A 57,326-nucleotide genomic window follows, 5' to 3' on the forward strand; every position below is an offset into this window, starting at 1 on the left:
TCTATGCATAAGCTCTGGTCTCGCGGGGCTTCCGGCCCCAGGCATGGCTACATCACTTGGCACGAAGACTCGTCTCGTGGGACGTGAAAGTGTCTCTGGGACAATCACGTCTTGTCTCCTTCCAAGATTTTTTTTAATAACTAGGGGGCTCTGCCCCCTGCTCGCGTCGCTCGCCCACCCCCAGGTTTGGTTTACCAGATATACAATTTAAAGAGATTGTTGTTTTCATGGGAATTGTTACATATGTATTATTTTCACTTTTACTTTAAAACTTTTGTATAAACAATACTTGTCCTTTATTTCCGGCCCCAGGCGTGGTTAAATCTCTTTCTCGCAGAACATATAATGCTGCTTGCGTTGTGACTTGGGGGGCACTGAACGCACGCTAAAGAGAAGTGGGTGGATCATCTGCTGTCTTTCTGCTGCTGCTGCTGGCGAGCTGCATATTCTGTTTGTCGCGCTGTGCGTCGATCATTTCAAAGCCTGTATAGCAGCTGTCCTTTTGCCACTTTGCATCTCTGCCGCTCGCATTGTGAAGGGGAGGAGGGTCTGGGGGGCTGAATGCACACTAAGGAGAAGCGGTCGGATCATCTGCTGGCTTGCTGCTGCTGGCGAGCTGCGTGTTTGGCTTGTCACTTGTTGTTGTTTTCAGAACTGGAAGTACATGATGCGTGTCTGCCAAAAGCATTCCAACAACTGCTAGGTTAGATGTCTGTGAACTTGTTTTAAATGTTGTCTCACTGCCTTCTCTCGCGGGACGTCAAATTGTCTTCCGAGAAGATTGCGTCTTGTCTCCCTCCCAAGATTTTTTTTTTTATAATAGAGAGATTTGTTAATTGATTGATTGGCTTGTATTATTTGTCCTGTGAGTCTGTATCACTTTTTTTTTTACTGTATGTTTATGCTGCTGTACACAATGAAATTTTCCAATGGGATTAATAAAGTTTATCACATCTAATCTAAACCTTTAGATATATTACATGTTCCCTTTCACTCAAGCAAATTCTATTTGCCTACTGTCTGGACAACTTTTTGAACAAATCTGACAATTAGCGCCTTATTTCTCCCTTTCGTTAGATTAAAACAGAGCTCAGGTTAGTCCCGCTACTACTTGACGGTGGCTAATGTTGACGGTTGGCACTGTAACCTTCCCAGAGCTCGGTACGAGTCTCTCAACAGTCACATGTTCCATGCAGTTTTCATATTCTTGCATGAGTTCACACTACTGCTACTACTATTACTACATGCAGGTTAGATTAACTAGCGACATTTAATTGGTCTGGCATGAATAAGAGTAGATGTGAATCAGAGTGTACCCTGCAATGGACGGTGCCCTTACCCAATGCATTTGAGTTTAGTACCAACTACAGTAATCCCTCCTCCATCGCGGGGGTTGCGTTCCAGAGCCACCCGCGAAATAAGAAAATCCGCGAAGTAGAAACCATATGTTTATATGGTTATTTTTATATTGTCATGCTTGGGTCACAGATTTGCGCAGAAACACAGGAGGTTGTAGAGAGACAGGAACGTTATTCAAACACTGCAAACAAACATTTGTCTCTTTTTCAAAAGTTTAAACTGTGCTCCATGACAAGACAGAGATGACAGTTCAGTCTCACAATTAAAAGAATGCAAACATATCTTCCTCTTCAAAGGAGTGCGCGTCAGGAGCAGATCATGTCAGAGAGATAGAGAAAAGCAAACAAATCAATAGGGCTGTTTGGCTTTTAAGTATGCGAAGCACCGCGGCACAAAGCTGTTGAAGGTGGCAGCTCACACCCCCTCCGTCAGGAGCAGAGAGAGAGAGAGATAAAAACAAACAACCAAAAATCAATACGTGCCCTTCGAGCTTTTAAGTATGCGAAGCACCGTGCAGCATGTCGTTTAAAGGAAGCAGCAGCACAGAAGGGAGCAAAGTGAAAATAATCTTTCAGCATTTTTTGACGAGCGTCCGTATCGTCTAGGTGTGCGAACAGCCCCCCTGCTCAATCCCCCTACGTCAGGATCAGAGAAAGTCAGCGCAAGAGAGAGAGAGAGAGAAAAGTACGTTGGGTAGCTTCTCAGCCATCTGCCAATAGCGTCCCTTGTATGAAATCAACTGGGCAAACCAACTGAGGAAGCATGTACCAGAAATTAAAAGATCCATTGTCCGCAGAAATCCGCGAACCAGCAAAAAATCAGCGATATATATTTAAATATGCTTACATATAAAATCCGCGATGGAGTGAAGCCGCGAAAGGCGAAGCGCGATATAGCGAGGGATTACTGTACCAAGGCTCCTGAATTGAATAAGCAGGACTGATAACCTCTACTGTGAATGAGACTTTCTTCTTGATCTTATTTTAATTGCCTCACTTTCCGAGATTCAGAATCATTAATTGCTTCTTTTTTTGTCGTCCAGCTGCCAATTAACAATTACATGGAAAGGAAGCCAATGGCTTACCAACTATCTATCATTTTTGGGTGAAGTGTTCCTTTAAGTACTACTGTAAGTAAGCCAGAGATGCCCTAGTAAAACCTTTTTTTTTTTTTTGTTACTTGTTCTTTTTATCTGCATAAAAGCCTTGGGGCAGAATGAGGATGTGTCTGACCATAAACTGGTTATTTATATACCAGAAACCTTTGCAGCAACATTTATAAAGGCTGGTAAAGTCCGACTCCGCCCTGACTGAAGTCCTGTACAAGTATAGATGCAGCGTCACAATGAAGAAGTCTGAATGAGCATAAGACGCCCTAATCTGGGGCATTCCTAAGAAATATAACGATTGACTCCACAAGTTATACGTACATAATAAACAAGAAAGGTTGTGTCAGACATTTGAAAAAATAAAATGTATGCTTAGGATTAAATGTTTAAAGTCTTAAATATATTTTAATTGTCATTTTTGCCCTCTGACAGAGGTCCATAGTAGGCTAGATCCCTAGTAAAGTTCCACAAATTCAAAAATAACATTATATTTATAATCACGGACCTTGAAAGAGTCTAAAATGATATCTCACATGCTTATGAATGAAATTTGTCATTTTTATCCTTCTGTGAAGGGCGCTTGAATCCACCAGTAAAGACTGAAATATCACAAATCTTCTGTAATACTCTACCGTGGCTGTCCATTTGTCTGTCCAAGACTTTAAATCACCTGCCGCTCGCAAACCGTTTGAACTACTGACCTGAAATTTGGTACACATATACTAGGTGACCTCTACTGTCCGCTTTCGGAGTGATGATTGACCTCCAAGGTTATTCCTCTTTTTATTTTTATTTAATTTTACTGTAGAATCAACTCTCGGCAGCGGCCAGCAGGGCAGCCATGTGGTGCATGCGAAAGGGTACCGTTTCTCATCCCTACCACCTTCGCCTTCACTTCCCCTACCTCTTCATATCTCAGATTATTCTTGAGGCAGATTGAAGATTTACAGTACTGTGTAAAAGTTTTAGGCAGGTGTGAAAAAATGCTGTAAACAAAGAATGCTTTCAAATATGAAAGTGTTAATCATTTATTTTCATCAATCAACAAAATGCAGTGAATGAACAAAAGAGAAATCTAAATCAAATCAATATTTGGTGTGACCACCCTTTGCCTTCAAAACAGCATCAATTCTTCTAGGTACATTTGCACACAGTTTTTGAAGGAACTCGGCTGGTAGGTTGTTCCAAACATCTTGGAGAACTAACCACAGACCTTCTGTGGATGTAGGCTTCCTCACATCCTTCTGTCTCTTCATGTAATCCCAGACACACTCGATGATGTTGAGATCAGGGCTCTGTGGGGGCCATATCATCACTTCCAGGACTTCTTGTTCTTCTTTACGCTGAAGATAGTTCTTAATGACTTTGGCTGTATGTTTGGGGTCGTTGTCCTGCTGCAGAATAAATTTGGGGCCAATCATACGCCTCCCTGATGGTATTGCATGATGGATAAGTATCTGCCTGTATTTCTCAGCATTGAGAACACCATTAATCCTGACCAAATCTCCAACTCCATTTGCAGAAATGCAGCCCCAAACGTTCAAGGAACCTCCACCATGCTTCACTGTTGCCTGCAGACACTCATTATTGTACCGCTCTCCAGCCCTTCAACAAACAAACTGCCTTCTGCTACAGCCAAATATTTCAAATTTTGACTCATCAGTCCAGAGCACCTGCTACCATTTTTCTGCACCCCAGTTCCTATGTTTTCGTGCATACTTGAGTCGCTTGGCCTTGTTTCCACGTCGGAGGTATGGCTTTTTGGCTGCAACTCTTCCATGAAGACCACTTCTGGCCAGACTTCTCCGGACAGTAGATGGGTGTACCTGGGTCCCACTGGTTTCTGCCAGTTCTGAGCTGATGGCACTGCTGGACATCTTCTGATCTTGAAGGGTAATAAGCTTGATGTGTCTTTCATCTGCTGCACTAAGTTTCCTTGGCCGACCACTGCATCTACGATCCTCAGAGTTGCCCGTTTCTTTGTGCTTCTTCAAAAGAGCTTGAACAGCACATCTTGAAACCCCAGTCTGCTTTGAAATCTTTGTCTGGGAGAGACCTTGCTGATGCAGTAGAACTACCTTGTGTCTTGTTGCTGTGCTTGATCTTGCCATGACATGAAACTGTCTAGAATCCTACAAAATCCCCAACTTTGTGCAAGTGGACCTATAAGAATTGATGCTGGTTTGAAGGCAAAAGGTAGGAACACCAAATATTGATTTGATTTAGATTTTTCTTTTGTTCGCTCACTTTGCATTTTGTAAATTGATAACAATAAACAATCATTATTTATATTTCTGAAAGCATTCTTTGTCTACAGCATTTTTTCACACCTGCCTAAAACTTTTGCACAGTACTGTAAGTGCCAGCTTAAGTGAAAAATTAAGAAAAGCGTACTAAGTAATTGCAACACAAACACTGACTTAATCAGTTTTAATGCGAAAAGGTGTCAACAAAAGAAGAGACGAAGCGGGCCGCTAGGGTCGAGAAAAGAAGATCTGCTCAGGAAGGAACAAGCGCATCAACCTCTGAGCAAACGAATGGTAAAGGTAGAGAGAAAGAGGATGAGAACTAGGAATACTCAAGTCAAGTGTATTCACTGCACGTTATCATGCAGGGTGCCATTACTGGTTCTTATATAATAAGCTACCGTGGCTGTCCATTTGTCTGTCCAGGACTTTAAATCACCTGCCGCTCACAAACCGTTTGAACTACTGACCTGAAATTTGGTACACATATACTAGGTGACCTCTATTGTCCGATTTCGGAGTGATGATTGACCTCCAAGGTTATTCCTCTTTTTAGTTTTATTTAATTTTATTGTAGAATCAACTCTCGGCAGCAGGACATCCGTGCAGCACATGTGTACGGGTGCCATTCTCATCCCTACCACCTTCGCCGTCACTTCCCTTACCTCTCCATATCTCAAATCATTCTTGAGGCAGATTGAAGATTTAAGTGCCAGCTTAAGTGAAAAATTAAGGAAAACGTACCAAGTAATTGCAACACAAACTCTGAGTTAATCGGTTTTAACGCGAAAAGATGCCGACGGAAGAAGAGAAGAAGCGGGCCACTAGGGTTGAGAAAAGAAGAGCTGATCAGGAAGGAACAAGCGCATCAACCTCTGAGCAAACGAATGGTAAACGCACAGAGAAAGAGGATGAAAACTAAGTCAAGTGTATACGCTGCACGTTATCGTGCAGTCCACCGTTAGTGGTATCATAATATTCACGATCAGCAGCCTCAAAATATCATAAAATGACAGGACACCTGCCTTTCTTACTGATCGCCATGTTTTTCAAAGTTTTGTGAAAAGGAATAACTTTGACCTCTCGTATCCCAACACGAACCTCTGGGGTCTGTTGATGTGGCTAGCACAACTTCATGTTCTTCATATCATATTTTGCTGAAGACACATATTGGTTTATTCTTTACTAGCAAAATACCTGCACTTCGCAGCGGAGAAGTAATGTGTTAAAGTAGTTATGAAAAAGAAAAGGAAAATATTTTAAAAATAACGTAACATGATTGTCAATGTAATTGTCGTAGGCTTATTTTAGTATTGAGAGTGAATTTGATGATTCTAAAGAGTTTAATTTATGATTGTAAATGTCGTGTTTGAGAAATGCACCTTTTTTAGGATGTAAGGATCTCTTCGTAAACGACGTTTGCAGTTCTGCCTTCGGGCTGTAAAATGACCAAGCTGTCTGCTGAGCTTACTCTTGAGCATGCAACGTACAGTCAGCCATGTGAGAAGCAATCGTGTGTCAAGTCAATGGCGACCTTTTTTAGAGTCTGGCCCTGTGACTTATTTATTGTCATAGCGAAGCAGACCCTTACTGGAAATTTGAGGCATTTGAATTGAAATGAGAGGTCAGAGGGTATGAGAGGGATGTGAGGAATAAATCCAGTCTCCCCTGAGGCAGTTCCAGTGAAGACAGTTGCTTCAATGAGGTTCTTGTGCAGAGATCTGACCTGAAGCCTGGTGCCATTACAACGTTTTGGTGGTTGCAGGTTTTGTAGTACCATAATTGGTGTGCTGATCTTCAAAAGTAGACTATGCGGAGGCATGCCCAGAGGATTAAGAGTGTGAAGAAACTAAATGAAAAGGCAGGAGTCACCAGCAGGTAGACGTGAAGGAAAGCGAACAATAACAGGCTTGAAGCGGTGGAGTAAAGAAGAAGGGAGCAGCGAGCACGACGAACAGCTGAGGAAAGTAAGGAAGCGAGTGAGGAGGCACAAGAGCGCGGGATGTCGTTAATGTATACAGGCAGGGAGCCAACCATGTGGTAGGTGTGCGGAAAAAGGAAGGGGGACCGGGGCAGCCCTTGTGTGTCTCTGCCGTGAAATAAATAGTCAGTTAACGGAAATAAGGAATGAAACCTTCAAAAGGAGAGGTCAGTTCCGAAAGTTCCTTACGGCCTACTGGTGAGAACCACCAAAAAGAAGACGTTATTTTCAAAAGTTCGTTACGGGGCACAGTGCAAAATGAAACATATACGTTTGTAAGTACAGTGTAAAGGATGAGCATGGGAAATTTGGACTTCCTAAGTATATTGGAAGTCGCAGAAATAGTGAGGACAGGTTTCTCCAATCTACATATACAGTTTAGGGGGTACACCTGTCCCCCACTTGGGTGTTGCAATAGGACATGAAACATACCTAACTTTTGTAAGTACACTGCAAGGAATGAGCATGCGAATTTTCAGCTTCCCACCTCTATGGAAAGTGGGAGAATTAGTGAGGAGTCAGTGAGGGCTTTGCCTTTTATATGTAGAGATTACAATGTTGTCATTTCCTGCACAAAATATGGTCCAAAATCGACCTAAATAGGGGTAAATGTTAAAATTATACAAAGTTATTGTCTGTCTGTATACCTGCATTGTTATCGGCATTGTTATCACTCTTTAATGTAATATTGTTCTTTATCAGTATGCTGCTGCTGGAGTATGTGAATTTCCCCTTGGGATTAATAAAGTATCTATCTATCTATCTATCTATCTATCTATCTATCTATCTATCTATCTATCTATCTATCTAATTTGCTCCCGTCCGCAAAAGACTTGGACGATGTTCACAGAAAAGGTCAGAAAATATCATTTAAAAAAAGAAAAAGAGACACTTATTTAATTTTCAGCTTAAAAGGGAAAAATGAAAAACTGAAAACAATTACTTTTTTCCTTTTGTTCTTTCGCACATCAGAAAAGAAAAATGCAAGAAACAAGAACGAGAAAACGCCCTTTATTTATTTTGTCTGAACCGGATATTTTTGTAGGTCAACAACCTGATGAGGTAATGCGCCACTTGCAGCAAACACTGGTCACTGGTGTGTAGACTGGACAATCATCATGACGTTGGAACAGAACTCAGACCTGATTTTAGAGATGGTAAAACAAGGCCTGTCGTCGAAAATTATATCTGAGCATCTGGCATATGAACACTGAGAAGGGAGAGGGTTTTCTGCGAGTAATGTTAGAAAGATTTGTGCTGAGCAAATTTCGGGATGTCGACTTTCTGACACACATTTGGAAATTAAGGTGACAAAAGCTATAAATGCGTCTGTTTTGTTGTTTTTGAGCTATTACATTTTCATTATTTGAATCACAAATAAATCCAGAAAAGTATGTGTAATTTTAAGTTTCCATCCATCCATCCATTTTCCAACCCGCTGAATCCGAACACAGGGTCACGGGGGTCTGCTGGAGCCAATCCCAGCCAACGTAGGGCGCAAGTCAGGGAACCAATCCCGGGCAGGGCGCCAACCCACCGCAGGACACACACACACACACCAAGCACACACTAGGGCCAATTTAGAAACGCCAATCGACCTAACCAGCATGTCTCTGGACTGTGGGAGGAAACCCACCCAGACACGGGGAGAACATGCAAACTCCACGCAGGGAGGACCCGGGAAGCGAACCCAGGTCTCCTAACTGTGAGGCAGCAGCGCTACCACTGCGCCACCGTGCCACCCTAATTTTCAGTTTATGACTGCTATTTGTTACCATCCATCCATCCATTGTCCAACCCGCTGAAGCCGAACACAGGGTCACGGGGGTCTGCTGGAGCCAATCCCAGCCAACACAGGGCACAAGGCAGGAACCAATCCCGGGCAGGGTGCCAACCCACCGCAGTATTTGTTACCACAGAATTAAAAAATACCTTATTTCCCCTCGTTTTATTCTTAATTCAAATTTCAAAATCTGAAAATCCCTTTCATTTTCGTTTTTTCGTTTTTGCTTCTAAAATGAAATTTCAAATACCAAAAAGTACACGGACCCTGAAAGAGGGCACCTCTACGCCAAAGGATTATTAACAGAAAGAACTGGTTTCTGATTAACAAATCTGTTTGAATGAGAACATTCGGCAAATGCAGCAAGGTTAGACTTGCAGTCGGGTGAATAAGTAAGTACACCCCATGACATGTTTTTCTTGAAAACCTCAAGTGGACAACACGTATTGTCTTTCAATAAAGCCTCCTGTATTATAGCATCACGCCCTTGTGGCTGGGTTGTCTCTTATTTCTCCACATTAAAGGTGACAACCCTACCTGTGGCGGCAAGCCAACGTGCGAGCATTGTGGCACAGGTGCCCGTTTCGAGTAACCCGCGACGTGAGTGCCACCGCCCGTGGGAACTGAACCGGGCTACGCACGAACAATCACGAGCCTCGCCAACCTTCATAAACTGTCTCAAGTACAGCTGTCCTACTTGCGCGACGTTTCGTTTTAAAAATCATTACACTTTAACGAAAAATGTATGCTGTGTTTCTAGGTAAGAATTTGTCTGTTTATTTCTGTATAGAATATTTAAGCAAAACTACGACCGAGTTATATAATTGCTCCTAGGAAAAATAAGTCAGTTGTTAGAAAAGAGTTCCCTGAAAAGCGCGGGCACGGAGATGGGCTGTAAGCGGCTTCTGTAATCAATTTGACAACAAATATTAAGGACAAACTTCTAGAACTAGTTCAATGACAAACAAACAATACGTAAAGTGATTGGTGATTAGAAAATGAGTGACAGTTTACCCGCCCACATCTACTCACATAGTCTCGCGAGTGTTAAGGTGATGCTGGCCAATCAAATGGTTATAAATATGTACGTCACTAGCCGTCCTGCTCCGAGTTGCTCAGAGCTCGTGTGGTGTGTGCTAGCTGGGTGTACGTGAGTGGAAGACAAGAACATTTTTTTTGTTTATCTCAATTGGTGGCTGTACGTTCACGCAGGGTGGCAGACCCGTTTTTTTTATATTTTGGTAGCACAGGGATTGTCGTTCCCTGTGCGTGAGCGTTTGCTCCTATTTATTTTTTTTGGAAATAACCGGGGAAAGGTACTCGGAATAAGACGTTGATCGGTAAACATGGCTTTGAAGAGAATACAAAAGGAATTGAATGATTTACAGCGCGACCCACCAGCGCAGTGTTCCGCAGGTCCAGTGGGAGACGACATGTTCCACTGGCAAGCCACTATTATGGGACCTACTGACAGTGCATATCAAGGAGGGGTTTTCTTTCTAAATATTCACTTTCCCTCCGATTACCCATTTAAACCCCCAAAAGTAGCTTTTCGAACTAAAATATACCACCCCAACATAAACAGTAACGGAAGAATTTGTTTGGATATTCTAAAATCGCAGTGGTCCCCTGCATTAACGGTTTCGAAAGTTCTGTTGTCGATATGCTCGTTATTGTGTGATCCTAACCCGGATGACCCCTTAGTACCAGACATAGCGCATATGTACAAGTCAGATGAGGCGAAATACAACAAATTAGCGAGGGAATGGACTCAAAAATACGCGATGTGAAAACGAAAGTGCAAACGTTTGAATAAGCTACCTGCATTTTAAAATTTGATGGGAGTTTCATAAAGGTAACCTTATTATGTAGGGTGAATTGCACGATTTTTTAACTCTTTAAAATGGAATATTTCTATTTGCTAAAGTGGTAAGAATTGAGATTTTCATTCTAAATTGAGATTGGCCATTCGGTAACCTCCAGAAGACGCCTTTACTTTTGCAGACTTGCATCTCAGCTGTGCACTTTTTATATGGTAGAAGTGGGTACCTTTGAATCGCTTCACAAATGTATTAATTTTATGTTCCAAAATAATATATATATATATTTGATTGATGTATTAATTCTTAGGCACTTAACATGCCGCATTTCCGAAACTGAGCATGCTAGTTACCTAATCAGTTCAGAAATTACAAGCTGACTTAGGTTGAGAGTAAAATTAGTGGAAATTCCCGTTTCAAGATTAAGGATGACTGATAAGACCTTTACTTGTATAAGCGTCATATGAAATACTTTGTTGGTTAATTTGTATATTTTCAGTGATTTCTTTAGAAAAACAATCTTATTTTGCATAATATAATAGAAATTTTGGGCTCATTAGGGAACATAATTCTTCTAGACAGTTCATCACTCCCAGAAGATTTAAAAGTTTGTGTTTAGTCATTCTGGGCTTTGCTATCTGCTGCTTTTCATTTTAGTCAACTTGCTTGTAAATTCTGTCTCAATTTTAATATAAACATATATCAATTCAGCCAAGTTTTATATATACAGCAGAGTGTAGTAACTGTAGTTCTTGGGTAAAATGCAAGTATAAATTTTAGAAATTACCAAACACAGAATGAGTACACGTAAAGACCCCGATTTGTTTAAACACAACAGAAAACAGAAACTGATTAACATAAATGGACCTCAACCATATCTTTCCATCACTTAATTGTCGAACTATGGGCAGTTCACAATGGGGGGGGGAAAGGGATACAAAAAACTCCAGTCAGCAGCACGAATGGAGGAAATAAACCGAGGCAGGGGGGGTATTGTTCTACAGTCAATTGTAACTGACAAATTCAGTCACAGTCCTAGAGACGTCGGCCGAACAGCCATTCTAGTCATTCTGGGTGTCTCATCTGACGATGGTATTTCTCCGTCTGTTGATTCCAAGGCACTCAGCATTTTAGGTGACTTTTCCATGGGCAGGAAAAAGGTTTGGCAGTAGCGCAGTGGTATCAAGCAAAGACTCCCAAAGAAGTGAAACAGAATAGAGCAGGGTTAGTAGCAGTTTATGTTTTTTCAAATACTTTTTTTTTTAGAAATGACTAACAAACAGATGCAATATCCACAGCTAATCAGCAGCTCTAGTCAGTGTATTCCAGACTAAAGTTGTGAGGGGGTCAAAGAGGCATCTCTTATATAAGCAGGCAGATCAACCCACAGTTTTGGGGCCCTGTAACTCCACACTAGACTTCCAACTGAGGTGTAAGGCAAGTAATGCAGTTAAGGCAGAAACCTGGTTTCTGAAAAAAACTGTTTACATACACAAGTCCACTTATGGAGTTCTCCTTTGGCAAAACTCTCTGATATCATAGAAATGGCCATTTAAAGCTTTATATGTTAAAAGGAGGATTTTGAAATCCGCCCTAAACTTAACCGGGAGCCAGTGTAAGGACTTGAGGATAGGGGTTATGTGTTTGTACTTTCTGGTTCATGTAATGACTCTTGCAACAGCATTTTAAACAAACTAAAAGCTGTATAAATAACAGTTTGAACACGCAGTGAATTAATTTCTCAGTATCCTGCATATTCACAAAATGTATTGATTTTCCAAAATATTTAAGACAGAAGAATCATTTTAGACAGGTTTGAAAGGATCATAATACTTTGCTTTTCTGACTTGGGCCACCTGCTGTTAGTTAAACTATAGTTATTCAGTTTGGGAAAGGATTTCTTAACTGCTATTAAGGTGAAATTTAGTTTCACACAACATACATCAGTGTAAAAAGTGCTTACTGCCGTGAGTGAGTTAATTACGAGGGATGTTCAAAAAGTTTCTGCACTTTTATATTTTCTTTTGAAATAGTGAAGGCAGAAGGAGTAGTAATTGGGCATTAAAATGTTGGTACGACGCTGGGAAAATTGCATCGCAAACGAAGGTGACTATGTAGAAAAGTGATGTCATTTGTTTTTGAAATTCTTAATAAATAGAGTTTAAAAAAAAAAAAAGTGCTGAAACTTTTTGAACATTCCTTGCATTATTATTTTTTTAATCCATGTCCATCAATTTGATTGGACTGCTGATCAAGTAGAAGGCAACTTAAATTTACCGCAGCAAGACCATCAAGGCAAAATTACATATTAGAAAAAAAAATCAAAATTTGTGATACATAATGTCTGTGTTATAGATAACATTTTCCTTCAGTTATGTTGTCAGGCAACAGCTTCTCTCCTAATTTTGTTAGACAAGGACTGATTTAATGAGATCTTTTTTAATATTGGAAGTTTGTGTTATTTTGGTTATAACTTGTATTTAGGGTACATTAAAAAGCCAGTCCTAGACTGTAATTTCCAATTTTATATTTAAAATGAATGCAGATGTTAAAGGGCCCAAGAGCTGTTCTGTTTGCTCATCAGTGCTACTGTTGTAGGAACATTTTTAATAAGCCTTTTAGGAAAGCTTAAGTGCAGAAGCAGATAAACAATTAACATTAACTGAAGTAAGAAACAGCACATAAGAGCAGCTTTACTGTTTATTAGTACACTTTTAGGAAATTTGTATTTTTCAATATTAATAGTACATTATTGATCTTTAATGGGATATTAAAAATACCTAATTTAAATAATGTATTTCTGTCTTTAGCAGTATGCTGAATAATCTTTAATAATTAAACATTTAGGATACTAAAAGAATTGCAAACAATAATGTCTTGTGCATGGCCCTTAACCTGTAAAATTGCTCTGGGGCACTGTGCAATGGCTCACCCCCCAAAGATCATGCAGAAAGGCAATTTCCCCTCGGGGATTAATGCAGTGTACCAAGAACATTTGAGAAAAGAGCACAGTTGTGTATACACAAACATTTCTGTATATGCTTTATGTCTATCTATCTATCTATCTATCTATCTATCTATCTAAGATATAGTACCTTCCATATCTATCTATCTATCTATCTATCTATCTATCTATCTATCTATGTATCTATGTCTGTCTGTCTGTCTGTCTGTCTGTCTGTCTGTCTGTCTGTCTGTCTGTCTGTCTATCTATCTATCTAAGATATAGTACCTTCCATATCTATCTATCTATCTATCTATCTATCTATCTATCTATGTAATACGTAGATATATATTTTTATATATAGATATATACATACAGTATTTAAAGAAATGTGTATATATTTATATACTGTATATACATTTATATGTATGTATATGTGTGTACAAACACACACAGAGTAGATCCCCTATTATTCACGTCCTGATTTACTGAGATACCACATTATCAGAGGCGAACTCATAAATGTAATTCACTACTTTTCTTAATATTCGTGAAAGCTTTGCTGTGAATCCTGTGCCAAGTGTGTAAAACACTACACTTTTAACCTTGACTATATAAAGCAAGTGAGTGATCGAGGACTGTGACTGTGGGAAGGACTTGCCCCTCTCAAACTACAACTCTTGGTTATGGGCAGTGTGTTGCCAGCATTGACCGTGTACACGTGCTCTATTTTTTCATTCACTTAGGATTTTTGTGATGATGAGGACTGCACAGAAAATCCACACAAGAATTCTCCTATGGATGGTCTAAATGCCATCGAAACCGCACTTTTGTATATTGAACAGCAGGAAGTCACTACATCTGCTGACATTTTGATGCTGAGATGACTGTAGAACATTATAGCAAAGAAACAAGAAATATTAAGTTCACTCAGGTATGAAAACAGGCTTAAAAGTGATACTGTACCATATAAATTGGCTAACTCTTTTGTATCTGTAAATTTTAATACAAAATGGTTGTGGCCATCTATTACATTCCGAGTTTTCTGAGATAGCATCAGTCCACATTATCTTGGATAACTGGAGTTCTACTATATTTATATACTAGGGGGCTTTGCCCCCCGCTCGCTTCACTTGCCAACTCCCCAGCCTGCGCTTGCGCCAGCAACCTAACGTCTCTGCCACTCACGTATGTGGATTTCACTTTCACCAAACAACAAATCTTTTAATTCTCGCGGATACGCCTCTTTATTGGGAAGAAACACTACTTTCCCCTGATGGCAACACAAATTAGACGATCTACAAGTCTCTGACTTGAAGTTTAAATCCGAACAATATATTCAATCTGTTCTTGATGTTTCGTTATTTCACAGAATAATAATTTCCGTTTGTTTGCGCTAATGCGATCTTTATCATTTTTTGAGACTTTTGAATTTTTGTACTTCCATTATCTCTAACCTGCTCTGCATGTGTACTGTGCCAACGTTTTTGAACCTCTTTACGATGTTCTACTTTGTCCTCTACTCTTTTTGTCTTTTATTTCTGCGGGTCGGGCGTGGTTAAATCTCTTTGCACAGTCTTGTCTCGTGGGACTTGAAAGTATCTCTCTGAAAAAGTCACGTCTCGTCCCAGGATTATTTTATATAATAGAGAGATGTACAGTGACAGGAAAAAATTTGTGAACCCTTTGCAATTGCCTGGTTTTATAAATTTGTCATAAAATGTGATCTGATCTGCGTCACATGTATAGACAAACACAATATGCTTATGCTAATAGCACACAACTATAATATTTTGTTTTTATTGAACATACCTGCCAAACATTTACAGTGTTGCTTTGAAAAGTAAGTGACTCCTTGGATTTAAGAACTGGTCGAATCTCCTTTGGCAGCAATACCCTCTGACAAGTGCTTCTGGTAGCTGTGGATCAGACCTGCACAATGTTCAGGAGGAATTTTGGACCATTCCTCATTTCAGAACTGCTTTAGCTCAGCCATATTTTCAGGATGTCTGGTGTGAACGTCTCTCTTGAGGTCATTCCATAGCATCTCCATTGGGTTAAGGTCTGGGCTCTGACTGGTCCACTCCTAGAGGCACATGATCTTTTTTTTTAAGCCATTCTGTGGTAGATTTACTTTGACAATTGGGGAACTTGTACTGTGCTTCAGCTGGTAGACAGCAACCCTGACAGTAGGATACTTTGATACCAACCCTGGGAATTCATTTTCCCCACATTGATGTCTGGCTCTCCAGGACCTGGGGCAGAAAAGTAGTTTCAAATCATGATGCTCCCCACACCATACTTCAGTACTGGGATGATGTTTTCATGTTGGTATTTGGTGCCCTTTTGTGCCACACATACCGCAGCATGTTCTTACTGAACAATTCAAACCTTAATTTCGTCACACCACAAAACAATTTCCCAATGTGGTTTTGTGGAGTGTGTTTTTTTTTTTGAAGCAGTGGCTTTCTCCTGTAATGGACACCATGCCTGTTCATGTTCTTCATCAGGGGGTCGCCACGTTTGGTCCTGGAGGACCACCATGGCTGCAGGTTTTCATTCTAACCCTTTTAAGTTGAGTGCCCTTGTGAAATTCTTGTGAATTCATTTAATTGAATTGCTTTTTTTAAGATTTGTTTCCTCTGAATTTCTTCCTCGTTCCTCTGAATTGCTTCATTTCTTTCCTTAAATGGCACCCAAACAGAAATGAAATGTGAAGTGAGTGAGCCAACAGAAGACCAACTGAGTCAGGACCTCAAACTCCAACCAGTTGCTTAATTAGAACATTAGAACACTCTAGACAAGGACAGGCCATTCAGCCCAACAAAACTCGCCAGTCCTCTCCACTTATTTCTTCCAAAAAAACATCAAGTCGTTTTTTGAAAGTCCCTGAAGTCCTACTGTCCACCACACTACTTGGTCGCTTATTCCAAGTGTCTATCGTTCTCTGTGTAAAGAAAAACTTCCTAATGTTTGTGCGAAATTTATCCTTGACAAGTTTCCAACTGTGTCCCTGTGTTCTTGATGGACTCATTTTAAAGTCACCATTTCGATTCACTGGACTAATTCCCTTCATAATTTTAAACACTTCAGTCAGGTCACCTCTTAGTCTTCTTTTGCTTAAACTGTAAAGGCTCAGCTCTTTTAACCCATCCATCCATCCATTATCCAACCCGCTATATCCCAACTACAGGGGCACGGGGGTCTGCTGGAGCCAATGCCAGCCAACACAGGGATGGACAATACAATAATATGTGCATTTTTAGTTAAAATAGATCATAATAGTTCATTATTGGAACTTAGATGTTGCTCAGAGCATATTTTAAGACAGATTTATACATGAATACGGTTATTTTCAAAGAGTTCACATACTTTTTCTTGCCACTGTATATATGTTTGAACCAAGATCCGTGAGGGTCAAGAGCACGGGTGTCGAACTCCGGGCCTGGTGGGTGCAGTGGCTGCAGGTTTTCATTCTGACCCTTTTCCTAATAAGTGATCAGTTTTCACTCCTAATTAACTCCTTTTCCCTTCCTTTTAATAGCTCTTGTTTTTAAGGATTCCGTCCTCTGAATTGATTCACTTCTTCATTAAATGGCAGCCAAACAGAAATGAGATGTGAAACAAGCCAACAGATGACCAGCTAAACTGGGGTTGGAAAACTCCTGCCAATTTCACTCCAACCAGTTCCTTAATGAGAAGCCAGTTCTTGCTGTTAACTAAACCAATTACTTAATTCCACAGCTTGTTGCTGTTCTCTTTCTGCTACAGCAGACATTTCCAAAACTGTTGATTTTCTTTTTTTTTTTTTTCTAAGAACACGGTCAAGATGTTTTGGTGACCTCGGAGATCAACCTTACAGAGACCTTCACCTTTCTTTATGTTCAGATAATGTGGTGAGCTGGTGATGTGGCAGCTTGTTTTGTGTCTCATTATTGTTTGGCTCCTCATTAAGGAAAAAGAAACAACTAAGGGGTCTGAGTCAAGTTAATTAAAACAAAGGCAAAAGAAGTTAATTAGCAGCAAAAACTGGTCACTAATGATGGTTAGAATGAAAACCTGCGGCCCTCCAGGCCTGGAGTTCGACACCCCTGGTCTAGAGCGTTCCCCAGCATCCTTTGACACAAAACGGGAACCAAACTCTCACACACACACACTCATGCCCACCCACACTAAGGAAAAATAAACTGATGAAAGTTGAAGATTAAGTTAGGAGAGGCCACCTTTTGGCTGTTGAGCCTTCATCTGCTGTGCCATATTATTGAAAATGTCATTAAGGCCCGCTACCACCGCTCCTTCTCTAAATTCTGTAAATTTTCTATGTGGTGTAGGAAAACCAGTCTCCTCTTTCTCACAAAGCCTCATCATTAACTCTTTTAGGGGGATGTCGACTTCTGTCAACAACATGGTTGAGGGCGAATGTCGACTTTAATTGACATCCATGTGATAATCAGCTGTAAATGTCAACAAAACTCGGCTACTTTATAGGTAGACCCTCTTTGCTAGGAAGACTCTTAGACCCGTTGTCTTTACTTTGAATCCCTGCTTGTGCGTGAGTAGCAAAGAGTAAGCAACATCTAGAATGGCACCGACATCTGTCAAGAGAGCGAAGCGAATGCACAAAGCGAAATAATGAGTGGACGACATTTTGTGTATATTGTGTTGTTTTAAATTGGACTCTTGACTTGTCGGACTCTGATTTTGATGCAAATGATTTGGAGATTGAGATCTAAAATGAATGATCGGCCCAGCACAGCTGCCAACACCTAACATGCTGCAATAGGGCACTGCATACAGCAACGGACGTTTTATGTTGATTTATGTGAGAAACTATTGCTTTGTGTGCTTTTCAGAAAACTGAGCTTTTTGGAAAAATACTCGGCCCTGGGAGAAAAGGAAACAAAAAATCAGCCGTAAAACCGTTAATAAGAAATGCAGGTCACCTTAAGAAAATAATCTGCATATATGAAAACCTAAATTATCCTCATTCGGGCTGTTAGGAAAACTATTTCTGCCATCCTAAAATGTTCTGATGCTCCGAGTGTAATTTAAATAGAAACATCAGCAGTTTTATACATCTGATAGGAAATCTGCAAATTTCGAGAACCTTGGTAGTGCATGAGATTTAACAACGCATCTCTGTATGTTGTTATTAGAAGTCCTTTACTGTACTTCACAAATTCATTGACAATGGCAGAAGCACAGCCACTTTGTGAACCATCAGGTGAGAAAACGTCAAATGTCACATACTCTTTATTATCTCCATATCCATGCTGCACCATTTTCATCACAGAGAAAAGCCGATACTGAAATACGGTGCAAGATGTAAAATGCAGGACTTAGTCAGAACATGTGAAGTGTGCAGAATCCATCTTTAGAATAAGAAATAGCTTTGAAAAATCTGAAGCCTGAATTGAACTGGCAGCTCTTTTTCAGCCTTCTTTCTTGCCCTCTGTGTCCAGCACTGCCAGGATGGGCTTTGAACCCTTGACGCTGGTTTGGGTTAAGCAGGTTTGAGAACGTTCTGTCAGTTTCATAAGAATTACTTCTATGAACGTTTTAAAAATCTCTTCAGTTTTTATTGTCTGGTGCCTCCTGTCTCACCTGTACGAAGAATTTCCCAACATATGATATATCGTTTGATTTGTCCTGATGTGTAGTTATGCAAGATATCGAGAGTTTTGGTGGTCCCCCCTATTTTTGGACCTCTAGACCCCCCAAAAAAAAACAATTTTTTAGGCAATTTTTTGGACCGTATTTTGTGCAAGAAATGACACTTTAATGATAAAAAGTAATCCAATAGGTGCAAAAATGATCAGAAGGACATCAAGTTGTGCAGGCCCCAGGGGTTGACCCCTAATGGGATACAAGTGGTCAAAGTTATTTCTTTTCAGAAAACTTCAAAAGTATGGCAATCAGCAATATAGGCAGGTGTAGTGTCGCTTTATGATTATTTTGAGGTTTGCTGATCACAAATATGATATTTCTGATATTTGGTTCTAACTGTACAAGAACTACTCCCAATTAAAATGACAGGTTTCAAACCGAAGCATGTGGGGTATCGTTTTAGACTATTTTAAGGTCCACAATTATGAATGTGTCGTTATTTTTCATTTTTGATCTTTTACTAGGACCTCCATCAGAGGGTGAAAAATGACGAAATTTATACTACAATTAAGAAAATTTAGAATTGAAGCACACATTTCAATATGGGCGGCACGGTGGCGCAGTGGGTAGCACTGCTGCCTCGCAGTTAGGAGACCTGGGTTCGCTTCCTGGGTCCTCCCTGCGTGGAGTTTGCATGTTCTCCCCGTGTCTGCGTGGGTTTCCTCCGGGTGCTCTGGTTTCCTCCCACGGTCCAAAGACATGCAGGTTAGGTGGATTGGCGATTCTAAATTGGCCCTAGTGTGTGCTTGGTGTGTGGGTGTGTTTGTGTGTGTCCTGTGGTGGGTTGGCACCCTGCCCAGGATTGGTTCTCTGCCTTGTGCCCTGTGTTGGCTGCGATTGGCTCCAGCAGACCCCCGTGACCCTGTGTTCGGATTCAGCGGGTTGGAAAATGGATGGATGGACATTTCAATATTTCAAACTTGCTTTGCTCGCCAACCCCCAGGTTTGGTTAACTGGATATACAATTTAAAAAAATTTAAATTTTCATTTCATTCATTTTTTATTTCTTGATATTTGCCAGTAATAAAGCTATAGTGATTGAGTTATCCCCCCTCATCACCCACCCCCCCACTTCGTGTCTCCGCCTCTCACGTTGTGAAGAGGGGGGCTGAACACACGGTCGCTCCTCGGAAACCCCCTCTTAAACGGTGATACAGTGGGAAACAAATACAGTTTTTACCTCCTCTATGCTCGATCAGCTGGCTTGCTGCTGCTTGTGCCGTGCTGTGTGATCTGCATGATGTGCTGCGCGTCGATCGTTTAAAAGCCTGTACAGCAGCTGTCCTTTTATCTCACTTCTTTGTCTTGTGGAACGTTAAAGTGTCTCCGAGAAATTATTTGTAAGTAGGGAGTGACGTGTAAGTAGTCTCACGGGACTTCAAAGTGTCTTCCGAGAAGATTACGTCTCGACCCAAGATTTCTCTCTATTATAAAAAAAAAATCTTGGGAGGGAGACGAGACATGATCTTCCCAGAAGACACTTTGACGTCATGTGAGACAAGGCAGTGAGACAAAAGGACAGCTGCTGTACAGGCTTTTAAATGATCGACACGCAGCATGTCAAGCAGAACAAACAACTCGCCAGCAGCAGCACCAAGACAACACGATCTGACCGCAACTCCTTACTGTGCGTTCAGCCCCACCCTTCACAACGCGAGCAGCATTATACGTCTCACGAGAAAGACATTTAACCGCACCCGGGGCCGGAAATAAAGGACAAAGAGTAGACGAAAAAGTAGAACGTCGTAAAGAATTCAAAAATGTTGGCGCGGTACACATGCACAGCAGGTCTTCTCGGAAGACACTTTGAAGTCCTGCGAGACTACTTACACGTCACTCCCTACTAACAAACAATTTCTCAGAGTCATTTTAATGTCCCGCGAGACAAAGAAGTGAGATAAAAGGACAGCTGCTGTACAGCCTTTTAAATGATCGTTGCACAGCGAGACATGCAGATCACGCAGCTCGGCATTAGTAGCCCCAGGGGGGGATAACTCATTCACTACAGCTTTATTACTGGCAAATATCAAAAAATAAAAAATGAATGAAATGAAAATAACAATCTCTTTAAATTGTATATCCGGATAACCAAACCCAGGGTGTTGGGTGAGCAGGGGGCAGAGCCCCCTAGTTTTTATTACAATAGAGAGACATCGGATGCAACTATTCTTGTGCATTCTGTAGGTAAATGGCATGAAGTAAATACTTGCATTTCTTAGGAATGCCTCAAATTAGGGGGTCTTAGGCTAATTTAGACTTTTTGATGATGACGTTGCAGCCTCACTTGTATAGGACTACAGTCGGGGATGAGCCGAACTTTATAGACTTTACAGATTTTATAGACTTTGCTCCAAAAGGTTTCTGGTATATAAATAAGTGTTTTATGGTCTGAAACTTTCCCGTTTTCCCCCAAAGCTTTAATGCAGGTAATAGGGCATCTCCAGCTTATTTAGTACTTAAAGGGACACTGTTTTTTGATGTTTTTCTTACCTTGTGTATGTTCTCCCTGTGTCTGCATGGGTTTCCTCCGGGCGCTCCGGTTTCCTCCCACAGTCCAAAGACATGCAGGTTAGGTGGATTGGCGATTCTAAATTGGCCCTAGTGTGTGCTTGGTGTGTTTGTGTGTGTCCTGCGGTGGGTTGGCACCCTGCCCGGGATTGGTTCCTGCCTTGTGCCCTGTGTTGGCTGGGATTGGCTCCAGCAGACCCCCGTGACCCTGTGTTCGGATTCAGCGGGTTGGAAAATGGATGGATGGATGGATGTTTTCATGCAGAATGGAGAGGCAGAAGTTTCGGGGTCAGTGGGGACCAGAGCTGTTCAATGGCAAACAATGTTGACAACGTCCATAAAAAGACAAAACAAAATCATGTTACTCGTGTTGTATAATCATGTCAGTTATCCAGTTGTATGCTCAAATGGTGCAAACCATGCATTTTTTGCTAAAATATTATTAAATAGTTACTTCAGGGAAAATCAGTGCACATCAGAAACAGAAAAGTAAAGCCTTATGGGACTGACTTTTTGAATTGAAGACTGGATGAGTGAGATGGACCTTCAGTTTAGAAAGTCATCCCAGGAGGTGACTGCGTGAGGACCTCATCCAGGCTCAGACAAATTAGAACCGGAATTCTCTCAACTTAAAGAGAAATCACTAAATTTGAGGACACCCAGTGGAAGTTAAGGGGAGGTGCGTTTAAGACTGAAGCCAGGAAGCTCTTCTTTACTCAAAGAGTTGTGGGAATGTGACACAAACTACCGAGACGTGGGGTTGAAACAGAAACCTGAGAACCATTAAGAAGAATCTGGATGGCACATGTGGACAGTTTAGCGATTAGCTAAACAAACGGGCTTGATGGACTGAATGGTCTCCTCTTGTTTGTCAAATTATATTCTTTAGCTTCCTGTTAATGATGTGCTCTGATTATTCCAGTGGTATCTATTTAACAATATTTTTTGTACAAAGGCGTGCGTTTCGCATGTTTTGAGTGTATGATTGGATAACTGATGTGGATTATGCAACGCGACTACTGTGAGATTATTTTTTTTTCGTCCTTCCACAAACGTTTTTCATATCGTTTACCGTTATACACCATTGGCTTCTATTATATCCTAATTTTTCCCCATTCTGCATTAAAACATGAGATTAAAAGTTTTCCCCGGCTATGACTACTAACCGTATTGGGTGAGTAACCCACAAAATATATATATATTGTATCATTTTCAGGTGAAGAATTCCATTAAAATGGTCAGATTCAGATGTTTAAATACGGTATTAAAGAATAATAAATATAATAGTAAGATTATTAACCAGCAGGCAGTGCAGCCATATCTTGGTTTAATGCATGATTTTGTGTTATGATTTGAATGTATTTGTCATTTTTCTATGCCGTCGTCCTTTGTCTTTTTGGTTTAAATTCCTCCTTTTGGTGGGGTTGGACGTATGCAGAATACTTTGTTGTGTAAGAAAATGATTGGTGTGTCACATTAAAAGGTTTTTATTTGTGCATTCTGAATTATTCTGTGGTTCTGTTAAAGGAGATTACTCCGTGTTGATTTGTTTTCCGTTCTGTTCTTTGTGCGGCGCTAGCATCACATCACGTGACTACGGTTGTCACATTTGGGATGTCAGCTGGAACTGGGGTATAAATACGGCGGCATTTCTGTTGGGAGTTGTCCCTCGTGTGGATAAAGAAGACACCTTTTAGCGTTGGTCCCTTTCCTTTCAAAGCAGGCCTAGTGTTCAGTTTTTGTTTCCGGTTTTTGGACTCTTTTTCATCTTTGACTTTGCTTCTTGTTTCGCCCGTTGGTTTCGGTTGCTTTCCTGATGGTCTTTTGAGCTTTGGCCTGGCTTTCGCTTTTTGTCTTACATTGCCATCTCCTGCTTGGTTCAGCCCATGATCCCCTTTGACACTCCTGTGTCGTGACAATTGGAAGTGTATAGAAGAATGTTTAAAATCTCACTGTGACCCCGTTGTTATTATTTATGGCTACCACCATTTTGTAGATTGTTTTGTTTACTGTAGCTGTGGTTTTGTTACCCAAAAGTCACCAGGAGTGTACGCCATGTGATGCCAGCAATGTGACTGTTTAAAGGTTGGTACCAGGAGAAGATTAAGGCAAAACTGATGCTCTAAGCGCAACCCAGCAATGGTGCTACCTCAGCCTTTCCATTGCTGAACTGACAAGACATTAAGACTTGGCAAGTGCTGAAGGTGACATAAGAGACTAACATTTACCTCATTGAGATGAAAAATCAATCAAATAAATAATCAAAGAAAGAGCTGAAGGGTCCGCTACACAGACCAGCTAATGAGTTCAGTGGTAACGCAACTCAGCCAGCTGTGTTTCCACTCAACGGCAGTGAAGCTCTGATGCCACGATGGGGACACAAATGTGACGACACCTCCAGTCACGCTGCTACTCGGCTCTGGACGTCCCCCTTGTCATATCGAGACTCTTCATTCTGTTTGTTTAAAAACCTCATAGAACTCACCCTTTCAGAATTGCCTTCTCAATGCCTTTGATTTTATCCTCCTAAATTGTTCTGATTATGTGTTGCTTTATTGTATTCTTTAATAGACGTCTGGTTAATTTATTTCTTTATTTATTATTGTAATTGTACTGTTTTATGGTTTTACCTTGTAATGCATCCTTTAAATTAAATTGTGTTCTAATGATTATTAGCTACATTACCTGTCAAAGGTAGGTAATAGAATAAATGTTTATATATAATATATATATATATATATATATATATATATATATATATATATAATATAGTTTCATCTTACCTGAAGAAGGGGCCTGAGTTGTCTCAAAAGCTTGCATTTTGTACTCTTTTTAGTTAGCCAATACAAGGGGTCATTTTTCTTGACTTTTCACTGCATTCATAATGATTAACACAGTACAACACCCTAGAGTTATATATATATATATATATATATATATATATATATATATATATATATATACAGTCATATGAAAACGTTTGGGAACCCCTCTTAATTCTTTGGATTTGTGTTTCTCATTGGCTGAGTTTTCAAAGTAGCAACTTCCTTTTAATATGACATGCCTTATGGAAACAGTAGGATTTCAGCAGTGACATTAAGTTTATTGGATTAACAGAAAATATGCATCATAACAAAATTAGACAGGTGCATAAATTTGGGCCCCCCAACAGAGATATGACATCAATACTTAGTTGAGCCTCCTTTTGCTAATCTAACAGCCTCTAGACGTTGTCCTCCTATAGCCTGTGATGAGTGTCTGATTCTGGATGGAGGTATTGTTGACCATTCTTCATACAAAATCTCTCCAGTTCAGTTCAATTTGATGGACAGCCTGCTTCAAATCAACCCATAGATTGTCGATGATATTCAAGTCAGGGGACTGTGACGGCCATTCCAGAACATTGTACTTCTCCTTCTGCATGAAAGCCTTTGTAGGTTTCCAACTGTGTTTTGGGTCATTGTCTTGTTGGAATATCCAACCCCTGCATAACTTCAACTTTGTGACTGACGCTTGAACATTATCCTGAAGAATTTGTTGATATTGGGTTGAATTCATCTGACCCTCAACTTTAACAAGGGCCCTAATCCCTGAACTAGCCACAGAGCCCCACAGCATGATGGGACCTCCACCAAATTTGACAGTAGGTAGCAGGTGTTCTTCTTCCGCCATGCAAAGCCTTTTTTGTTCTGACCAAAGAACTCAATTTTTGTCTCATCAGTCCAAAGAACTTTGTTCCAGAATGTATCTGGCTTGTCTAAATGAGCATTTGCATACAACAAGCGACTCTGTTTGTGGCGTGAGTGCAGAAAGGGCTTCTTTCTCATCACCCTGTCACACAGATGTTCTTTGTGCAAACTGCGCTGAATTGTAGAACGATGTACAGATACACCATCTGCAGCAAGATGTTCTTGCAGGTCTTTGGAGGTGATCTGTGGGTTGTCTGTCACCATTCTCACAATCCTGCTCATATGACGCTCGTGTATTTTTCTTGGCCTGCCAGACCTGCTGGTTTAACAGCAACTGTGCCTGTGGCCTTCCATTTCCTGATTCCATTCCTTACAGTTGAAACTGACAGTTTAAACCTCTGAGATGGCTTTTTGTAGCCTTCCCCTAAACCAGGAGACTCAACAATCTTTGTTTTCAGATCTTTGGAGAGTTGCTTTGAGGACCCCATGCTGTCACTCTTCAGAAGAGAGTCAAAGGGGAGGAAGCACAACTTATAATTGATCACCTTAAATACCTTTATATCTCATGATGGGACACACCTGTCTATGAAGGTCAAGGCTTAATGAGCTCATCACACCAAGTAATCAGCATTGAGCAGTGACAGGCATTCAAATCAGCACAATGACAAGGGGACCCACATTTGTGCACAGCCAGTTTTTCACATTTGATTTAATTTCATACAACTAAATACTGCGTCACTAAAAATCTTTGTTTGGAAAACACCGCAGTACTCAGATGTTCCTAGGAAATGAAAGACATACCACTGTTATCTTTTTTGTTGAAAGGAGAGTCAATTATTCTGCAGGCTGAGAGGGGCTCCCAAACTTTTCCATATGACTGTAAATAGACATAACACGACCTCCACCATATCTCACAGGTGATGTGCTCTCACACACGTCATGAGTCGTTCCTTCTCTTCTCAATCTGTCACACTCGTACATGTTGTTTCCTGCCTCGATTGTGTTTGACTGAGTAACCAAAGTGAAACTGACCAATCAGATTCCTCAGAGGGAATGGACACACACACACACACAGACATTAGTGTCCTATTATATGGTAGATTATCCCTGGATGGATGTCACTACAATGACCTTAATAACACAATCTATTAGAAATACAGGATAGCTTGTAATATTACAAAATACAAAACAAAATAATAAATAAAAATAATTTTTGCTGACCTCCCGATCTTTTTATATCTGTTGATTTTTATATTTTTTGACTGTCATCACCTCTCTTATAAAGTAAAGGTGATTCCATGGGGCCTCCTCCAGTAAAACTGCTTTATTTTTGTTCTGCCAGTCTCATTCGGTGACATGTTCTCATAACCTTGTTCTGTTGTTTGTTGAAATGCCAACGTGTGGCAAGCAAACCGGATTTTCTGCATTGCCAGCCAGCGTCTTTGAGAATGAAACCAGGTGAAAGGTACGGGCCTTCATTTTCCTTATTTGTAGATTTTTAAAGTAGTACTCCCATGTTGACAGCTGTCGTGGCTTCATGTCAAATACCCTCCTGTGAATAAGAATGTACCCCTTTTACGGTTCTATTGTTTTACATATCAGGGCCCAGTTGTTCAAACTATTTAATTGGGATAAAAATGATCTGGATTTTGAAATCCCTTGTTTTGCTGTCCAGGATCTGGTAATTCATTTTACTTTCCTGATGGTTTTTCAAAGCAACACTAGATTGAATCACTGTTACCCAAATACAGAATATTCAGGATTACCAAATCCGGTTTACTAGTGCTTAAATGGAACCCACAGCGTAGCCTACTGGCTATGTAAAGAACAACAGGCGGACCAAAAATACCAGTAGCCAAATAGCCATCATGTGTGTTACTTGGAAGAAACAGAACTAACACCACAATAAACAAATATTTGTCCATTTCATTTATAAACAGCCAGATTCCATTTCAATCTCGCAAGAATAAATGAATGAATGACTGAAAGAATAAAATATTTCCCCACATATGCACTGTGGTTATTTTTATGTAATTGTAAAACAAAAAAGTCCAATAGTCAACAAAATAAGGAACATTTGCAGTTCCTCATTGGTACAGAGACCAGCTCTTTCAATTTCTGCTTTTAGGAGTTGGATTTCCAGTCTGACTTTAGCTTGTTGTAGTTGGTAAGGAGGAGTTGTTCCTTTGCCAGAAGAATCTGCACTTCTGCTCTTTCAGTTTCTCTTGCAAGAAGCACCTCATACGCGTCACCAACCAGGTTTGGACAATGCTTACGCCTTCTTTTTAAAGGTTCTGTGAAAAAAAAAAGCTTTAGTTGCCTCACATTTTTATGCAATCGTTTTGTTCTCCCCACTGAATTAAAGTTGAAAGTCTGCACTTCAACTGCATCGGAGTTGCTTCATTTAAAATTCATTGTGGTAATGTACAGAACCAAAATGAGAAAAAAGTTGTCTCTGTCTAAATATTTATGGACCTAACTGTATATGATGGTCCTGAGCCTGATGAAGTGCAACCTCCAAGGTTCGCTCCAAATGAGGGCCACACTGGACGTGTGATCAGGGATGCAGTTGTAAGACATGACTTCTGACTGATGACTTGAGTAATAGTAATCGTCATTTTCATTACAATACAATGGACAGTAGAGCTTTTTGAGCTTTGAGATTTCACAGGGATTTTTTTCCTTTGACGATACCAAAAGGCTTCATGTCTTATTCCCTACTGTATTTACATTGTCACTGTCCTAGTTCAACAATTGTACAAAATATAAATAGATGTATACATCACCTGCAAACATAGCTTTTTTGATCAATTTTCTAGTTTTATTTTATTGTGTGCCAGAAATCCACACTGAATCCACCTCTGTGTTGGGATCAGGATTATCCTGATTTTTGGGATCAAATGTGTCCCAATTCATACACAAACTTTTGAACAACACAAGACTATTTGATCCTGATTAAAACGGAGATTGGATTGGGTGATCTCATCTGATTCCAGAATCTCTCTTTTCCCTTCGAACAACCCATTTTCAAGATTCAATCCAATCTGTTATCCCAAATCCCATTGGATTACTTTTGAACAACTGGGCTCAGGACATAATGAGAATAACAAACATCTGGTCCCAAGTAGGTTCTAAAATAAATATAAATGGAATCTGCAGAGTGAAACAACACACAGCAGATTTCTCTGCGTCACTTATTTAATAAAAATGAAGCCACAGTAGAGAAGCCACGTGTGAAAAACGAAGTACACCCCATGCCTCGATAGCTTGAGGAAGCTGTAAGGTGAAGTCATCGTTTTCTGTAGGACTTTGATCACATCGTTGGGGATGAGTTTTCGCCCACTACCCTTTACAGCGTGGTTTGTGGCCATTCGTTTCTGTACAGCTCTCTTAACGTCCCACCATAGCATTTCAGTCGGGTGGAGGTCTGGACTTTGACTGGGCCATTGCAACACTTTGCTTGATTCTTTGCTTTTTTGCCCATTCTACTGTAAATTTGCTGGTGTGCTTGGGATTGTTGTCCTGTTGCATGACAAATTTCAGCCAAGCTTTAGCTGTCAGGCCTAGATGGCCTGACATTTGAGTCTAGAAGACTTGATGGTCGACTCAGTGACTGTAAGGTGCTCCGGTCCTGTGGCTACAAAACAAACCCAAATCATCAGCCCTCCCTCTGCCACCGTGCCCGACACTTGGTATGAGATGTTTGTGCTGATGGACTGGGGTTGGTTCATTACAGCCAGACCTGTCCACTTTGGTCTCGTCTGTCCGAAGCTCATTGTGCCAGAGCTCTTGTGGTTTGTTCAGATGCAAATATGCAAACCTAAGCCATGCTGCCATGTTCTTTTTAGACAGTAGAGCAGGGGTCCCCAACTCCAATCTTGGATTCTAACCCTTTTCTTAACTGGTGATCAGTTTTTTAATGAGATTGAGCTCTTCGTTTTTTCTTCTCAATTTCTCTGTGCATTGTTCAGAGTGACCTTGGGGTGAACATGCTGGGAAGATTGGCAGTGGCCTTGAATGTTTCCCACTTGTGAATAATCTTTCTCACTGTAGAATAATGGACTTCAGCTTCTTTAGAAATGGCCTTGTGACCCTCCCCAGATTAATGGGCAGCAATACCTGCTTCTCTGAGATCACTGCTGATGGTCTTTCCACCTTAGCATTGTGTTAACACACACCTGAGTGCTCCAGAAAACTAACACAACATCTGTTTGTATAGACCAGGGGTGTCCAACTCCAGGCCTGGAAGGCCGCAGTGGCTGCAGGTTTTCATTCTGACCCTTTTCCTAATCAGTAATCAATTTTCACTCCTAATTATCTCCTTTTCCCTTTATTTTATTAGCCCTGTTTTTAAGGATTCAGGCCTCTGAATTGATATGTTTCTTCATGAAATGGCAGCCAAAAAGAAATGAGATGTGAAACGAGCCGACAGATGAGCAGCGAAACTGGGATTTCAAACTCCAACCAGCTTCACTCCAATCTCTTAATGAGAAGCCAATTCTTGCTGTTACTGAATATCAGGACTTGTTCCTGCTCTCAGCAGACGGTTCATTTTCTATTTTTTCTAAGACCACCATCAAGATGTTTTGGTGACCTGAACAAACCAACATCATGACCGAGACCTTCACCTTTCTTTATTTTCAGGTTAGCTGCTCATGTGGCGCTTTCGTTTTGGGTCTCATTATTGCTTGGCTGCTCATTAAGGAAAAAGAAACTAAGGGGTCTGAGTCACGTCAATTAAAACGAAGGCCAAACAAGTTGGCAGCAAAAATGGCTCGCCGATCACGAGGAGGGTTAGAATGTGTTGTGATGTGAAATTTTGCATACGAGTTGATAAATATTTTGTATGTCTTTATTTGTAATTTAGGCAAAGCAAATGTATTATTAGTGTTCCATTAGTGAGAAGCATTTGTTAAGTGTTTCTCTGCTAAAGTCTCTCTCTCAACCCCCACAAAGCCAGGCTGCCTAACTGCCAAACTTTACCTTAACATAGGGTTTTGGGGGGCAGGTGTGAAGGTGTTCTGTCCCCCCATTGGTGTGAAGTATGGCTGTTTGGAATTGGCTTGTATCAAAAGCCTTTAAGTACCACGACGCCCTATTGGCTCTAGGGGTTGGACAGAAAACCTATAAATTTGCTTGTTTTATCTCATGCTCTCTCTCTCGTCAAACTGATTAAAGACCATCACACACACACCATGAACTGAAAAGGGCAACACAATGAAGAGCACAGCTCAGCAGCCATATTGAGACAGGCATGCGGCCTGTTCTGAAGAAAGCGGACCACGAAATGACGACTTAACTAGAGACATTTAAAGTAACTACACATCAACATTTATCAGGTTGTATGGTTGCCAATATACAAACGTACTTTGCATTTTGTTATTACTTATGAATGTTACCAATAATATATAGTTTAAATTGTAACTTAACTCCTGCTTGTCTTTTACTACACCTAATTGCCTGAGGTAGATATAGAAGGGAAGGTGAGGAGAAGTTATAGACTACAATAGCTTATAAACAGTGGTAAGTCTGTGAGATCTGAAGCATTCTGACGATAGATAGATACTTTATTAATCCCAAGGGCTATATATTAATAATACAAAAGGGGAAAGTACAGTAATATAATACATAATAACATAATACTCTACCAAGACAAAACAGAATGAAAACCTGCAGCCCACTAGGACGGGGGTTGGACACCCCTGTCCTATGGCATCAATCCAAAGAGCCGCTCTGGCATCTTAAGAGTGTAGGAGAGACTCACCTGCACCGTGGTCCCCGGTGGGATTATATTGTTTTGTTTTACACATTACGTTAAAAAAAAAAAAAAAACACAAAGTGTTGAAGTTGCGGCTGAACTTGTTGTCTTGTAATCCGTCTGCTTCAACTCCATTAGGCAGCACATCAATTTGTCAGGAAAAGTGGGCAAGTTTGTGACGTGGGAAATGACGAAGTATGACGGAAAGTCGTCATGCAGTCACCCAAGCTGACATACCCTGCAGTTTCTAGTCTTGTAGAATCGGACCTCCTCAGGTCAGGTGACGAGATCATCAATAGCACTCCTTAAGCTAAAAGTCTTACAATGTTAATAACAAATGAATGGCCTGTCATTTTTCTGAAGAACGCACATTTTTACAGAATTAATGGGATTCTTCTTCAATGATGGCAAGTCACCCAGGCCCCAAAAATGGCATCTCCACCAACTAGTGGTTTGGCGCCAAAGGTTTATTTTTCATTCCTTCCGACTGTGCAGATCTGTTCCCAAAATCTTCCAAGCACTGGCTTATTCATTAATATACTGTGCATAATTTGACTTCTCCGACAGTTTATCACACAGCCTATCCAGAAATCATCATTACCAATACAAATCTGCTTTAAAATGAACCAACAAAACCTCAATATGACAACACTTCTTAAATTAACTTTATTAATTCACTCGGAAATTTAGGAAATACAGTACAGGCTGGAGCAGCGATGGTCCCAGTACTGAAAGTGAGCTCAGCTCAGCTCAGTGGTGTTCATGGTCTTCGTAGCCAGTGGGGAGAGCATTCGCATGGCTATTATGGAACAAGCTGTGGTTTCCATCCCCCCAAGGGAAGGCCTGCAAATGTGTAGAAAACAACAAAAGTTTTGGTTTGGTTTAAAAGATGTAACTTGTTATCTGCAAACACATTCCCACAAGACTTTCTTTTAGAGTGTCTATATATCTTTGTCACGTTACACAGATTTTCCAGTGATTTTCAGATGCACACATCTTGGCAGGTCAGAGGCAGTTACACCAGAGAGGAACAGTCGTGTAGTTTGGCATACCCAGAAAGTCATTCCAACCAATCTGCAACTCGCCACGACTGAGTCAGCAGTTTGATTTCTGTCTCTCATTGCAGGGGTCAGGCTCGTGTGTGTGTGTGTGTACAACACCTGATGACCAAGGAGTACGTACAGTGAGTATAGAAAAGAATCCCCCCCCCCCCCCCCCCCTTCGAAATATTCCCATTTTCTTTGTTTTACAGCCTTAAATGAAAACACACAAACCAATATTTCTTCCCAGGTTTACTTACTCAAAGCGATCTCTAACACCCAAGTGAAAGATATCAGAGTTACAGTTCAGAAGGATTATAAAAAATAAAAAACAAGAAATACTGAGATTAATAAAGGATCACCCCACTCAATATTTTGTTGACCCACCTTTTGCTTTAACTCTTTTAGGGCCAATTTTTTTTTTTTCTTTTCTCCTAGGACTGAATATTTTCCCAAAAACTAACAAACAATTGCTGTGTTTTTTATTTATTTATTTTTTTTAACATATCAAATCAGCAAAAAATATTTACTTTTGGCAAATGTTACTGTCTTGTATGTTGTATGAGCCTGCATACTCTGATTTCACATACATGTTACACAGCAAAGTCTGATCTCGCTCAAAGCGGCCAACTGCATGCATTGCCACGTTGCACTGCTTACAATACGTGCTGCACTGGTGCCTCCTTTTCAATTGTCTGTTGCTGCGCTTTCTCACATATATTGTTAGTGTGTACTGTAGAGAGACAAGTCACCCGTTTTACATCCTGCCATGTCACTGCCACCAAGTTTTCTGCCCACATGAAAACCGGATTGTCACCTCTTTTCCTCTTCAGTCTGTGAAGGCCTGTCTCCCCTGTTCACCCTCACTGTGCCACAAGCTCCAATTCCTCTGCTCTGTAGCTCCATGAACAATTCTGGGCATGTATAAAAATTGTCCAAATGTACACAACATGACCCAACTGTTCCTAGGCCTGAAGCAGCTCCAGCACAACCTGACTTGTCAAGGGACAGTTCTCTCTTTGAAAGAAATACTTTCCTGTATATGTAATTACTTTCAGGCAGAAACCAGTGTTTGCTTCTGCCAGTACAAAATCCTTTACGCCATACTTTGTGGGCTTGTCTGCCATATATTGGCAGAAAATAAGGTGTCCCTTTTATTTTATCATAGATTCATGCACAGACAAATCACGGCCAGGCTGAGAAAATTGTTTCTATGTTGGTTCCACAATGTCAAGCAGGGGCTGAACTTTATACATGGGGTTATAGCCTGACTCACTCACCCCTTCGGATTTGCTTCTGGTTATCACAGAAGTGAATAAAACGTTGCAGGAGCACGTATCATCACACGACATAGCCTGTCCAAAGCCACCAGGGGACAAAGCACGTTTGGGCCAAAGCTCCCTGAAGTTATATCACCAGTCCAGTCCCATCTCTATTTGTAAGGCCACAAAGCCCTTCATCTCGTCTTTTGTTGTGGGTTTCCACTTTAAAAAACAAGAACGCAGTGCAATCGCAGCCCATGATTCAAAAATTTGCTCTGCATACCCGTCTCGTCTGACAGTAGCTGAAAAGCAGCATCAGGAGAGAGCAGCCTGAAGTAGTCCAGCGGCTGGTAATCTGTCGAGTCCAACAGCAAGCCATGCTGTCTTGTGAAGTCCGGTAGCCAGGTTGGCTCCCACGGATCAATGTCTGGGTATTCCTCCCACGTGAACCTTGCTGTAGGTGTGTCAGCTGCGCAAATGTGCTCAGCTGGGGCGGCATCGGCTGGTGTCTGATCAGCTGATGCCAGTTCCTTACTCTCTTGCTTGATCTCCTGATCACTCTCAACAAAATCAGATTCCAACTCATAATGCGCAAAACATCGTCTGCTGGGTATTTTCTTTTCTGCACTCGCTTTGCTCCCTCTCGAGATGTTGGTGCCATCTTGGCTTTGTTTACATTTGCTTACATTTCGTAACTCACACACACGCAAGGATTAGATGCCGAGTCTAACATTCCTCCAAGCAGAGAGGGAATGCCTGTGATGCAACAGTGAATTTTGTCTCGATTAACAGCTGATTGTCGCCCTCTACCCCTGGATGTCGACTTTTGTCGACATGCACCCTCAACCCCTCCTGTTGACAAAAGTTGACACCCGCCCTAAGAGAGTTAATGACAGCTACTTCTCTATCAGCTTTGCACCTCTAGATTGAGTAATATTTGCCCACTCTTCTTTACAGAATTGTTCAAGTTTGTTCAGATTGGATGGACTGCTATCTTCAAATCTTTCCACAGATTTTCAATGGGATTTAGGTCTGCCTAAGAAGATTTTTCTTCTTCTGCCACTGTGTGGTCAGTTTTGCTCTGTGCTTCAGGTCATTGTCGTGTTGAAAGGTGAACATTCTGCCCATCTTCAACTTTCTGGCAGAGGGTAGCAGATTTGCCTCAAGAATTTCACAGTATTTTGCCCCATCCATTTTTCCTTCTATCCTAATGAGAGCCCCAGGCCCTGCGGCAGAGAAACACCCCCACAACAGGATGCTGCCACCTCCATGCTTTACTGTAGGTATGGCGTGTTGTGGATGGTGAGCTGCATACCGTTTAGTATTGAGGCCAAATAAAGTGGCTTTTTCCTTGCAACCCTCCTGAACAAGCCACAATTGTGGAGCGCTTGTGATATTGTTGTCACATGCACACAATGACCACTCTGTCATCAAATCCTGTAACTCCTTCAAAGTGGCCATTGGCCTCTTGGAAGCCTCTCTTACCAGTTTCCTCCTTGCTCTTCCATCCAGTTTGGAGGGACAGCTGGCCGGATCCAGCAAGGGTCCTAGTAGTACCAAACACTTGCCAATTCTTTATTATGGATTTTACTGTGCTCCTTGGGATTGATAAAGCCTTTGAGATCTCCTGCCTTATGTCTGTCCACAACTCTATCCCTGAGATCTTTTGAAAGTGGCTTGCCACCCATAGTCAGTTGTTTGCTGTCAGTTGCACTACCAAGCAAGGGAATGAATGCTCCGTCACACTGATTACAACTGATCACAGGTGGAAGGAAGCCAGTCAGTAACCATGGTCTGCAATGGAAATGGTGGGCACTTACACCTGATTGAGTTTGGGAGGGGGTGATCCTTTATTAATCTCAGTATTTCTGTTTTTTTATTTTTTTAAATTCTTCTGAACTGTAGCTGTGATATCTTTCACTTGGATGTTAGAGATTGCATTGAGTAAGTAAAGCTGGAGCAAATATTAGTTTGTGTGTTTTCATTTAAGACTGTAAAGGAAAAAAATGGGAATATTTTGAGGGGGGGATTCTTTTCTATGCCCACTGTACTTACCTGGAATTACAAATACATACAAAGCAGCTATAAGAATACTAATGTCAATAACAGTTACCGTACTCCCAGAAAAACAAAGCTCTTTTAGCCTTTACCTTCTTTCTTTCCTCCTCTGACAAGTCTGCTTTTCCTTCTTTGGTCTACGGTTCAGTAAAGACTTTACTCCATTCAGATTAATTATAAGATTGAAGACACCCGTGACACTGATTAGGGTAATCTGCCGGCTTGAGGGGTCACTATAACCCAATGATGTCTGACCTTTCTAAGGGCTCCCAGTAATGTTGTCCATGTCATTTTCATTTTATTTTAATGATATGTTCAGTCTTAAATCAACAGCAAAGTGTCTACTCTCTGGCATAAGGAATAAAGAGTAGTAGATGACAGCTACTTTGTCATTTTCAACTTATTTCACAGGAAACTGATTTTCTTTTTTTTTTTTTGGAAACAGTGGATTGCAGAGAAGAAAACAAAAAACCTCCAAACTCCAATTCAGCTTGACTCTTGAGAATGCCTCATAAGGGGGCTGCAGAACACCCAGTTCTCCCAAAAAGGGGGAAAGTGAAGTACCAGGCACAGTCCACACACACCCTACTGGTTACATCCCAAATAGTCAAGAGAGATCGAGGTCAGCTCAGTAGTGAAGCCACATAGTGGCTCCCCAGGGCACTTGAAGAGATGAGCCTAACAAACAGTCAGCATGGCTAGCTCTCCAAGGGTCCCACACAGCAGGCACAATACATTATCATATAAATCTACACTCAAGAACAAAAGCAAAGACACAACATAATGTAAAACAATGAACTTCAGTGAAGTAGCTAACTAAAAAGATTACAATATGCAAGCTTTCGAGGCAACTCAGGCCCCTTCTTCAGGCAACATCTTTATTGTATTCTTTAATAGACGTCTGGTTAATTTAACTTATTTCTTTATTATTGTAATTGTACCGTTTTACCTTGTAATGTATCCTTTAAATTAAATTGTGTTCTAATGATTATTAGCTACATTACCTGTCAAAGGTAGGTAATAGAATAAATGTATATATATATATATATATATATATATATATGTTACATCTTACCTGAAGAAGGGGCCTGAGTTGCCTCAAAAGCTTGCATATTGTAATTTTTTTAGTTAGCCAATAAAAGGGGTCAATTTGCTTGGCTTTTCTCTACATTCATAATGGCTAACACGGTACAACACCCCAGTACTACTAGTGAAGTAGCTGAAACATTTAAAAATCTTTGACAAACGAGAAAAAAAAATGATGGAAGTGAAAAGAGTGGAGTATAGGCCAGTATTCACTATCAGTAAAGCTGGAGGATATTCTGGCTTGGACAACCACAGGTTATGCACAATTTTTTTATCAAATACCTAATTTGAGTCTCCTAGTTCTGCTGAGGTGGTCTGAAAGCAAACATGGCCATTAATAAGTGAAGTCAATTAACTAATAAAATGCAGGAAGAAAAAAAACTCACCGTCTCATATTAAACAGTATTTACACAATATTAGGAATGCCCACCAGTACAACCGTCTCATCGTTGCCTTTATCCGAGATGGCTTACAATGAGATACTAACCACACAATCGTGGGCCTCCTTTTATTCTCCAACTCGAGGAACAGGCAAGTGGAGTGACTTACTCAGAGTTGCACTGTTATGTAGAGGTGGTGGACTGAAGCAGCAACCCTCTGAGGACTCTGAAGTCCTTAATTATTTAAGCTTTGGCCAAATCACAACTGTTTTTTTCTCTTTTTCTTCCACTATTTCAGAGATGTGTTTGAACAATGATGTCATTTGTTATATTTATTGAACTTTCATAAAAAGCTACAATTTCCCCCTATAGTGGATTCAGAAAATATTAAGATACCTTCATTTTCAGCATATTTTATTGTTTTGCACATTTTAAATGAACAACTTCCCATATTTGTCCATCAATCCACACTCCAAAACCCATCATGACAAAGTGAACACATTGGCAGAAAGGTTTGCAAATTTATTAAAAAAAATCAAAAGCTGAAATCTCTCCTTCATGTACATTTTCAGACCCTTAATTCAATAAGTTGTTGAAGCCCCTTTGGCATCAATTACAGCTTCAGGTTTTCTCGGGTCAGTCTCTACATACTTTGTGTACCTGGATTTGGGCAGTTTATCCCATTCTTCTGGTCTGAACCTCTCAAGCCCCTTTAATTGATTGGGAAGTGTCTGTAAATCGCCACCTTCAGATCTCTCCATGGATGTTCTATATGGACTTTGGCTGGGCTACTCGAGGACAGTTGGAGACTGTTCCCAGTGCCATTCCAGTGTTGTCTTTGCTGTATTCTTTAGGTCATTGTGATGGTGAAAGGTGAACTGTTGCCCCATTCGGGGGTCTTATGTATTCTGGAGCAGGTCACCCCCCCCCCCTTCAGGGGCTTTAGCATCTTCACCAGCACACTTAACCGACAAACAGGGCAGCTGGAGTGGCATCTCTAATTACTTCGGCTTTGTGGCAAATGGGGACAGAAAAAAAACACAGGATAGCATGCATGCCTGTATGCAAGATTTGCTACCGTACAATACCAACTAAAGGGGCTAACACAGTCAATTTAGTCATTGAATGGCAGTGACAGTTAAAGCCCATGCCCATGGAGCATTTGGGAGTCCCCCTTGGTGTCCAGACCATGTGCCCCTTAACCTACCTAAACAGACTCCTAAGAGGCCGCCTACGTTGCCCAATGGGTTGACTGGCTCTGCTTAAACGACCATGATGTGGATCAATACAAAGAATTCCAAAAGGTATTTTACTTCTAAATTATGGAAACATTAAGTATAAACCACTAAATTGCTATGTTTGAAGTAAAGAATGCGACGTAATTTTTTTTTCTACAGGTTAAAATGTTAACACATTAGGTCAAGGATCAGTAATTAATTTTACCTATGCGCCAGTTTTATTCTCTGCTGTTCATTTAGGGGCAACTCTTTTTAGCACTCGGGCTCCTACACCCCTTCAATTTGTATAACTGTCACTGCATAATGGATGGCCATAGCCACTTTCTTCATTATGTGCCATTTTAAAATTATAGTTCACACTTACTATTTAATGTAAGGCACTCTAACTTCTCAGTGCTCAACTGCATAAACAGTAGCATGTCTGTAACCCCCTTCCCCTCCCATGTGCTCATATGCACGTGTATTTAGTATATCAGGGCTCACTTGCAGAACAACAAAAGCACTTGGTGGCCTTAGAGAAGAACACGTGGACACACTAGTCTTTCTCGTCAAAAATGTAGACGTTACAAAGACGCTGTAGTTCATTTACACAAAAATACAAAGTGCACTGTTAGCATTTATGCAAAGCCTTCAAGTGCGTTAGTGGTCTGTGTGTGTTTTACCTTTCTAAACAAATGTTTACAAAAGACCACATTAAAGTTCTTTTTTTACATAAACGAGGGGGCTTTGCCCCCTGCCTGCTTCACTCACCAGCTCCAGGCCTGCACCAGTATCTTTGCGGTTCTGTCACTCGCGTATGGGGTTGCAGATGTACAATTTAAACAGATGGTTATTTTCATGGGTATTGTTACATATGCATAATAGAACTATTTTACAGTACAGCAAGTAACCATAAAAAAAAAAAACTTAAAAGTAAATTATATTATGTTGCGTTAAGATTTATTCATTGTGTAATACGATTTTGTTCTGTTTGGCTTTGAAATTAACACGCAAACACTTTTTAAACTTACACTTCTACTGGAAAACTTCAGTAAAAACAATTTTTGAATTCAATTTTTGTCAATATCACATTGAATTTTGATTGTGTTTGGACTTTCATTGTGACAACGCAATGTATAACTGCCCGTGACTGAATATCGTTTCTCTCTAATGATGTTTGGCTCTGAGATTTGTTAATTGTCTTTTGCCTATCTAACGGGAAACTGTTAACGTTTTAATACAAATGGCATATCAAGATCTCCTTTGGTGTCTAATGTGATCTACAGAAGATGCACTACATTACCTTTCTTTCTATAGTAATTCATGCGGTGGAAGACCGGATGGTGTTAATGGTTGTAGATATTCTACAGGATATTGTAAGTTGATGTTTTCATCTTCCATACCATCACCACCAACTGTTTCAGAATAGTCTATTGTTACGCATTTAACCAATTTGCTGTGTAACCGATCGATATTGTTGGTGTTAATTTGTTTGACTTCATCGTTTCTCGGTGCTAGGATTGCCCGTGTACTCATTTTTTACTGTTGATAACCCTTAGTGATGAAATTCTTCCATAAGATTTGGACATAATAAGTCTTCTTTAATTGGGAACTTAAAGTGAAGAAAATGTAAACATTTATAATAGCTGAGAGAGCAGGAACTGTGTCTGTCAAAAGCATTCACACGACTGAGAGGTGAGATTACCGTGTGCGAGACTTGAACAAATCTCATGGCCAAAATCTCATCTCGTGGGACTTGAAAAAATCTTCCAAAAAGTCTCGTCGCAGGATTTTTTTTTTTTAATATAATAGACAGAGGTTTAAAAATCTATTTTTTTTTCCACAAAAGATTGCAATATTTATTCCATTAACATTTAATGACATTTGTAACAATGTTTACAGAACTTTACTCTTAGCTCAAAAAAAAAATATGGCACCACTTTGAAATATTACATGCAAATACTTATTTATCTATTTTTTTCAATGTTAAAAGATTTTTCTGCATGCACAATTGAACTTTATATAGTTATTTTTTTTTAGTGTGTTGCACAAAATACTGCACTGAGTATCAAAAAGAAGAATGAATTTCAATACTTTTGTAGTATTGTATCAACGTTTGAAATTTTGGTACCATAACAACCCTACTACACAAGACCAGTCAATGGTTTTCTTCATGCTGTCAGAGTCCTTCAAATGCCATTTGTCAAACTTTTACTCAAGTGTGACTTCCGGACTCCCATCTCAGCAGAGGACATCTCAGACCCTTTTGGAGTGACCACTGAATCCTTGGTTACCTCTCTGACCAACAGCCGTGTTGCCAGATTACTCTATTACGAGTCCTGGTGGTTCGAAACGTCTTCCATTTTACAATTACTGAGGCAACTGTGCTCCTGGGAACACTCGAAAGAAAAGACTTTACACCCTTGCCCTGATCTATACCTCATCACAGTTTGATCTGCAGAGTGTTTCTTGGACTCCGTGGTTTGTTTTTAGTCAGGACATGCAGTGTGAATTGTGGGACCTTATAAACACAGGTGTGTGTCTTTCTAAATGACGTCAAGTCAATTTGCCACACAAACTTCAATCAAGGATAATTTGAACAAACAGGAATACTACCGCCAACAGTCTGAATACTTATAGAAATGAGAAATTTCACTTTTTGAGTTTTGATAAAATTTGCATACCCTTCTGAGAACATGCGTTCACTTTATCATTATGGGTTATTGAGTGTAGACTGACAGGGAAATTTATCCATTGAAAATTAAGTCTGCAAAACAATAAAATGCGCAGAAAGTGAAGGGTCTGTATACGTTCTCAATCCACTGCATCAATCTATTACAGTTCATGGTGTATATATAATGGGTGTACTTAATCAAGTGACTTACCTTGGTACGGATGCGCAGATGTGGGTAGGGTACAAACTCGGGTCTCTCATGGTGGTGTTGTGACTTAAGGTAAGCATTCAGCATGCAGACAGCTACACCAGGAACAGCCACCACAAACGAAAGAATCTTCCATGTGCGGGCTGTTTTAAAAAAAAAAAAAAAAAAGGTAACCATTATTAAGGCATTACATTAATTCTGGTCACATGTTAAGTTGAACTAGACTGTACTAACCACAGACAACCATCTCCAAGGTTTTTTTGATCCAGTTGATCCAGTTTGTAAATTTAAACCACAGACCTTCCATCCTCTAAACCCAATTTCTTAATATTCCACAAACTGGACCAGTGTCTTCAAATCACAATGTGACTGCCCATAGCTATATATGTACGCTATTTATCCCATTTGACTATGTTTTGTGCACCTAAAGTCACTAAAAAAAACACCAAGTCAGTAGTGCGGACTGAAGTGGCAACTTGATGATCCACCAATCCTTGGCACAGCAGAGGAACACAGCCCAAACTAATAACACAAGCTTGATCTCATGTCCGTCAAAGCAGTTACCAAATGACCCTTAAAACTTCAGGATCAACATTCTGTCAACAGATGAATTACAAGTGCAACATCATCACTAGGTGCTACAGAGCCAGTAAGAAACTCATGGGCTTGACCAGTTCAGAGATCAGATACAGGAGATATGCAACTTATATTTAACAACCAGTAACGACAGTGAATACACTTTACTTATAGTTTTCATCCTCTCTCTCTCTGTACGTTTATCATTCATTTGCTTGATGCGCTTGCTCCTTCCTGAGCAGCTCTTCTTTTCTCCACCCTAGCGGCCCGCTTCTTCTCTTCTTCCGTCAACATCTTTTTGCAATACAGTAATCCCTCCTAAATCACGGGGGTTGCGTTCCAGAGCCACCCGCGAAATAAGAAAATCCGCGAAGTAGAAACCATATGTTTATATGGTTATTTTTATATTGTCATGCTTGGGTCACAGATTTGCACAGAAACACAGGAGGTTGTAGAGAGACAGGAACGTTATTCAAACACTGCAAACAAACATTTGTCTCTTTTTCAAAAGTTTAAACTGTGCTCCATGACAAGACAGAGATGACAGTTCAGTCTCACAATTAAAAGAATGCAAACATATCTTCCTCTTCAAAGGAGCAAACAAATCAATAGTGCTGTTTGTTTGGCTTTTAAGTATGCGAAGCACCGCGGCACAAAGCTGTTGAAGGCGGCAGCTCACACCCCCTCCGTCAGGAGCAGAGAGAGAGAGAGAGAGATAGAGAGAGAGACAGATAAAAAAATCAATACGTGCCCTTCGAGCTTTTGTGCAGCATGTCATTTCAGGAAGCAGCTGCACAAAAGATAGCAACGTGAAGATAATCTTTCAGCATTTTTAGACGAGCGTCCTTATCGTCTAGGTGTGCGAACAGCCCCCCTGCTCAATCCCCCTACGTCAGGATCAGAGAAAGTCAGCGCAAGAGAGAGAGAAAAGTAAGCTGGGTAGCTTCTCAGCCATCTGCCAATAGCGTCCCTTGTATGAAATCAACTGGGCAAACCAACTGAGGAAGCATGTACCAGAAATTAAAAGACCCATTGTCCTCAGAAACCCGTGAAGCAGCAAAAAATCCGCGATATATATTTAAATATGCTTACATATAAAATCCGCAATGGAGCGAAAGGCGAAGCGCGATATAGCGAGGGATTACTGTAAAACCGATTATGTCAGTGTTTGTGTTGCAATTACTAAGTACGTTTTTCTTAATTTTTCACTTAAGCTGGCACTCAAGTCTTCAATCTGCTTCAAGAATGATTTGAGATATGGAGAGGTAGGGTAAGCGACGTCGAAGATGGTAGGGATGAAAATGGCGCCCATATGCATGCGCCGCGCGGCTGCCCTGCTGGCCGCTGCCGAGAGTTATTCTACAATGCAATAAAATAAAAAGAGGAATAAAAATAATCACCCTGAAAGTGGACAGTAGATGTAACGTACCATATGTATACCAAATTTCAGGTCAATAGGTCAAACAGTTTGCGAGCTACAGGTGATTTAAAATCCTGGACAGACAAGCAGACAGCCACGGACGGACAGATGGATGGATAGATACTTTATTAATCCCAAGGGGAAATTCACATACTATATATCTATATATATCTATATACACACACACACTAGAGAAAGAGCCTGTTTCAACAACGTAAGATGAAACGGGTATGAGTGGAATAGTAATAAGTATAAGCACCACAAACCTGATATAGGTGTATTGAATGAATGCGTAATTAGGCCCTGAGCTGTAGTCAAAATCGCCTTTCAGGCCTCTAGAGCTTTAATCGAAGCCGCCTTTCTCTTTGAATTTTTGCGGCCGTAAATTCGCCGCCTGCCGCGATGTTGGGGTTGGATGTCGGTCTCGTAAGGTTTTTCGGGCAGCTGCGCAGAAGGCGACTGCGCATCCGGCTTCGGACAGACGTGAGTGAGTGAGTGAGTAGGCTGGCAAATTATATATAAGATTAGTCTAAGACCGTGCTGTAAAAAGCCTGGGGTCCTAGAAACTACTGAAATCGTCACAGAATAAACTGAAATGCAGAGATGTCAGGTAGCTGAAGAACTACTCTGGGCATCTCTCTCCTTGGAGGATTAATTTTTGCTGACGTGCTTACATCGCTTGCTGCATTAGCGGCGGGAGGAAAAGTAAAAGGGATACCATATTGCCGATGTTAGCGGCTAAGCGACTTTGTCTTTCTTCGGAGGTTTCATTTTGCCGACGTGCTTGCCGCGATTGTGTTATTAGCGGCTAAGCAAGTTGTCCGTTTCCTCAGAGGCAGAGCCCTTACCCTGACTCCACCTCTCACTTCCGAGCCAAACAGACACAGACACTTCCACACATAGACGTTTATATTATTTATATATATATATATATATATATATATATATATATATATATATATATATATATATATATATATATAAGAAGATGTGGAGAGCCTGGAGAAAGCTGAGCTACTGGGATACAATACGCCACCAGTAACGGACTAGACAATTATCTAACTTCGCCCCAGGGTATCTTGAAATGAGGCCTGTAGTGGCCCTTTAAAACCATATGCTGTACCAACAGAATCAAAGTGAGATTTTTTTTAATTTCTCCACAGATGTTACCGACTGGAATTTTTGGCTTTCTCCTCCTTTATCAACTGGCCATAATTCAACATTTACTTAATGGACTGATAGTCTTCTTGTCAGCTGCCACCTCCTTCTCTCCTCTCCTCTCATTCACTGTGCTGCTATTCACAATTCACTGAAAAGAGCAGCCTGTAAAAGAATCCCATGGAATTTGAGTGCCCCTTTTAATTTAGCGCGACAATTGCTAAGGTTCCATTACTTAATCTCGTTGAGATTGTGAGCCTTTGCTCATCACTTCTTCCTTTTTTGTTTCGTTTCTAGGCTCTGCCTTCTTAGTTTACAAACATTTTAAGCGTTAGTTTCATTTTAGTGGCATGCATGGCCCTCGAAAGTTGACCGTAAATTTTTTTTTTTTTTTTTTAAAAAGGGTCTTGATAAATCCTGGATTAATCTTCATCCAGACAGGTGCACATACATAACGAGAGCTTATCAACAAAATGTGTAAACCTGATACAAATGTAAAACTCAATAGCAATGATAATTTGTTTTGAGACGCCCCATAACTTCAGAGAAAGACATTTTAAATGACACGCCACACCAGGTCTCTCTCTCTCTCTCCTAAACTTTAAACTCAAGAATTTTCCCTGCCTGTTAGGTAGAGGTATCAAGATGACTTTTAAACGCCTCCGAGGGTACCCTTGGAAAAAGTATGGAAAGCACTTCTTTAGGCTTCAGTAATGTTTACAGACCACTGCACTGCTTGCTTTTTAGTGTCTTGTGAATGTGTGACAATGTCAGTGGCTCTGGAACAAGTGTGTCACCTCAAGAACAAGACTGTTTTCATCAATGTATAATTTGTGCTACAATTGATAATGCTTATAGAGACCTTTTTGGTGTTTTATTGACTTTTGTCAACTCCCTCAAAAGGAATCTCTCATTTATTTATTTTGAAACTACACAAAGAGCCCGTTTCGACAACGTAAGATGAAACGGGCACTAGTTTGTGCCAGCAGTGTATGAAGAACAAATGATAAGTAACAAAGAAGTTGTTTTGTAATGATTGTAGTCCACTTTACTCATTACTGTACAGGCTTGTACTGTTAGTTGATGAATTTTTCCAGGCCTATAGTATAATATTGAATGATGAATGTTCCAGTACAATATGGAATAGCAATAAGTATAAGCACCACAAACCTGATATAGGTGTATTGAATGAATGCGTAATTAGGCCTCGAGCTGTAGTCGAAATCGCCTTTCAGGCCTCTAGAGCTTTAATCGAAGTCGTATTTCTCTTTGAATTTTTGCGACAGTAAATCCGCCGCCTGCCGCGATGTCAGTCTCGTAAGGTTTATCGGGCAGCTGCGCAAAAGGCGACTGCGCATTCGGCTTCAGATGGACGTGAGTGAGTGAGGAGGCAGGCGAATTATGTATTAAGATAAAGTAATTTTTAATTTTGAGTGTCGTTCTAATCCCCCAACATTCATCACCCCCCCCTCCCAACTCTGTGGTACTGAAAACAGTACTGAAATATCAACACTTTTCAAACTATTGTATCTAAGTTAATAATTCTGGTGGTGTGACATCCTTACCAGTACTGTCATGCGTTCACAAAACTGGACACTTCACCAGCTGGGGCCACAAACATGGAAAGCACACCCAAACTCGGCAAAGGCACGACTCCAAATTCATTACTGAAACTGGGACGGAAAACTCAGCCCCCCTAAACTTACCACATGGGGGGGGGGGTGAAATTGTGTTGGAGAGGTTACAAAGGCACTCAGTTGTGACATTAAAAACAAATGCCAGAAATATTTTTTATTTATTTATTTTTTTAAGTTCAGACAGCAGAGAAGCCTGCAATTCAGACCACTTAAACCCAGACCTAGTGACATTCCACGCTAGACATCTCACAAAGTCCAACCTGAAAGTCTCTACACAACTGCTGGATGTCAGTTTTTAGTTCCAATAAAGTTTGTGTGTGTCAATTATTTGGATAAACCACTTAACAACTCTCATGCCTGCCCATTATTCTTCAATGGTAAAATTCTTAACGTAGATTTTCCTCTTAGGAGAAATTCAACAAAGGTGTGTGTACGGCGAACAGGACTGGAATCTGTCGGTCTACTCCAGCTTTCTAGCATTTCAAACCACAAGATGAGATTGCATTTTTGCTGGCCCAATTGATTGTAACCATGCAGCAAACACAATTATTATTTCCAATGGTTGATGGCACAATGATCAGTGCTCCTGCTTCACAATTTGTGATCTACATATCGGGTGTAAGAATACATGTGTGTGAATGAGAGGGAGGTCAGAGGAATGGGGAGGATGCAAGGAGTAGAGTTGGTGAAGGTGGAGGAGTTGAAATACTTGGGATCAACAGTACAGAGTAACGGGGATTGTGGAAGAGAAGTGAAAAAGAGTGCAGGCAGGGTGGAGAAGAGTGTCAGGAGTGATTTGTGACAGACAGATATCAGCAAGAGTGAAAAGGAAGGCCTACAGGGTCGAGACGGTGGCGGTGGCCAGAAAACAGGGGACAGAGTGGGGGGTGGCAGAGTTAAAGATGTTAAGATTTGCATTGGGTGTGACGAGGATGAACAGGATTAGAAATGCGGACATTAGAGGGTCAGCTTAGGATGGACAGTTGGAAGACAAAGTCAGAGAGGCGAGATTGCCTTGGTTTGGACATGTGCAGAGGAGAGATGATGGGTATACAGTATTGGGTGAAGGATACGAAGGATAGAGCTACCAGGGAAGAGGAAAAGAGGAAGGCCTAAAGGAAGTTTATGGATGTGCTGAGAGAGGACATGTAGGTGATAGGGGTGACAGAGCAAGATGACGAGGCCAGGAAGATATGGGACAAGATGATCTGCTGTGGCGACTCCTAACGGGAGCAGCTGAAAGATGAAGATATCAGCACTAAGTTGTTCTCCTCTCAAACTGATTTCTTTCCACGTCCCAAAAGGAGGTGAAATGTTGATTCTGAATTTGCCTCCTGACAGTTGGTGTGACTGAGTCTGGGCTCAGATTACTTACATCTGTCTAGGGTGTTGTACATCATGTTAACCATGATGGATGCAGTAAGAAGTCAAACTAAATGACACCTTTTACCGGCTAACTGAACAGATTACAGTCTACTTGTTTTCAAGGCAACCCAGGTCCTTTCTTCAGGCAGGGTGACCTTGCATAATGTATACAGCTGCCTATTAACCTGAATTGTACCTAACTGGCTTTTATAATACAAGGACTTGTCTTCATTCAAATCAAACTTGTACTTGAATACAATCCTAACACATTTTCAATCAATGCATGAACAAACATATCTGTGTTTTTGAAATGTCTGTGAAGTTGATTGTATATGGCTAAATAATTCACTTACAACATCTGATCGTGGGTACCATTCTGCCACCCAGGACTTGTATGAGGGCTGTTTTCTTACTAATAGAAATGGCTGTGCTGTGGATACAGTGGCGAGTAGTTTACACATTTTGAAACTGGGGTAGCCTTTATTCCAAAAGTGCAGAAACAGGGATGCCCCAAGGAGAGTTAAGCCCCTCAAATGCCTGTTGCACACGGTGGTCTGCTGCCATTAAATATGCTGCATAAGTGAAAGTGTGTGTGTGTGTGCACCAGGTTTGACTTGTATGCCCCTGTGCAGTCAGTCCTCTCCCGAATGTAATTGTAGAATATTGTGTTCATAAGAATTACTGATGAATGCTGGGAAATTACATCACACCTCCTGACTCGCAGGTACGAGAAAAACCTCACATATGACATCCCATTCAACTCATCTTGCTGTTAAGTTATGGTAGGTGACTAGCCCGAAAGACCCTCCTTTTTATAAAATTTGTGTTAACAGGAAATATGACATTCTTACGATAAAAAGTAAATCAAAAAGGGTCTTCAGCAGAAATGATCTGAAGGACTTGAAGCTGTGCATGCCATATTAACACACCCCAAGGGTTAACATTTTAATTTGGGGTATTTGTTCAAAAGTTGCTGATCTCGAACATATTTGTGGTATTGGATTCTTTACCGGTGGTCCAAACCCTCTAAGGACCACTCCCAGATGGTTAAAAAATGACAATTTTCCCACATTAGCAGTTTAGATTATGTCAAGGTCAATGATTACTTTTGATTGTTTACTAGGGACCAGGACCTCTATGTACCCCTCTGTGAGGGTGAAAAATAATCTAGAATATTTAAAAATTTCAACTGAAGCACTCACGGCCTTAAAGTTGAGAAGGACAAACCGGCCGTAATATCCTTTACCTCACTTACTAGCACGTAGACTTATCCTGCTCAAATAGAAGAATCCTACCCCCCCCCCCCCCCTTTAAGTCAGTGGGTAACTATATTACTGGAAACTGGAAAAAAAAAATCTGACTTAGCGGATCTGATCAAAACGTTTTTAAAATAAAGCAGGATCTAAATCAATAACATTGTCAAATATAAAACTTCCATTTCGGGGTAAAGGATGCCCCTCTTTTCTTGCTCCTTTTAAGGAGTAGCTTCGTTTGCTGGCTCCTTTCTCTTGGGTGGGTTGAATTTTGCTTTGATTTGTTACATTTGATTTGACTGTATGCTATCTGTGTCTAATCAAAATCAAAAATGAAAACTGATCGAAACACTCACTTTAACTCTTTAAATACTTAACGCTACTATTCTTTTTTATTATGTACTTCTACCTAATGAAGTCATGACATTTCTTATAACACACCGAATTTGGACGGCTTACTAGAATTCAGACTTTTTTTCCTTTTCGGATTGCTTAGGTGGTTAACGGCGCAAAATACTACAAGCACTTAAAAAATTCAAAGGACTCCAGGATTCCAAGCGAAGGCTCCAAGTCAGCCCATCACGTCGATTGAGTTGTGCGGAGTTCGACACATAACATTAGAAAAGCTTTAAAAAGGTACGGTAATGAATACTGGCGTTGACCACGGCACAGGGCAAACCCGTGTCCCAATTAAATTAGATATTTAAGCTTTCAGTGTGAATATACATATTATATACTACTGAAACTATGGCGGGCAAGGTCACCTCGGCCCCGAGTCTCACTCGCCATTCCTAAAGGACACGTCTAATAAACTCATAACCGCATCCATTCATTCCTGCTGCCAGTCACTCTTACCTCCCTGGTGTTCCTCAGCGTGAGCAGCTGCAGACAGCTGACGAGCTGGTGCAGTAACAAAACGACGAACCACTTGAGAAAAACGTCCTGCAGCCGCCATCTTCGCTCTGTATGCGAGAGTAGAGAGGCGCACACCGGAAACGGAAGTACATCGGTTCTTCCTCGTAAATGGCTCAACGTGACCCCGTTGCACTAACGTGACGTCACAGAAGGCGGGGCTACTATCTACTTGGGACAGTACAGTACGGGCGCATTCCAGTCGCTTTGCCGCATATGCCTAGAGACGTTTTACTTTAATACGCATAAACTATTCTCTTTATACGAATATCAGATATTTTAATTGGAAACAAATCGCTGTACAACAATACTGGAAGGAACAAGGAATTTAGTTTATCTCGTACAGTGCCTCAGAGAGGACGTGGGTAGAAAAAAAAAAATGTTGGGAACGATTTACAGTTCTTCCGCATGTTTTAATTAGAACGTTACGTGGATTTAGTTAATTCATACGTTTACGTATATGAAATGTTCCCACGATTTAGTTAATGCGTGTGCCCGTGTTGTGCTGTGCTTGTTGTATACTAAAATATAGCAAACACAAAAGAATAGTTGACCTGTGGGAGATAACTTGTCCGGTAGGACACTGGAACTGGCTCATAATGGGAGCTGTTCGTGCTGTCAAAGTGTCAAATGCGACCAGTACCGCCACTCCCTATACGCAGAGTACGCAGGGCACCAACTCCCAGGGGGGGCATCATCCCAGCTGCTCAAAAAAATCGTTTTTATATATTATAATAATAAATTAATATTAATAATATACATATACAAATAAACAATAATATAAACGTATATATTGCATTTTACGATGAACGCAGAGTAGGCCAAGCACACCTTATTTGAATAAAGTTCTATTTTGGCCCCTATAGTAGGTGTTTTTTTTATTATTACTTCCGTAATCTTTGGGGGAGGGGGCACAAAAGTACATTTCTGCTTAGGGCACCCATTTGGCCAGCAGCGGCCCTGAATGCGACACAACACAAAGAGCACCGTAACATCACTTCTCTGTGGTGGTTATGATGATCGATGTGCAATGGTGCTTTGGGAAAACACACCCGGATCCAAAACTCTCCAGGATGTGGATAATTTAGGAAAATAATAACTGCTTATGGGCTGTACTGTACACAGCAGCAGTGGGCAAGTTGTCTAAATCGTCTGCAAAATGAATGCTACAGGTTATCACAGGGACAATGTGAAAGGGAAACAACGGTAAAGATAAAATGCACAGCGCCAGATCGACCCTTTAGTGGCTGACGTACAGAAAAAAAAGAAGGTCCTGAAGTGGTTGGGATTGCCAGAGGGTCTGCATTTTTCTCGCCAAACTTAGGTCAAAAAGTAGCCCAGAAGTAGGCTACCAGAACTAACCCAATAACACTTGACAAATTGAACAATCGAACTGAAATATAATCAAAACTCATCATTTTTCCACTACTGTAGTATTTGGTATTTGAAAATCATTGCGAAAACATTCTATATTCTACATGCAAACTGCATAAATTCATTTTCTTTAACTATAGTATCAGTGACACTACATGACATTCAGTGCAGCATAGTGACGCGCATCAACAGTGTCAGAGCTAATGCAAATGCCAGAAAATAAGAATCCTGTTAAAAGGAAAGCATAAACAAATATAGTGTATGCAGAACAAACAAAGTCAAATAAATTGTTCATGGTATGCAAGGTGCAAGACACCATTTTGTGTCTGGCTGTACGACAATGTTAGCTGCTAACAGGAAATACTTTAACGGTATAGTAGACAGAATATGTTTTAGAATATTGTCAACTAGCAGAAATTTTAAGCATCAAGGTTATCACTGCCCTTGTCTTCCGTAGATGAGGCATAGATGTCAGATGTGTACAGCTAACTGCAATTCGGCAAACCCTGACTGAGCTGTCAACAACGACCGGCTTCGCGGGCTGACATCCGATGTCAAAAAAGCTTTGAGCATTGGAATGAGCAGTTGGTTTGCAACGGTGCTTTTCAGCTGCCCCGATTAGCGCCACTTTCATATCGGCAATACTTACAGAAAGCTTTTGTGGTGTCTTCTGGAATTCTCTGGATCCAGTCCTTAAGTTCCTCTTCTTTTTCTCCACTCTGCACAGTACTTGTATTTCAACCACTTACCGATGATGATGATATGATTAAACGAGATGCTCCAAAATTTTGATCGGCGTTCGATGTAACCAATAAACTAGCGCATAATCAATCAAACATATCTTTGAAAGAATCCACGTCCCTACATTTATTTTCACACGTCATAGATGACGCTGAAATACTCGCATATGGCTGTTAAAACTAGCCCAAAAACTGCGACCCGCCACCATCTAAATTTTCCCACAACAGTATTTGAATAGAAGCCCAATTTGGCATGAAAACCTCCCAAATGGCAACACTGGGCTCCATACACTTTGTGTCCATCCAGTGATAGCCCTGCAGTCTTCCTGCACCTTGCAAATGATCAGCAGTAAAGTTGGTATGGCGTCGTTGGCAGAGCCCATTAGCTTCTAAAACCTTTACAGCTGCCACGTGCTCAGAGCAACGCTCCATAAAGCAGGAGTAATAATAATAATAATAATACATTTTATTTATATAGCGCCTTACAGAATATAAGAAAGAACGGCAGCGTATGCAGTATATAGCATTGTACAAACCAGATATATAAATAAGGAAGATTAAGACAGTGAATTCTGTCACTAGAATGTGACCAGAACTCATTCCCAAATTAAGAAATGGCTTTATTGGCTTTAGCCCAAGGGTCTCGGCTACAATCTGGGAGTGCTACTGTGCCTGCAGGTTTTCATTCTAACCTTTTTCTTAACCAATGACCAGTTTTTGTCACTAATTAACTGCTTTTCCCTTCATCTTAATTGACTTGTTTGTTTACGACTCATTTCTCTCAATTGCTTCATTTTTACCAAATAGAAATGAGATATGAAGTTAGTGAGCCAACACATGACCAGCTAAATCGAGGCCTCAGACTCCAACCAGTTTCTATTTAGAAACCAGTTCTTGTCTTTTTGCTATACTTTGTTAATGTTAAACCTATTTCATTCAGTGGCATGTCATTTTGCCACAGCACACATTTGCAAAACTGTTGAGTTTCTTTTTTTCTAAGAGCATCGTCAAAATTTGTTGTGGATCTGAGCAGATCGATATCACTGAGACTTTCACCTTTCTTTGTTTTCAGATGTATGATGGACACGGGTTAACTGGTCATGTGTCTGCTCATTTTGTACCTCATTATTGTCAGTCAGTCATTTCCATCCATCCATCCATTATCCAACCCGCTATATCCTAACTACAGGGTCACGGGGGTCTGCTGGAGCCAATCCCAGCCAACACAGGGTGCAAGGCAGGAAACAAACACCGGGCAGGGTGCCAGCCCACCACCGGGCACACACTCACACACACTAGGGACAATTTAGGATTGCCAATGCACCTAACCTGCATGTCTTTGGAAACCCACGCAGACACGGGGAGAACATGCAAAGTCCACACAGGGAGGACCCAGGAAGCGAACCACAGGTCTCCTAACTTACTGCACCACCGTGCCGCCCCATCTCGTTATTGTTTCTCTGCTAATTAAGGAAAAAAGAAATAATTAAGGGGTCTGAGTCTTAAAAAGCAAATCAATTAAAATTATGGCCAAGGATGTTAATTAGGAGGAAAAACTGATCTCTAATTAAGAAAAGGGTTAGAATGAAAACCTGCAGCCACAGTAGCCCTCCAGAACCAAATTTATGAGACCCCTGCTTGAGTCATCAGGCTGTCCATATACTACAACAAGGGCACCACAAAGCGCGCACATTAACTGAATCAAGCAAATGTTTAAATGAAAACATGTGCACAAAATGTAAGTCACTGCCATGATTTTTTAAATTTCTACCCACGTCCTCCCTGGGACTCCGTAATAGTGGACCTACTGCATAATAAACGTTTGTTGGAGACTTTTGTTCAAAATAGAATATATATTTTAGCTAAAAAGAATGCAATTTGAACATAAAAGCAATAAAAATCAACATTTCTAAGAATGGCATAGAGTAGTTTTTCAAATTGTGTTGCCTGTTTTTCCCCATCTTCCTTTGTTCAAATAAACTCGCACTTAATTCTTTTAACATTTGCTTGTATCCAGTTTATTTAAATTCTCTGTTACATAGTTAAACACTATATGCCGTTTATGAAGTAAATATTTCATGTTTCTCTTTATCATAAAAGCTGAAGAAATTCATTTTAAAATGTTAACATGGGCAGAGTTTGACACTTTGGTTTGAGTGGGCAGACGAACCATAAAAAAATAAAATGTTAGGTTTTAGTCTCAACTTTCTCTGAAGCTTGTGATAGAATACAAGTCAACGGAGACCAGTGCTGTACAACAGCAAACAACGTGAAAAATATCCATGGAAAAAAATCAAAATCTATCATATCTCGTGGTGCACAATCCCAGGTCTGTTATCCAGTCGCTTGCACAAAACATGAAAAATTAATACTTTTTTTTTTTTTGGCTAAAATATTGTTAAACACCGGAAACCCGAAAAACTCACAGGAGTGGCTGTAGGAGTTGAAGATCTGCCTTTCACTGCCACTGGTTGGTCAAGAGTCTGCTCTGCCCTTTCTTCTGTGTTACTAGAGCAGTCCTGGCTGTCATAGCTGTGGACCCCCCAAACACTTGCAGCAGTGTACCACCTTCACACTGACCAGGCATGCAGGCCCTTTGGTACGGCAAAAGTCAGTAACTAGTTCCTTGGATGGATAAATAGATTTGATAGAATTCTACTATGGTAGTGAAACACATTCTCCCCTGCCTAAACCCACACGCTCTGTCCTTTAATACACCTTTACCTTTTGTGTTTCTGAGGCTTAGTCCACATGAACAAAGGCATTTGGAAACATATATGATTACATTAATAAAAATAAAATAAAACACCAGTAACCCAATGAACCACTGTTATTAGTAGTAGTGATATTTCTGCATGGCAAATAATTTACTTGCAGTACTGTAACAGAAAAACAACAGACCCAACTGTCATGACATCCTGAATTTCCCTGAGGGGATGATTAAACTATCAATCATATAGTGCCTTATCTATCTATCTATCTATCTATCTACGCACGCTGCTTGTTCTGAGTAATTAACTCATTCACTGAAAGGAGCATATTTAAAATAATTGCAGTGTGGAGTTTAATTAGAGAATTCATTCATCCTGTGAGAAAACAGGTGTCATCAATTGTCTTGCTAAGTTCTAAAAGATATTTCCTTCTGAATTGCTAAGTAACATAGGCTGTTTTGTTCGGAGGAACAATGTTTAAGTTGATTAAAACGTTGATTGGAGAAGTGCAGCAAATTATAGGATGCTCAGCTAAAATGATTTGTAATATTTTAAAATGGCAACAAAAAGAAAACGATCAACTTCTGTCAACACAGATCAAAGTATAGTGAGAATGGCAAAGATTCAGCCAATCATCGCCTCTAGAAAGATCAAAGATGATCTAAAATTACACAGAAGTACTCTTACAGTCAGAAGACATTTGATCAAAGCTAAGCTATCATCAAGATGCCCCCTAAAACAACATTGTTAAAGAGAAGAAAAAAAACAAACCAGCATGTGCAGAATCGGTTAGAATTTGCCAAGGAGCACATCTACAGTATTGGCCCAAAGAGAAATGGCATGACATCCTGTGGACAGATGAGAGTAAAACTGTTCTTTTAGGGTCTAGGTGTCATCAACAGTACATCAGATGACCCCCCCAGGTAATGAATTCAAGTCACAGTACAATGTGAAGACAGTGAAGGACGGTGGCACAAAAATCACGGTATGGGAATGTTTTCATACTACTGGGTTGGGCCTGTTTATTGTATACCAGGGAGTATGGATCAGTTTGAATACATCAAAATACTTGGAAGAGATTATGTTGCCGTATGCCGAAGAGGAAATGCATCTGCAACTAAATATTAGTTCACTTTGAGTAAGGGGTAAATGTTGACACTGCTATATTTTTCAACACATTAATATTCCTTTGCTTCCTGTAAATGAATAATAGACTTCATAAACATAAAAAAAGTGATATTTCCACTACATTTGAAATATGGAAATAAAAGCTATTAAGAAATATTTCACTTCTTTCTTAATGCATGGATATTTGTTAAAAAAATATTATATATATTTTGAGAGAGAGAGAGAGATATGCACAGCTACGCACCAAACAACATCCAACCACATATACATCTGTGGTCCTCTAACGTTATAAGAGAGTTCATTAATTCTGATCGGAGACGGAAGTAACCAAATGTATCGAACACAACAGCTTCCTGCACATAACACGGGTATCTCAGGACTCTTGAATACAAGGTGATTACACTGCCAGTACTGTATTTTCTATTGTTATTTTAATGTGAACTTTCCCTAAAATAAAAGTTTACCATATAACAGTATAAGCTTCGACTCATAGGCGGCAGCAGCAGCAGCACCCAGTCTCGTACATCTCTGGAGTGATGTGGCTTTACCGGTCTATATTTAATCAAAACAGGTACACTACAGTATCCCATATAGCTTTGCTATGAACTGTATATAATTATATGGTGTCGGCAAAATGTCCAAATCGCATAAAAGCCTATTTCATATAACATATCGTAGCCGTTAAACAGCACATACAGTACCTATATATATTTTTTAATTTGTTTTGGCCTTCCTCCATGCCGAAATAGCATTCTGACCACAAAAAAAAACCAAAAAAACTAAACACCTTTTTCAAAAAGCTCCCCAAAATGTTTCAACATAAAAGTGCAGGCTCTCGCATAGCAGTATGGGTGATTGTAATGTGATCAGACACAGACTTCAGCTTTGTTCTGAAATGCCCTCAAGTGATCTCACCTTTTTGTAGACATTGCCAGAGCTATAATGCAAATTTAAACACTTGAATATTTTGCCATATTTATTTTGGCAGTACTCCCAGTTTCCACTGTCCACAGCTTTGGCTGGCTTCTCCTCATTTTTAACATTTAAAAGCAGTTGCACATCCTCTGTCCAGAGAAAGGATTCCGGTTTATCATTTTCTCTGATTCCCTTGTGCTTTTGACTTTTCGGTGTATTCTGTGTTTGCTACGTGAAAAATCATTCTTGACTGACAAACTATTTGGGTCCAATAGGGAAGACGTACAAGTTTTTGGAGTTTCAGTGACAATCTGAAAATGTTAGTGAGAAAAAATGTTTGAAATAAAAACGTTTTCAATCTTATCCATGGTTAGTGTGGACTAAGCTTCCATCTTGCCTTTAACAATTGTCTTGACCATTTTTCTGTGCATACACATTAATTATAGTGACTACAATTGAGCTCGTCATATGTTTTTTAACATACCTTCAATATTTTGTAGTTTTTACAATTTTCCCCATTATGCAGCGAGTTCCAAAAAATGCTTGTGTACATTCTCACTAACTCCCTTCAAAGCTGTTATTCATCATTTCACTAGTACAGTATTTCCTATATCACAACTGCTTCAAAGGTGAAGGCATCAGAAATCTGAATTACTCGTTTCTTTTCTGTACATTCTCACATTGCAGGCCTGAATACATTTTAACTTATTTGACAGTTTTCTACTGCTGAAACACTGGATGAGACTTTGCGTCTTAAATTTTCATTTTCAGCATTATTATCCTCTAAAGCCAATATTACATTAAACGACTTCAGCCGGGAGGGGGGATGTCAGACTTTACGACTGCCATTGCCGATCTCATCACCAGAGTATATCAGATTACACAGTTTAAAATCACAAGGAATGCCAAATTACACAATGCTGTGCCGACTTGCCAGCACAGTTTCACATTTCCAGAGTATCACAAGCTTTCCATTTTTCCGACAGCCAATAACGCAATGCTTGACAGAGCTGTTGCCCGTGCAAAGGCTTTTCAGGTATGGCAAGTTCAGGCACAAAAGTGACCCTTACTTTCCCCCCACCCGTTCTGTCACTTTACTATAAGTAAAATTTGCAAAGTCAGACAGACAAGTCTAACGTCTCTTTGACATGTCCAAAACACCAGCATTGCTTCTTCCTTGTTGCTGCATTATATGCATCGTACTAATGGTGGACTCTTATGGGTTGTCAGCTCTCACACACACACATGCTTAGTGTCAGTGCTTGGCTTAGAGATCTGTGTCCTCTTTGCTTTGTCACGTGGTGTATTGTCACTTAATGTTTAACATTTTTGCAACATCAGGACCATTA

General features: G+C 40.4%; 2 protein-coding genes across 3 annotated transcripts; one reads left to right on the plus strand and one right to left on the minus strand.

The window, feature by feature from the left end:
* Nucleotides 1-3,466: 3,466 nt before the first annotated feature.
* Nucleotides 3,467-10,267, plus strand: LOC114665675 (ubiquitin-conjugating enzyme E2 D4-like). Of its 2 annotated transcripts, XM_028820289.1 has the most exons (2): nucleotides 3,467-3,486; nucleotides 9,838-10,267. In XM_028820289.1, the coding sequence occupies exons 1-2, from the start codon at nucleotides 3,467-3,469 to the stop codon at nucleotides 10,265-10,267; spliced, it is 450 nt and encodes a 149-aa protein (XP_028676122.1). The 2 variants fall into 2 exon arrangements, with proteins under 2 accessions (XP_028676122.1, XP_028676121.1); XM_028820288.2 differs by lacking the exon at nucleotides 3,467-3,486 and having other exon boundaries at nucleotides 9,384-10,267.
* A 21,243-nt stretch (nucleotides 10,268-31,510) lies between these two features.
* Nucleotides 31,511-49,218, minus strand: LOC114665924 (cytochrome c oxidase subunit 6A, mitochondrial-like). The gene is made up of 3 exons (XM_028820588.2): nucleotides 49,053-49,218; nucleotides 40,792-40,931; nucleotides 31,511-31,706 (listed from the first exon to the last, which is right to left on the minus strand). The coding sequence occupies exons 1-3, from the start codon at nucleotides 49,150-49,152 to the stop codon at nucleotides 31,614-31,616; spliced, it is 333 nt and encodes a 110-aa protein (XP_028676421.1). The 5' UTR covers nucleotides 49,153-49,218; the 3' UTR covers nucleotides 31,511-31,613.
* Nucleotides 49,219-57,326: the final 8,108 nt, after the last annotated feature.

The sequence above is a fragment of the Erpetoichthys calabaricus genome, chromosome 15 (genome assembly GCF_900747795.2).
Source record: "Erpetoichthys calabaricus chromosome 15, fErpCal1.3, whole genome shotgun sequence".
Taxonomy (NCBI): domain Eukaryota; kingdom Metazoa; phylum Chordata; class Cladistia; order Polypteriformes; family Polypteridae; genus Erpetoichthys; species Erpetoichthys calabaricus.

Coding starts and splice junctions, on each gene's coding strand:
- LOC114665924 (XM_028820588.2), bottom strand. CDS start 49,152: ATGGCGGCTGCAGGACGTTTTTCTCAAGTGGTTCGTCGTTTTGTTACT. Junction 40,932..49,052: donor CGCTGAGGAACACCAGGGAG/GTAAGAGTGACT, acceptor TTTTTAAAACAG/CCCGCACATGGAAGATTCTT. Junction 31,707..40,791: donor ATCTGCGCATCCGTACCAAG/GTAAGTCACTTG, acceptor ACACATTTGCAG/GCCTTCCCTTGGGGGGATGG.
- LOC114665675 (XM_028820289.1), top strand. CDS start 3,467: ATGCTTTCAAATATGAAAGT. Junction 3,487..9,837: donor ATGCTTTCAAATATGAAAGT/GTTAATCATTTA, acceptor GGCTTTGAAGAG/AATACAAAAGGAATTGAATG.